Here is a 55406-nt window from a genome sequence, read left to right on the forward strand (position 1 = left end):
TCAGCTTCCGTGTGAAATGGAGAGAAGAATGATTAAACCTAGACGGAGGTTTGAACATGTTGACCTTATCAACTACGCTTTGACAAAAACTAAAGAGATAGACAATTTAGAGCCTAGAAATTTCACATGGACATTTGTTTCTAGGATGCTATGGAAGGTGTAGAAGGTCACCAATGACAAGTTATCACAGAGGAGGAGATTAGAACTACACATGGGCATTTGTTAGTCTACCAAGAAATCAGGTGGTGGTAGGATGCAAATGAGTGCTCAAGAAGAATTAAGGAATGCAAATGTGTGGAAGTAGAGTATAATTAGATTTTCTCACATGTGATAGAACATTGTTGAATAAGGATTTTGACGTATATTGTTAATCAATACAATTCGGTATTGGAACAATTAGATGTGAAGAAAACTTTATTGCATGGAATCTTGAAATACACCATCTACATGCAGCAATTGGAGGAGTTTGTTAAAGAGGAGGGGAATGTGTGTCTTTTAAAGATATCATTGTATACATGAAAGAGCGTCTGAGGCAGGCACATAGTTTTCTCAACTATTGATTAAAAGCTCTACAAGAACAAAACAGAGTCTGAGGCAGGTACATAGTTTTCTCAACTATTTTGATTAAAAGCTCTGCAGTAAGAACAAATTGAATGGCATAATTTTGATACGATTTGATTATAAACAATTGAGATTAGAGATGGAAGGAATCTGTCATTCGTGAGCAAGTAGGATGTAGGATGGATTCCAAAAAAATATAAATGGATAGCAAGTCTTGGACTGAAACATGAATTCCAACAATAATATTTTTATTATATTATATTATATTTATTTTTAATTTAAAATAATACTATATTATTAAAAGGGGTTGTTACTGTTCACTGTGTTAAAGCATCGTTTTCCTTCCAAAAAAAAGAATCCAAACTCTTCTTTCTGGTTAAAAGTGCCGAATTTTTTTCTGGTCAAAATACCCATTGCTCAACCATTTTTTTACTAAACACCAAACAACATCATTGAGGCATAGTAAGTGGATTCCCATCTATCAAGAAGAAGGCCAAAAACCGGTGCAATTGTGAGTGTATGCATGGTTCCATTCCAGTAAAATGGGTTGGTCAAAATCTGGCCTTGTGCAGGAAACAAGTTAGTTTTGTACACGGAACACAATTCCTGGAAGCAAAACTCGAAAAGTTAGTCATATTTAAGTGTGAAACATAAACACAAACTCGGAATGAATATGCATGTAATATTGTAATCCGTCTACAGTTACTCATTAAACGCAAGGTCATGGAAACTCACATATAACAGTTTGACAATAGTGTCTATATGCTCCATACTGTTAGTTTTCCATAAATATTTCGAAAAATAGTGAATAGAATCACTGTTTGTTTGTTGACATTATTTGTGTTTTTAGTGAGTGATGGGACTCAGAACTGGTGATATTATTTTAAGTTTTTCTATATGGACACTACACTTTGACACAAACATCAAATTGGAAATGTATTTAAGTTCTTGGTTTTAAGTTCTTGTAATATTCAACAATAACACAGAGCTTCTATATCTGATTCGACATGCAAACTGAACTAAAAATCTGCTTGTACATTCTGAGAACTCTTCTGACCATTGGTATTTTGATATTAGGCTACTATCATTGGTTAGACATATCAGTGATTGGATTGCTTATTGATGGTTTGGATAAGGACAAAGGTTGTTCATAGTAACGATTATGTTTTGAGATTTTTCATCTTTCTTTTTATAAGTATTGGTGTACAATTTTTTTTTGATTGATTATATCTACAGTGTTCATGAACTTGTTAGAAATTTCTCTTGCACTATTTATTGATCATAGTGTATTTACTTTTTATGTTTGGACTACTCTGATTTTTACTTTTACATTAAAGACTTTTTATGTTGAAAATCTGTGTCTCGTGTACTCTTGTTCATCTTGTTTTTTTCTGTCGGGTTCTTGTTTTGGTGCTTCTCATAAATAATTATTTCATGTCTTATTGTTTTGTTAGAGTTATCATTTTAATACATTCCCCCATCATAATGGTATCACAGCTCTTTGGCTAAAGGACCGTTTGTCTTGCTTGAATGATGAAGACACATACAAAAATTATTAATTGGAATAAAGAAAATTATTATTTGTGGAAGGAAAAAATAAATAAAAAATAAAAAATCATCTCTAAAAGAATGGTTGAATAGAGCTCATAACAAAGTGTGTAAGAAGCTGTGATGTGAATTTCAAGGAAAACAAATCATTGAAGACATTAATAATGGACATAAGTTTAGACAAAGGAGTACAGTGACGTGAATAATTCCAATGAAGATGTTTGGAAGAAAGAACATGATTATAGAAATGGGTAGATGTTCTTATTGATGAAGAAGAACATGAAGTGTCAAAGGATGAAAATCTCGGTGATGCTACTAAATCATCTCAAGTTCAAGAGGTCTAATAGGAAGAGGAAACATGTCCTTATGAATTTGTGATCTTAATAGGGATTGAAACAGAAATCCTAAATCCTAAATCATAAACCAGTATAAAGAGATTATGGAGATGGAAGAAAAACAAAAGTGGTTGAATATGTTGAAGGATATACTCTTGACATAAAACTTTGTTTTTGATGTTGGTAAGTCTACTTTAGCAGGGTAGTCAGATTCGGATATGGTTGAAGAAATTAATTTTAGTAAGTCCACTTTATAATATTAGATTTTATGACTTGACAATCTAGGGTGCATAAACGTGTAGTTTTGTCTACTACAAAAAACATAATCCATTCTCATCAATGAAGCATGCAACAAGTCACTATTGACAAAGAAATTCTAGCATAAACTTAGTTTTGTTCAAGAAAAAAAAAAATCTTCCACTAATAGAAGTTATTCATCTTCATCCTGATAAGACTTTTACTTTTTATTCAAAATTTGTACATAATGATGTCGATGGATATGAGATGTTTTGTTTTGGATACTAAATTGTTAGAGTTAGTAATGATTCATATTAATGATAATGGAGTTGATATGATTATTAAGTCAATGCTAAGAGAAAATATTGAAATTTGTTGAATGACTTGTGTTTTGGCAGCTTACCTCCATATAGTTATGGAAGGAGATTTGTTGGATATTTTACACTCCTATTCTATATGGAAAATAGACTTAAATGAGTAAAGTTCATGTATCTCACTTATTTAGGTGGATTGTTCGTCTTGTTTTCTTTTGTTGTGTTCTATTTTGATTGATGCTCTTCACATATTCTCACGAGTTGGATTTTTTTTTATTCTATCTTATTATGATTGAATTGTTATTTTGATACATTCTCCATCAATCACAAATGTTGAATAGAGTCTATATAATGATCGAAAGGAGTTGAGGTTACTCTGGTCGCATGGTGTGTTCTTTACTGTTCTTTCTTTTAACTATAATTCGTTTGCCTAAATATTTTCTTTAGATACATAATACTATATTTTGTATTCGAATGATTACACATCCATTTTATTCTAATGCGCTTTTTTCAATTTTTAATGACGAAAAGGAAACACCATAATGGAGTTGAAGATCCTTCTCTGGATGCAGACATTAATTAGCTTATGCAAATTATTCAAATTTCTCATGACTAGATCAATCCTAATAAGTGATAACTTTTTGTAAACCAATTTACTCGGCATCTTTCACTTTCACCTTAATTTGGACAGGCAGCTAAAAAGCAAATTATTCTTCCAAGTTGGTGGCTTACATACACTGTTGCATAATTTGCTACTACAGAATAAGCTTATTAGTTACATGATCATGATGCTTCATTCGCATAATTGTTTCTCATCATAGTGAATTGATATACAATACGACATTCTTCTGAAGATGTTGAACGTTTCAGTCCAAAAACAAACGTTTGTTTTAGGAATCGATCGCATACAACAAAGCTGAATGATGGGATTACTATACATTATACACCAATATTGGCTTGGGGATAGGTTAACTCCGTCACCAAACTAATTGTTTCATGTCAAGGTCTTAAATTGGGAATGGGTCAACTTTGTCGCCAATCAATTGTTTCATTTTAAGGTTTTACATTAAGGTCATGATCCATTACACTATTAATACTGTGAAAAAAATTGCTAACTAACATTACCAATGCAATTACAATTGTGATTCTGCAACTATGATGAAAATCCTAAAAAAATTGACAACCAAGATCACATTCACTAACCTTTTTAAAAGCCTTGTTTTAATAGATGTGCCCTTGTGAGCTGACAACATTTGATGCCCGCTTTATTAATCAAAGTTACAGTCTTTAATTTATGGATTTGACATAACTGCCACTAAAAGCTTTCAAGGCAGGCAGCCGTATGAAGTGAATAACCAATTTTATCTTTAAATGTGAGTTGCTATTAATTCAGTTCTAGAATGAAGCAAAAATATAATTTAGTCCTAAAACTTTTTGCAATTGCAGCTTCCTATCAAGTTTCGTAGGATTGTTTTATTATTAAAATGTAATTTTAAAGAATAATTAGACATAAATCAGAAATATTTTGTCCCCAAGCTATAATACTCAGATAATAATGAGGTGGAGAATGCTTACAAATGAAGAAGCTGGCATGCCTTTAACTTGGTAATGTGCCAAAGCAAACTCGTCAGTTAACTATCAAAATTATATTATATTAGTATTGATTGAACATTAAGATAGATTTGGAAAGTGTTTGATACATGAAAACTCCAAATAAGATAGTGGGGTTATGTGATGGGAAATAAAAAGGTTAAATAATAATAACAACAAAAATCAGAAATTGAATTGCTATAAGTCTATCCCCAATCCACGAAGGGGAGGTGGGGATATCCAGCCTCCGGCGGAGGCTGCAGCGACGGGGGCAAATTTCCCAATGACAATCCTACCACATTTCCTGCATGCACAACTGCACATATATAATATGTTTTCATCATTAAACTATAGATTAGTAAAATTAATTGTTGTTGTAGTTGTTATGGATAACACTAACTTATGATTCATATAGGACATGAATTGGTTAATTACCTGGTGAGGGGATTGGAGCGTGCTGTGTAGTGTTGTTGGGAGTGGGATGAAGGTACTTGCAAGAGTGGCCGTAACGGCAAAAACCCTAAAATAGAGAGAGCGAATGAGAAGTGAAAATTGAAAAAAAAAAAAAAAGAGTGGTAGCTTAAGGTAACGTACCGTGTTGAGGAAGTGAAAGCAAAGGGGTGGATTAGGGATTTGTTGGTGGTGTTGATTGAAGGAATCGTACCAGCGAGCTTTGGCTTGCTGGTGTTGAATACCCTGGACGTGTCGTTTCCGATCGGCTGGTGTGTCTTGGAATTGCTTGTCGCAGTAGTCGCAGTAATATTTCTTCGCTGGCATCCTCACACTCACTCAACAACCACCTTCGCTTTCAGTCTAAATAAACTAACCGACCCTATTACTTCGTTATGCTACCGGTTTTTGATATTTTTATAATTATACGTTAAGAAGAAATGTAATGGATGATTTATATTAATATTATTTATTACGAAACATATTATAAATTGCATATATTTTTAAAACTGTGACTTGAATTTTAATGAAAAATAATATATTAATATATAAATTACTTATATTTATCGAAAAATATGTTTGAATGGTTATATCAGCCAACTTATAATTTATTTATTTGATTAGCTTATAATTTATCCTATTAAATTATATAATTATACTTTTAATGAAAAATTCAGAACTAAATTATTTAACTTAAATTATACATCAAACATTTGTTTAAATAAAAAAAAAATTGATAAATGATTCATAAATATTCTATTGTACTTTGTATTGATTGAAAAATGTGTTTTTACTAAAATAATAAAGGAATCTGGAAAAAAAACCCTCTATTATAGTTACATAAAGAGTAAATATTATTCACTTGTCTTTATATTAAAAAAATGCGGGAAACATGTGATTTACATTGACAAAACAATTATAGAAATCATTCTATCTTGAAAATGAGAAGCTATATTTACATTGTAGAAAGAAATTTAAATGTAAGAAAATAGTGGTCAATAGTCATCCCATATGCTAAGAAAGAAACGACAGATAGCACCAAATTGGTGTTAGACCCCTTAATCAAAGTAGTTGATGGATATTGAAATTCAAAGTCGTTAAAGAATACCTATTAACTTGAAAATGCCTCGTGGAAAATATGGCCTCCGTTGACGAAGATATTCTTAACGTAAAGAAAGAGGGAGAGAATAAAATAACAAAGCAGATTATCACTGACTAGAACGCGCTTGTATATATTCTTTGTGCACAGAAGAAGGCAAGAGTCATACATTCAAGTTCTTTTTTTCGGTGTTCGCATTAGTCCATCAGACACCTCAGCCTCGAATAGAAACTAAAAAAGAGCCAATCTCCTAACTGTTTGATTAAACTATGAGAAATATCGCTTTCACTTACTACGTTTAATATTTGTCAATCGATCAATTCATTGAAGACAGGCCCGAGTGTTCGTCCTAGGTCGTTCGGCCAGAGATTACCTAAAGAATGGAATAAACAATTCACAGACAAGGCCATTACAACTTCCAACCACCACGCTAAACATTAACTAAATTAAACAACCCATCATTGTCTCAACAAATACAAATACTGATGCAACATTTAGATAATTGCAGACATTTGTCTTCTATTGTATGTTACAATCTGCTGTGATACAGGAAACAGGGTATTCTGCATACCCTTTGGGGGTTGGGTAATAAGGAGTAGCATGTATCTCTAGATCTGCTTTTACAGGGCAACCGAATACAATAAAGATACCAACAAATATCATATCATATCATCAAATAGAAGAAAGCTCAGCATTCTCATATGGATACAACACTCGAAGTTCTGTTACATTTTCACAAGCCAAGAAACGGGCATTGCTTCCTCGCATGCTCTGGAACCAATTTCACCAAAATCTCAGCTGGGACTCCTTTCAGTTCTGGTACCCATGCACCGATTAACATACAAAAAGTCAGCCAAAACAAAACTATTTGATGAAAACAAAAAAACGACCATAGTCACAAACACAATAGCCTATTCGAAAATCAGCATACCATGAGATTTAAAATTAAATAGTGGTGGAAGGAATCGGCCATTAGGCAGGCGAGTATTTGGATCACGAAGTTCATCAAAGAAAGGATGCGTCAGAGCATCTAACTGCACCACATAAAGCAAAATCTCAAATTACAGACATTATCGGAAGATGAAAACAGTCATTGAATAATTAGATTTGAAAACATAAAATTGCCAAAATGAATCTTTGCAAAACTATTATCTGAAAGAGGGAAATGCTATCTTTTTATTACGGTGAGATACTGAATGTTTGACAAGTCAGATACTCACAGCTGTGCACCGCAAGTTAGGGGAGTATTGTAGTAGTCTTGATACCAGATCAACAGCCTCTGGAGGCATGCGCTTGTGGAAGATCTAGTTGAAAAAAAAAACGAATATATGTAAGTATAGTGTTCAATAAGGATTTTCAAATATGTAAATATGATGAGCTTAAGAATAAAGCATGAAATGTTACTAAATTTGTCTGTGATACCTTGTGCCATGGATGTGCTTTAATCTGTGGGAATTTAAATTCTGTATAGTTAGGGTTCATGCATTTAATCTCTTCCCTTGTTGGAGTGCCCAGAACCTATCAAGACAAACAACAGATGGTATCAATTACATGCTTTAATATTCACACTTCGATGAATAATGGATCAAATCATCAAATAGGCCATTTCAATATTAAAAGACTACAGAAAAATGAGATTGACAGTTCAAAATATTTGCAAGAAAAATGTATAGCAGTAATAAAATAAGTTAAACATCAGAAGATTACCTTTATAATCTCAACAAGCTGATCAACTCCACTCTCACCAGGGAACAGAGGCTGTAAAACGAAAATAATGATTTTAATTAAATATGCTAAACCACAAAAGTAAAAGACATTTACATCAACAGCCACCAACCTGTCCAAGCAGCAGCTCAGCTAAAACACATCCAACAGACCAGATGTCAATGGCTGTAGTATATTCAGTTGCTCCAAATATAAGCTCAGGTGCTCTATAATATCTAGAACATATGTATGATATATTTGGTTCGCCTTTTACCTGTCAAATTTCATACCGAGTAAGTAAAAGTAAAGCGACAATCTAACTCAGGAAAAAAGAAGGTTGAATGAAAAGGAATGATTTGAGGAAGAAGCAGAAAAGCAGAGACATATAAATAACATACCAAAACCTTCGCACTTCCAAAGTCACATAATTTAACCTGGTGTGTGTGTGGATTGACCTGCACAGAAAAAACATCAAATTAGTATTTTCCACCCAACAGTCCTATGACCAGAGTTTCAATTGGTCATTCCCTATCTTTTAGCCACCCTAAACACAACCATAGCTATGAAAGCACGAGAACCAAAATAAAATCCAAATAAATAACCAATGATTTATGCAAAATAAAACAAAGGCCATACCAATAGATTTTGAGGCTTGATATCCCGATGGCAGACTCCAATACAACGATGAATATAAGATAATGCCCTAAAGATCTGCAATATATCAAAAGTATTGTTAAAACCTGAACATAGAACAAAGCTGAATTCGGGAAGGGCAACAGGCATACCTGGTAAGTATAGAGTTTCACATATATCAGAGGCATCCTTTGGTTCAACTTGTTGTAATGTTTGATCACACGATTAACTGTTTCAGGAACATACTCGAGTACCAAATTAAGGTATAGTTCATCCTTTTCAGTGGTTGAAAAGAAACAGTGCTTCAAAGAGACAACATTTGGGTGGTCAAGAAGGCGCATTGTTTGCAGCTCCCGGTTCTTGTACCTCTTGTCTTGAAGAACCTTTTTGATAGCCACAGTTTCACCAGTTTCCAAGCACTTAGCCTACAATCATACACGATGTCAGAACTAAGGGAACAGTTATCTTCACTTGAGTTAAAAAGGTTAAAGAGAAGACACATCTCATTTACCTGGAAGACAACACCAAATGATCCATGACCGACAACACGTTCTGCCATGTAGCTTATAGTCTGAAATATTAACAAGTTATATTGAATAATAAACATATATACAAAAAAGCGGCAAAGATTAAAGTAGACTGTTAAAGACAACATGACAAACTACATCAGGGCACTATCATCCTATCCAATGAGATTCATCAATCAGAAACCAATTGGCAAGGATAATAAATCCAAATATCAATACTCTAAATCACAGCAGGTATAAAAGTTGGGAACATTTGCACAAATAATATATGAAGCTGGAACATTGATTGTTTACAGCCATCCATGGTAAACACAGTAAGTGAGATGGCATATACACATTTGACAGACGGTAGAAAATTTAAGAGAACATATACCTGCTTCGGCTGACCATTTCTACCCCCAATGGTAGTCACAATGATATGTCCTGTCTCCGTTCCATTGCCATCAACAACCGTGGCTTCCATTTCCTACAAGATGAATCAAATTGAAAGTAACTTAGCCTCAAATTGAAAATCAACCACAAAGACATTCACGAAAAAAGGTCAAATAAGAAAAAGTGCAAATTTAAGAGAGAAGGGTTTACATACTCTATCATCCCTAATTTTCATATCGTTCATCTCCTCTGGCAATCTATCAACACCTGCTGCTCCATGCCCACTGGCTTCTCTCAAACCTGAAGTTGGCGCCACACCAACCGATGTCATCTTCACTGAATCCCTTTCTCTTTTAACTTCTGTTCAAAAGCCACTCATACACCTGCCAGAATGAACAATTACACCAAAATTAAAAAAAATGGACAACTTTTTTTGTTTAATTTGAGCATTAAAACTGGAGTCAACAGACATAATAAAAACTGGTCCAAATAGGAAAGTAGCACCGTTCAAACACGAATTAAAGAAACACAAAAACGCAAATCCCTTTTGTCCATAAATAAATATCCATTATGCGAAAAAGGAAAACATTAAAGCAACATAAAACTCCATCAATCTCACAGAAAGCCACAAATCCATCCGAAAACTCATCAACAGAAACAGAAACAGAAAACAAACAAACAAAAAATCCCTAAACAAACCTAAACCGAAGATCCCCGCAACCGAAGGCGAAACAACACGATCCGAACACACAAAACAAAATTAACAAACGCAGAGCGTGAAAACACCGGAAAAGCACAAAGAAAAGCAGCGACGTCGGAGAAAAAAAAAAGTTGGACGGAAGAGGTAGAAAATGAGGAGAAAATAGAGAGAAAGAGAATCTAGAGTTTGGAATGGAAAAGAATGAAGCGAAACGGGCGGTTAGAAGGAAGAGAGGGTTAGATCCATGAGAGGCATACCCATGGCGTGTTTGGATTTGTGTGAGTAACAGTTGTTCTCTGCTTTTTTGTGTGGTGTGCTATAATGCGCTGGTGACAGTCAAAGAAGAAAACCAACCCATTCTAACTATTTATTTAATTATTATTTCTTATTTATTAATTAAATAATTGTGTATTTTGGGGTAAATAAAATATAGAAAAATGTAACCTAGTTTCCCTTCACTTTTGACCGTTCAAAGTTCAAAGTTCAAACTCACTGTATTAAAATGGTAACAACTATTAATTGGCCACGGCGGCATGTTCCTTTTAGGCGCCTTCTTTTGTCACCTCGTTTTTTTATCCTTCCAAAAATCATACATATTTATAATAATATTCACAATCACACGTAAAAAATTACAAACAAATGAATACACACTTTAATAATTCATAATATTATTATTTTGTTCTCCAATTACCATCTCAAACAAATCACTCAGTTCCATCATTTGATCTATATGTGTATAAAAAATAACACTACTATATTCTTTATATTTTTTATATAACTTTTAAGTCTTCGTGAATTAAATTTATTAGTAATGAAACAGAAAACACCTCATTAATGTTATTTATTTTCTATTGACATGTACTTTTTATGTTTTGAATATGGTTTTCACATTGAATAAGATTCATGAATAAATAAATAAAATATAGATATTGGTATTTATTACCATTGTAAGAGTGTGAGAGTTTTATCTCGAAATTAATAAAGTGAGAAAATAATTTTTACTGTAAATTAATTCAGTCTCTAAAATTGAACGGTAAGTTAAATTGATATTACGAGTTGGATTATTCTATTAAATAATCAATCTCTCAAAATTAACAAAAACCCTAAAATTATCAATTATAAATAACTTGTTTCTTTTGTTATTAACTGATGCCGTTAGATAATGAATTTATAAGTGTGTCTGTTGTTATTTTAAGAGAAAAATGTACTTTTAAGAAAATAGTCATTTATTAACATTTTTACATGTTTGAATAAATTTATTTAAAGATTCAAAAGAAAAAAAAAAATGAAAATTGATGTTTTATAAGAAGTGCTTATAAAAATTTCAGTTTTATGTTTTTATTTTGTTTCTATTTTTTGCAATATTTTTTTAAGCATAGAGATCAGGCAACTCGTACATATCTCATTATCATATTATATAAATAAAAAATACTAAAATATCAGTAAAATTGAAAAAATATAACCACGATAATATCTAAATTATTTAGGATTATTAAATTGCTATCCTTGTAAATATATATTTTTGCCAGTTAATTTGAAAAAAAAATAAACTATATTGCATGACAAAACTTTTATTATTCTTATATGATAATCACGTGGATCTTTCAGAAATAATGAGAAAAGTATTTAAATGCAGTGGGAGATTGAAAATTCGGAATTAATGTGGATAATTTATTTAAAGGTAACTATTATTACTTTACATATAAAAATAAAATCATTTTTTTGCAGGTACAGAGACATAAGGTTTAATTAATAAAACTTTAATGCATCGTAAATTTTTTTTTATCTCGAATCAAAACACTTAATATCAAAATATCAAACCTAGAGGAAAAGTAAAAAAAAAAAATAGACAATGGATTCAAATATAAAGAACTTAAAAGTTAAAAAAAAATGTATGTACATTTGTTATTAAAATATTTGAAATACTTGTAAGTTTTTATTTGAAATTTTTGTCGGAGATTCCACGTTAACTTGAGTTAGACTTAAAGTCCACCTTCGTAATATGGTATCAGAATCATTTAAAATTTATCCTAGTGAGTGTTTGGTGGGCTTATCAGGCCATCCGCTATCGGGTCGTTATCGGACCATTCATAATATGTTATCCCACGCACGAGTTGTCACTCTCGGCGTGAGGGGGTATGTGGTTTCGTGATTCTTTTTGTTTTCGTCTTCAGGTGTTTTTGTCTTCAAATGTTGGAGATCCCACATCGACTAGAGATGAGAGTCTTTCATTGTATATAAGTGGGTGCAAACCTCACCCTATGAGCCGGTTTTATGGGGTTGAGTTAGGCTTAAAGTCCACTTCCTAACATCAAACACGGTGGTCTTCAATTAGTTATTATTTTCATCGAGATGAGTGGGGGGATTTGTAAAGATATTTTGACGATCAAGTTAGTCCGAGTAGAAGGTACAGGTGAGTTGAGGGAATGAAAAATACCTGACGCTGGTCTCCCCTAGTATTTCGACCTTTTGGATGGATCCCAACTATCATGGGTCTGCTCGTGGGTCCAAAAGAAGGCTTAATCACGCCTTAATCATATTTATCGTTGACCTGATTTTAATTATCGTTAATTTTTTGTTTTACGGGTTGTATTTAGATTAAGGAGATCATTTGATCTTCTTGGTCGTTCGGCCTACATTTGCCCCCAAGGCTCGAGTGGAATGATTTTGAGCGTAATGTAGAGTCTGTAAAAGAAAAATTATTTTATCTATGGTTAGATACTCATCCCGAGTCAAAGGTCATATGCCTCTAAGGCCCAAGTAGAGGAATTTTATGCAAGGTCTTATATGGCTGATAAACCTAGCTACTCCTTATGAACGACATCTCAACATGATTGTTATGTTGAGTGATTGACCATATGTGCCGGAAGTCGAGTTGGAAAAACTTAATGGTGTGTTTGAGGCGTGTGGATGGGACGGGCTATCAAGAAGCGCATAGTCGTGATCTGGACTGTTGATGCCAAATTGATCTAAAGATGGAGATTGAATATGACGATTCGTATTCACCATTTCAAAAACATATTAACCATCTGAGATGACAAAACCTAATTATCTTATTATCATCCTTTCAACTTGACACTTGACCAACAAAGCATAATCATTTTCTTCCCAACATAATAATAAAATAGGTTAAATATGTTTTTTCCTGAATTATAATACAAAATTAATTATTATTTTTGTTTAAATTTTAAATTTTTTATATTTATAATAAAATATAAAATATTTTAGCATCTTAATTTTTACTCAAAATCAGTTTGTAAAAAAAATTCTAAATGACCTATTTCAGTAATTTTTTTATTATAAATAATTAAAAAGTTTAAAATTTAAACTAGGAAAAAAATAATTTTGCATGAAAAAGAAAATATTTTATCCTAATAAAATTTATAAAAAATGGTTATAATCTTAATGGTTATAGCAATAGCATATAGATTTTTAAAAAAGTAAAAAAAAAAAGAGTGAAAAAGAGCATTGTTGTGTTGTGTGGTTGTTCTAGGTCTAGGGGCGGTGCTGCATGTCTGAATGATGACCACTTATTGGGCGGTTATCATAGTCAAATAATCTATTAATTATGTTTTTCCTTATACATAAAGTTCTTCTTGTTTAGAGTCAACAACTAATTTTCCTCATAACTCAACCCATTAATTCTTCATGCAGAACAATTCAGTGCCACCTCCATCTAACTCACTTCTTCTGTCTCACCTTTTTTAATCAGAAAAAAATTGCTACTTTTAAAAACTTTAATTACTACCATGTGTTACTATAATTTATTCTAATTATTTTTTGTTTGTTTATTTACACTACATTATTTAATGTTTTAAAATAAAAGGTGCATTGTGTTTCCAAGAATATTAATTTGAAAAGAGGTGTGTGAGAACACAAGAACCAAAAAAACACATAGTCAAAACCTGATTAGGCACCTCTTTTGAGTGGTTTGTCCAAGATTTACCAAAAGACAGAGCAGCTAATAAATGAGGTGACTTATTTGCCTAATTGCATATCAGACTGAATGAATCATGTGGAAACTTTAAATATGCTTCAAAACTTCTTTATATAGTCCATCACTGCCACATGGTTAGTTCTATGCATCCTAACATAGACTTAAAAGCAATTATGCAAGCTTAGAACAAGTGTTTTGGCAATATCTAAGGGAAGAAAAACAATATTTCCTTCATATCATCTCTCACAAACCCTCCAAATCCTGTTTCTTCCTTTGGAAAACATGCTTTGCATCATCAGTTATTAAGAATTAAGAATTATATATCATAGATATCTGATAATAGGTAATATGATAAGTTTAATACAAATACTCTTTTCATAAATTTTAAATGATTTTAATACTATATTAAAAAATATATTTTATCTTATAAAACTAATTTATAAGATTTGTAAAAAAAATTTACATCTACTTATATATTATAAAATGTCATAATTTTTAATTAAATTTTCAACATTAATATTTAAATTCATTTAAATCACTTATATACATTATAAAATATCATAATTTTTTAGTGGACTTGAGATTTCCAACCTCAAACATCACCTCACCTCAGTGTTTAAATTTATTTAAATATTTATATATATGAAATTTAATTTTACCCAGGTTATAAAATATAATAAAGTCTGCTGCGAGTTTATATCAATAAGAAACAAAAACTTAAGCTTTATAGAATTTTTTTTATAAAATTTAAGATTATAGGTTTTAAATAAAAGGAATGAAATTTAATGTGTTAGAAAAATGAGATAGTTGCATTGCTTACTATGAGTGGATTCATTCTGATGAGAAACAGTTATTTATATAAGTAACTATTACTTATTGATAATATGTAAATAGGAAATGTTGAATAAACGCCTAAATTCTAATTAATATATGGAAAGATAATGGAGAATGTATAAAACAAAATAATAATAATAATAATAGAATTGTTATAATTATATTAAAAAAATAAATGTCAATAACATTTTTTAGAATAAAATTTGTCCAATCAAACTGTGTAATAAGTTACAATTCTTATAATCCGTGGTTTAAAAAATTGCTTAGGTAAAGGTATCATTTCATTTCATCAAAATAGAATAAAATTGATAATTTAATATTACCTATTTTTAAACGACTTTTTTTTCATTGAAGTTTTTGGATAAAAAAATATAAAAATAAATGAGTTTCTTTATAAATTAAAATTAATTTATATATAAATTAAATACAAATTTTAAAGATATTATATGAAATTCTTTAACGTATAAACTAATTTTGTATTTGAAAAAAAATAACTTATTTATTGTTATTGAAGAAATTCACTCAAGTCAATTACCACCTGAACAAATTTCCTTAAGAGGAAATTTGATATTTGATTAATCATTATTGTTTTAATCAAATCCTTACTACAGCTATAAATTTATTGAACGTAATAGGAAAAGGAACATAAATATTGAAAATAAAGAAAACACTTTTTATTTAGTTTTCTTTGCAATTCTTTATATTAAATATAAACTAAAAATAAAATAATAGTTTTATACTTGTGTATAAAAAAAGAGTAAAGATCCTAAATGGTGTTTAAACCCAACAACCCATTCAAGCTAACTTTTTCATTTCTCAAAAGAAGATGATAGTTTCATTTATGTTATATTTAGTAAAGTTAATTAAGTCAAAAACAAATGATAACGTATTCAATTTTTATAATGGTTGATTATTTTCAATTGACCCGTGGTACACAGTTTCAACATGAAATGATAATAAATATTTCTAATAACATAATTGTATTAATTATACTCATTATCTTTGTCATTTAACCCAATTTTGGAGTTGAGAAATTCAATATGCAAATACTTTATTCATAATCAAGACAAAGTCCGTAATAACACATTCTTTCGTTGCATTAATTAATAGTGGTACTAGAGATGTGGTGTCATTGCCCCACCAATAATGTGTTTCACATACTATATTTTATTCAATTACTTTGTAATTTGTTTAAAAAAAATAAAAATATCTAATAATTAAATTCCTTTCATTAATTTATAACATTTTCTCACCATTTGAATGTTTGAAATATCTGATTGAGAATTATACCAGTCAAGAAACAAATTAATATTCAATGGTTGAATTGGGGTTTAGAATTTATTTGAGTGAGTTTTTTCATAAGCTAGAAGAAAACAAATAAAATTTATTTTATAAACTAAAATTAATTTATATTGAATTTAAAAATAAAAAATATAGATAAACTAGTTTCTAGTGTTGATATTAATAAATAGCAATAATTATTAAATAAATAACCTAAGATAAATATAATATCAAATTTTAATAATACAAAAAACTAAAAATAACATATATATTTTATGTTTTAACATTGAAAAATCATAATACTTAAGTTTAAAATTCAACAATATACCATAATATTCTTTAGCAATAACAAATGAAAATCGAAAATGAAAGAGATAAAAAATCTAGATACATTTTAAAAATTAAGATAACGTGATACTAAGTTTTTTTTTCCATGACAATAGTCTCTCTAGTTCTTAATATAAAATAAAGAAGGGTTTTAAAAGAATCACGAATATTAATAAAACTAATTCAGTTGGATTTGTTATTTCTTATCTGATACCAATTTTCGGTAAATTTTTTATTTTTCAAACAATCTTGGTTGTTTTTAAATATAAGAAAACATTATTTTAAATATCATTTGAACTAATTAATTGGTTGTTGACATAAGTACAAGTGGACTGACTTGTGTGTTTGAGTTGGTCAATTGAGTGATCCAGAGTTTGAATTTTGATGATGTCGTTTTCTCAATAAATTACATTTTATTATTATTTTTTTATCTCAACACTTAAAAATCTCCTCATGGAAACTACGAAGTCTTAATATTACAGTATTTAAAACTAGGAAAAAGAGAAGCACTTGCGTAAATCTTTTATAAGATGAAATGTGATGAAATAGGGAGGGAGAATGGAGGTTAGGCATGTAATAAGAGAATATCAATGGTACAAATAATTGTATATATTTTTTCTTCAATACTGAAATAATTCTTTTAATCATTATACCGATTTTACCGTCTAATTTTTATTTTTAATAAAATGTTTATTTCTAAACAAAATAAAATGTAAAAATATAGTAACCTAAATATTTACTTTTACAACTTTTACATTTCAACAACCAGCATGCTCTTCATATTTGACAAAGGTAAAGTGATGGCTTGGAAGAGCATAGTTCCGAAATCTAAATATCAGAATAAATAAAAATTATGACCAAAGAAAATTCAAGAATTAACAAACTGATTTTGACGCGCCATTTCTTTCTGTGTTTACTCTCTCACTAGCCAGAAAACAATTTGAATAAAAAATGAAAATATACGACAGAAAATTGCAACCTATAAAATAAAAAAAAAGTTTTATTTTCTATTCCTAGGACAGAAAAGCACTTTGAATCTAATCACTAAGATACATTTCACCTAATTGATACATTCCAGGACGAACATACAGTTTCCATAAAGCATCCACGCTTGTAATACATCCCCATGCATAACCTCAATTTATTTCTAATGAAGAAACGAAACACTCTCCTTCAGTTACGAGAAAGGCAACAATCCTGACAAAAGAAAACCCACCATATTAAGCCATAGAAAATGTTCACAAGGGAATCGCTACATAAGGTATATATATATATATGTAATGTATATGAGGACATATCATGTCAGAGCACGGGAGCAGATAACTTTGATTGTTCAATCTCAAATAAATTATCAATATTGAAATTTATTTAAGTAAAAACATTCCTTACCATTTATGTGTGTTTCAATACTTAATATTAAACTCTTACTCACTTCTCAGGTTCTCACTTGATTAACCTTCCTAAATGTATACATGCACAAACTGCAATTCTTTCGTACTAAATTCTACATAATGTTTCCCCCTATCTAGGCTAGTTTTAGGTGATCCAAATTTCATTGGATATATAATGTAAAACTGCTTCACAGTCTACATGTACTGTTGGTTGATTATGACTGGGCACTGTAATGCCACTCGTATATCATACGGAGAATTACCAGAGGATGGGAAATATTCATCAAGGTAAAATAAAGATGGTGACTATCAATTGCCCGCATGCAAACCACCAGATTTAATTGAAGCTTCCTAACAGAAGACTACAATCAATACCTCTGTATTATGATTGCTGCACTTGTCGGGAAATCTGTATTATCCAATCAGCATATCCATTATTAGCACCCATCTGATCCTCAAACAGGTTTGAAAGAAGAAGGAATCCTTCTCTGGGGTGTTCACCTTGCCTCACAAGGCGGCACAACTGGTAATATGCACGGTCAGTACTTCTGAGCTTCTCAAGTGCCTTTATCAGCCTCCGGGACATCTCATTATCATTCTCATTCTCATTTAGAGTAACCTGTTAGAGGAAACAAAACATTTACACAGTAGAAGATAGATGACAAATGTTATTGAACGACAGAAACAGCGGAGGAATACATCAGAAGTCTACAATATTATTAAATAGGATATCGATCAACACTGGCGTAAGTCTAAACCAATTAAGGGACAAATTTAACAGAAAATCCACTATGAATTATTCTTTTTTATCAAGAAGCTGCAGCACTGAGAAATGCATAAATTTATCTATTGAACACTCCGGTGATATATCTTAAGGTTCACATACAATATACTTTTCAGCTCAAATGTAAGAAAATGTCAATAATTTGTTCAAGTACTAGGTGCTATCAATTATCCTAATCTACCAAGCAAGCTCGATATAGTAACTGTTTATAATTCAACAATCGTATACGCACGCATCAGACTGCAGAGAGAAAATAATCTGAACATTAACAAGCTTTAATGAAGAACCGAAAAGTACTTGTAGAAACAGAAGACTTAAAATGACAATAATAATAAACTCATGTACTCTACTGTGCTTTCTTCTTGTCTTTCTTGAATATATTATATACTATACCTTTGATAACTCTGCTGCAAAGTTAGACCCAAGTAAGTTTTTAGCTATGTCAGGTGAAATCACTCTACCAAACCATAAAATGAACTGGAAGCCATCGTCATATATATAAAGGCCCCTAGAATCCAAGCTCTCCCCAGTCAAAGGTAACCTTCTGTCAATGCTTCTCAAGTCATCAGCCTGAACATAAACACAAAAACAGAAATAATTCAAGGAGCAGACATTTAAACCATTTTATTTATGAGTTTTCAGAGGCAGTAAATGCATACATTTAGAAGATATTCATCAAGTCGATGCAAACTAGGGTAGAGAAGTTTCAACATCCTTTTTATTGGTAGGGTCATCATTGTGTGTCCAGCAGCACACCGTTCATCTAGTGAAACATCCCCATACCCACCACGGAGAGGTGCTGATCTACAAAGAGCTAAGCCATACAAGGTTAGGAACTTTAATGACTCAGGATATACCATCCTATTCACCAAACGATGTTGCCCAGCATAGATATTTCGATAATCTCGGAGGCCTTTCACAATTCTTAGTTGTACAGCACTCCTGGCTTCTTCCAGTTTATGGGATAATGTTTTCTCAATTGCTGCAAATATGAAGGAACTGCTTAGGAAGATGAAAGAAACTATGAATCTACTATCCATGCATATGATGTAACTAGAATAGAAGTCATGTCACCCTACCTAGCCTACTAAACAGAGATAAAATTGCACCAGTATCAGCCAAGCGATACATGTCTACCAATTCTGACACTACTGGAGCCGCAGCTGTATGTACTCTGATACGCCTTTCTCCACAAGATGCAGTATACCTATTTTATTTGTTAAGGACACACCATTTCTTGCAGAAGTTTCAGATTCTAATCGTACTGCCATAATGACCTTAACTGAATAACAAGCATGACAGAAATCTACATTGATGCAAAACATAGAAGAAATAACAATAAAAATACACAGTAAAATGTGCTTAAACAAAAATGAAAAAGATAAAATAAGGTCACTTTATTTTGTCTTTCCAATAGAAATGACTTAATTCACGGCATAACTAGTTCCTAGGGAATAAGCAATACCTTAGAATACATTTCCAATGCTCATAATAAAACACAGGAAATCTACATTCCTAGGAAGTTTTTAATGAGTAACAAACATGAGAAATCTACATTCCCAAGTTCGTATTCCTAGGAATGAGTTTTTAATCTGTAACAAACATATTCTTAATGCAAAAAACGTGATGGATGAGAAAGGCCTCATGATTCACATAGATGATTATGCTGCAAGAACAAGATCTTGAATGACAGTACCATGAAAAGATATGGATGATTTATAATTATAACTCGTGTCAAGGATTATGGAAAATAGGATACAACAATGCAACTTGGAAATACATTGTCTGAGTTGTCAATGATGTTTCTTCAAGTGATAACTGCATGGCAAAGGCTTTATCACAATCCACAGCTGGAAGTGCTAATAAATCTGTGGACCTTAGCATAAAGTTTCCATGATAAGTTGTGAAACGGACACCTAGAAGCACAAAAACAGTCAACAACTATTGTATTATAGATATTTGTATATAATTGAATACTTGCTGCACGAGCCAGAAGAAAAACAAAAGGTAAGCAAGGTCAAAATTCAAATGAATACACAAACCTTTTGCACATCTAATTCGCAATACAGCTTCCCAGCCAGTTTCTCTGGTAAGGTCTCTCCTTAGCTCATTTCTTAGTTTCTCCCCGTGAATGACTGATTGGAAAGCTGGATAGTAATACAGTTGACCAGCGGTATACTTTGCCAGAGTTCCTGTCAAAAGTAAATTGTAAGCATATAGTGCACTTCGTCACCTATAAATATAAGTTTGTTAGCTGCAAGGGTATGTGCTTAGAATAATACCACTTATACCGAAGGAGGCAAATTAAACAGAATTACAGGGAAAGAAAATGCATGCATTTGTTCGCAGCCAATTAAGATGCATCACCAAATAATTGGCCAATGCCAACTAAGCAGTTAAGGAAAGGGAGATAACCCTTTGTAGACACATATTTGAGTGGCCCTTTTAGTTGACATTCACTCATCTTAATCACACAGTAATATCAAACAACACAAGAGAGTAAATATATGGTAATCATTCAATTAAGTTTATTATTCAAAAGTCGGAATGAAATTGAGAGAGGACTAAGAAAACCATAGTTAAACAACAACATTTCATCGAGAATCATCCTAAATACCCATTCCATGGAGAAGTTAAAGGAGATTATAAATATTTACCTAGGGATGCTATGTCGGTGTACTTATCACTGAATGCATACACATTAACTGAGATTTGGAATTTAGAAAACTCAGCAGCCATTTGTTTGTAAAAGGGATCTTCTGGCAATCTTAACACATGTTCTTTATCTGTGCCATAAACTTTAGAATCATCTCCACGTAGTTTCAATCGGCCAGCACCAAGAGATGGGAGTGTGTTTTGAAAAATTAACAATTTCCCTCCAAGTTGACTCTGTATAGAGGCAGGAAAAATTCACAACACAGAAATGCATAGGAAAGTGGAATTTGGTAAAGGGATGTAAAAAATGCATCTATGTGCATGTAACTTGGTTCATGATGATATATCAGATTTATTCAATGACATTTGTATCAGATTTATTCTAGCAGTAATAGAAGGCCCATCCTTGCAATTGAACAAAGTATCCATTATTCAAATTTAAATAAGATATTCCAATAATAACTGTCATGTTAGATGAATTTTCTAGAACTGGGTTAAGATTTTCCTGCCATGATCCCAGGAAATACATTTACACACACGCACAAATACACAATACACACAAATAATAGAAAATTATAACTTGTAAGTTTGCGTTCACAATGTCCAACATTAATCCTCTCATTAGCATTGTTTTAACTTTCAATTAATAGAAACAATGTTCAATGCTTTTTGTGTAAAAAAGCTCACTACTACTTATGAGTTGCAACCAAACAACAACCTATAATAATAACAAAACAATTCAAAGTAGTAGGCAAAAAGGGACTAATATACCATAATCGCAAAGGCAGCCTTCAGAGAAGGACCAAAAGCAGATTCCAGATTCACATTGTCCTGGAACATGGATGGTAGACTATCAAGAAACGCTTCCACCACACTTCTTGATTCTGATAAGTTGACAAGAAGATCATCTGGCAGGGGAACAAATATGTCATCCAGATCTGAGACCACCAACATTTGTGGTTGTGTCAAGGATGACTGGAAAAGTGTAACAGAATAATAAGCAAAAAGTTGAGCCAATTAAGGCAAAGATAGAGATATATTAACAATAGCAATACTGATAATATTGCAGACCTTCATGTTATAAAAATGTATTGCACTGTCAAAAGTTGCAAACCCTATTTGTGTTCGTGGAAAGCCCGGAAGCTCATCTAAACATGACCTGATTGTTTCAGCCACAACCTGGAATAAAAACAAAAACATGAACCACCAATAAAAAATGGTGTGAGTTTGGATAACAACTCCAGAATACACCTGAAGCTTAACTTTATCTTGTACAAAAGAAATTAATTCTGGGTAGAACAAGATTTTGGCATCCCCAAATGAAAAAATACATCAACAAACTAGAGTTCCCATAAAAACATTTGTTACGACCTAGGTAAATGACTTTCTGGTCATATTGGGTATAATTTGACAATTTTGTCCACAACAAATTATAAATACTCAAAAAACAATTACATAGATAGAATCATAGAATAGACAGTGTGTGTGTGTGTATTTACAATAAAAAAGAAAAGTAATTCAAACAACACTTAATCAATCAAAATTGCTGTTTGCAAATATTCCCAAAAGTAAAACTAAATCTACCAAAAATAGTTCTTTAAAATATATTCTACCCAGAATTACTCTACACAAATAACCCAACGCAATCATGCTCATAAAGGATTAAAATTTAATCCTTCTTTCTTTTTCCTCCCTTCCTATGTGTGCTTTCCCTCATGGTCCAATCCTACCTCTTCTTTTTTACTTTAGTTGTGCATGTGGTTTTGTAATGACGGTATTTGGAAGCATGAACTAATTTGCAAGAACACAACAGCAGTTTTTCTCAGTGGTTGCAGGCTGACAAAGCATACACAGGCCAATTTTACAAAACCCATTTTCAGTTCAAATAAACTTAAATCAGATAAGCACAATCTGGCTTGTAATATTGAAAGATCAGTGAAAATCTAAATTAACCAGATTTTAATGAGAAGATCACTGGATTGTCTCAACTGTAAATGTGAAAAAATGTGTAGGCAGTAAGCAAGAATTATAGAATTACTGTCTAAAAAAAACACAATACATTGGTATTTCAAGAAAAAACAAAAATCATAATAAAAGGAAATAAACCTCCTAAAATAAAAGAAATAAATCTCCTGACATAAAGACCCTTGATCTGGAGCAAATCTACCAAATAAAATCTTTATCTAAATCCCTTAATTTTTGGGATTTCTTACAAACAAATCTATATTTATTATCTAATCCATCTATATTTATTGTCCAGTAAATGTGCAATGTTGACACCCATATTTCAACACCCCCTCTCAAGCTGATGAATAAATATCCTCCATTCTCGGCTTGGTTATGAGATTATAGAAGTTTGAGGCATTGCGTACTTTTGTCAACACATCAGCCACATGTTCTTTGAATGGAATGAATGACATGCATACTAAACCTTCTTCAAATTTTTCCTTAATGAAGTGTCTATATATTTCTATATTTGTTTGTTCTGTCACAGACATACATGAGAAAGGAACGAAAAATGAAAAATTACGAAGAACACAGTGTAGAAGAAACTCAATGAAGACGGAGTTCAACAGAGAAGACAAATAACGAAGATGAACAGTGAAGAAGACCAATATCAAAGAATAGGAAGAATGGAGAAGACAAATGATGAAAAGAGGGTAGGAGAAGATGATCAGTGAAAAAGGAGATGAATAGTAATAAGGGAGAAGACGAACAGTGAGAAGGGAGAAGATGAACAATGAAAAGGGGGAAGATGAATAGTGAAAAGGGAGAAGATGTTTGGAAGAGTGTGAGTGAGAGTGGAAAGGGAAGGAAAGAGGAGAAAGAGTGTGAAAATTTATGTTGTTTGGATGCAAGAAAAGTGAGTTAAAGATGAGTGGAGCGTAGATGATACGATTGATGTAATTGAAATGTAAAAAAACGATGAATGTTTATATATCAAGGTTGAAACATATATTTATGCATGAAACCTCCATCCTGAAACCACACATGCCACTACCATTGCTTATTCTCCATTCATCATTCACCCCGAACAAAATCGCGAACCCAACCCAACCCCAAACAAAATTGTGAAACCTAGCCATGACACTGAACCAGAGTATCTAAATGAAAACGAAGGTAGAACACCACAGTGGTGCTAGGTGAGGCAACCCGACACGAAACGATGGCAAGGCGACGGTTACACGATGGTGAGAGATGGTGAGCGACAACAAGAATGAAAACAAAAATCACAAATGAAGCACGAACAAACACAAGTACAAAACAAAATAAATTTGAATTCATTCACTCGACTTGAGATTCGCGGGTTTGACTGATTCTACCGATTTTGTTTGAGTCTGGCTTGAGTTTGCTGAAAAATGGGTTTGTTCACGAGTTGACTCGTGACACATGAGTAGACTCTTAAACTTGGACGAGTTAGCGAGTTTGATGCTATGTAGCACAGACACTGACACTGATACGACACGGACACAGAGATACGTAAAATCTCTAAAATGTAGGACACGGGGACACAAATCTATATATTATATAATTATGAATTATATAAATTGACAATAAAGATTTATGTGCACAAGTATGTTTTAGATTATTTTTTGAAGCAGAAAGATGTTTTTTCATGACTGATTCACAAGAATTTGTTTCTTATTTTTATAATCATAATAATAATTTGTACAATAAAGTTTGAATTTTGAGAAAATCAATGTATTTTTCCTTTCTAAAATTGTGTTAGAACCATACTAGAATTGTCAGAAATCTAACAAATACTTTTTAAATTGGACACTTCACGGATACATGTCCTACAGGTGTCATACGAGTGTCGGTGTCCGATATGAGTATCGGACACTGACACGCCATTTAAGAGGAGTGTCCGAGCTTCATAGGTTTGATGACCATGTGTAGAACATTTTTAAGAGTAAGTTTGGAAGATAAATAGATATCTCCATATCTTGCAACTGTAGCTAAAGAGCCATTAATAATTTTCAAATTACTTGGAGATGGGGTATAAGAATGAAAGAATTGAGGTGAGTATGTCATGTGATCGGTAGCTCCCCGTTCCCACAATCCAAGAGTTAGTAAGTACTATATGAGACACCCATATAAGAAACATTACCTGAGAGAGCAAGAGAGTACAATTCAAAGAGTTTCTCAAGTGTTCCCAGTAGGTCTTTCAATCTTTTTATCTCCTCAATATAGAATCCTCCTTCCTCTATTGATTTTGGATCAGACGGGTCATCTTATAAAGAGAAAACAACAATAAAGGCTGTTACAATGAAACTGCAGCGATTAAAGCTGCAACCTCTTGAAGTAAATGGTAAAAGAGAGACCAAGGCTACATGAAAAACCTAGAGCTCTAATACCATGTGAAAAATGTGTAGGCAATAACCAATAATTATGGAATTACTTTTCTTGATCTCAAAAGGAAACAATACATAGGTATTTAGAGGAAAAACGAAATCCTAATAAAAGGAAATAAATATCTTAAAATAAAGAAAATAAATCTCCAGACATAAAGACCCTAAATCTGGAGCAAATCTATCAAATAAACTCCTAATCCCAATCCCTTACTTTAGGGATTTCTTACAAACAAATTTATATTTGTTATCCAATCAATCTATATTTTGTCGTATAGTAAATGTGCAATATTTACACCTATATTTCAGCAGTAAATAAAAACATTTAAGACAATACATTATAGCCCAATGTTTTTGTTCAGGGTGGTCAAAAAATATTTATCACATGTACCTGGTGAGCTGAGTTTCAATTACACAAATCAAACACAAATACAAACGAATATTGCAGCTCTACAATTATTTTCTTAAATCAGATCTGAAAACCCCTTGATCTTGTTAAGAAATCCATAGAATGCAGTACAAATTATACACTGCATCCAAGCTTCAGTTTGTGCATAAGTAGATTGCATATAATAAAAAAAATTGCCACTCAAAAGAATGAAATCGTCAAGGTTACATAACAACAAACCTACTAATGATTAAAGAGCTCGAAGTGAAGTACTTACCTCAATCATTCCGCTTCTAACCGCAGATATGGAAACATCAATAAGGAAGAAATATACTGGAGGCATAGGAGGCCGCACCATATATTCTGCTGGGGCAACAAATTCTACAGTACCGTTTGTAAGCTCAGGTCGTTGATTCAAATCAACTCTTCTGCCAGTGGCATCTAATGGTGCATAATATTCACTAGGAACTGTACATAAGGCCAATAAATTAGCATCTTAAGAAAGATATGTTAAACCAATTAAACGTGCAAGCTACAGTCAAGACGAACAGACAACTTTCATCACAGAATATCATCATTAAGCATGCAGGTTATCAGTCTGGATTGACACCATAAGATTCAATATACTAGCATCTTAAGAAAGATATATTAAACCAATCACATGGTCTCTGACACTACAATTCCACCTTGTAAAAGTAACAAGTCAACTATAACCATGATTTTATGAAGTGACCCTACGGAATTAAAATGGGAATAATACTGAAATAATGAATTTTCAGAACCACTGAGCATGTTCTTCTTTCAGAATGTGATGGACTGGAGTTTGGTCACTTTCAAATAATATATTAATATCTCCTAAACAGAGCCTTAATTACTTCAATTTTCTTCTTTAAAATATGTACATTACTTCAATTTAATAAGAACCATTAAGCATGCTCTTCTTTCAAAATGTGATGGACTGAAGTTTAGGTCATTTTTCTCAATATTAATTAGGTCAACTTTCTTCTTTTATTATTCTAAATTTGTGAAGCACGTGAATGTAAATAGTACCGTCATTAAGCAAGGAGCAGTTGTTGCACCGGAACTTTCTTCCGCCTTCAGTAAATTTGACATAGGGATTCACATATGTGCGGCATCTCCTACAGCGTACGACACCAGTTGCAGTAAAATTAACTATGGGTACCTCTTCCTGTAATCAAAGAAAAATCAATGCACAAAGAAAAATAGCATGCCCTCTATGAGTTACAGATAATTGAAAAGGATAGTGAGGCACTAACCACATCAGGAGACTCTGCAAGTGGACATACAACTGCTCCAAGTGGAAGATGCCACCTTGAACATAAGGACTGGGAGTTAGGCATTCCACTGGTTGTGAGTCGTAGATATCTAGGATTGCAGTTCATGGGATACACATCAGATAAAAACTTTTGCTCCTCATCGCCTTCCAATGGCCTTGGCAATTCTTTAACATCGATGGACGGCTCCATGAGTCCAGGACGAGTTTGAATTGATAGCGAATTAAAGTCTTCAGTCAAGCCACCAAGGACACCCGTAGGCGGTTCAGATCGCATGGGCTGGGTGCCTGGCGGAGCAGCCATTGGGGGCTGCGAAACATAACCTCCTTGGTGAGGGTGAAAAGGCATAGGTGGTGCATGGACAGGCCCATAATTTCCTTGATTTAGCATTTCTGCACCAGCCTGGTTCTGCGGATATCCAGGAAAAGATGGCTGAAACACAGGAGGAACACTCGATCCTGGAAGTGCAGGAGGGGGAGACCCTATTGAAACAAAAGGCGTGTGCGGCTGAGGCTGAAGAGAAGCCGGAAAAGACTGTGTTTGACCCGCAGAAGGTTGAAATGTTGGTTGTCCCATGAGTGGAGCACGCAGGGGAGGCGCTTGAGCATTTGAGGAGAACTGTGGCATCGGAAAACGCTGGAAAGGTCCAGCAGCAGGTGAGAAATTGGAAGGATAATGAGACACTGAGGGGTCATTAAAGTGGCCCGGTGGCGCAGATGATGAAAATGGTGTGGATGCCAAGGGAGGAGCAGGAGGAGTAGGTCTAAAAGAAGGAGGCTCTGACCCAACCATGGTCCCAGTTGACGAAAAAGGTGCCATACCCTGTGTACCAGCAAAGGGTGGTCTAGAAGGGAAGGCTGGTCGACCAGGGTTTTCTGTCCCCATAGTTTACGCAAGCACAATAACAACAATCGAACCACTTAATTCATAGCTTTGGCTCCATCGTCACCAAGCCTGTCAGAGAAAGCAATTTGATACAATCGACGCAGAAAAAGCCACTAAGTGTCTAACAAGTCATACAATTCAGTGCAAAACAACATCTCACAGAATTTAGGAAAATGATCAGAAATGGAATGAATTGTGAAACAGCTATGACGAGAATCGAGTACGAATTGGTTGAAGCGAGAGACGGATCGAGAAAGGTGAAATTGAAATGGAGATCACGGAAGAACAGAATGAGAGACTTACCGATGCTGATGCGATAGGGCAAGAGAAGTTAGATCGGAGACGCAAATGCTGAAACAGAATCGAAATGCCCAATCATCTGTACCACTTGCTCACTGCTTCTTACACCATCTCCTTCTCCCTACCCTGCAATCACACTATTCTCGTTGCTCCTCAATCTCTATACTCTCAATATCATATTTCCTTTTTCTTTTTTTGCTTTATTTAATTAAGTGAGAGAATAACAATGGATAATTTTGTACAATATTTATTATAATGACATATTTTTTTAAAAAAAATATGATATTTTGACACCTTACTCATTTCATATCCATAATAAAATATTAATATTTATAATAAAAAAAATTAAAAAATTAAAATTTAATGAAAATATTGATAAAACAGTGTTTCTATGTTGTAATATTGAAATATCTAAACAGTGTTTCTACCATTGAAGGTGAGCGTCTATAATATGATATACAGTCTATTATGGTCCTTGATGCTAATTATGTTTCAATGATAACCAAAACTCATTTTAATGATTTGTGGTAATATTGAAATATGTAAATAGAGTTTTTATAGTTGAAGGTAAGCATCTACAATATGATATACAATTTATTAGATTATCTAAATATTTGTAGCATATATTCATTAGATGATCCGATGAACGAATAGAATGTGTACAAGTTTTTGATTAAAAACTTAAACAAAATATTTTAAATATACATATCTACTATATGCGTTCAACCAAAGAAATTATGTATCAAAAAAGGTTAAAATTTGAAATCGCGAAATCACTTTGTTCAACATTGTTTTTCGAATATCTCTAAGGTTTATCTTTTCTTAAACAAATTTTATCAAATTACCATTTGCAATTACTTTTTATCATCTTTGTGCATATCTTTGTATCATTTCCAAACAAAAATATTTTTAACGACTGGAAAACTTTAATGTCCTTTAATGTCCTGTTTTAATGTCACGAAATAGAACGAGAAGATTATCGTTTAAGTTTTTATTTGTTTTCTTTTACTAACCCATATTGTGGTTACTTTCGAATTAGTTTCTATGACCCGAGTCAAACTAAAAACAAATTGAAAGATTGTAAATCCAAACTTTATGTTTTTTAGTATCTAGTACCAAAATGATGAAGATAGGAAGATATGGAAAAATTCAAAATTAACCATGATTGACCCTTGATATCATGAAAGGAAATACGAAAGGCAAGGAAATGAGAGAAGAATCATATCATTTGATTAACATAACTATAACAAAAAGATACAAGGCAATATAAAGACAGAAGAAAATGAGGGTTGTCTAATGCATAAAAAACGAGATTACTTAATATGTTTATTCTTATAGACTGTTTAAACATCAGATCGTCTAGTCTTTTTATTCTAACTAGACCATCTAATTTGTTGACAAACTATCTAAATTGTTTTGGTTATACCAGACCGTCCAATTTGCATCAAAAGACACATATGATATTAGTGTTCATCTTGCACCTATTACCTGCCTTGAAACCATATTAATTTTGATATCTTCAACTTCAAATAACTTAATCTTTCAATACCACATTATTCTAAGGAGAAGGATAGTAACAATCAAAGAGGAACATCCCCTTCACACATCTTGAGTTGGTATTTCATTGTAGGTTTATAAATTCATTTATGTTTTACGTGTTGTTTTAAAATCTTCATTGTAGTTTCAATTCACTTTGATATTCATGCATTATTTTCTTAGTATAGTTTTGTTTTCAGCGTTTAAAACATGTTCACCTCCCGGTGTAAAAATTCTTCTTACCGAACCCCACCAAAATATCACTGATACAACTTTTGTTTTATATGGAACCTTTTAGTAGAAACTAACGAATAGAAAAAGAAAATTACTGCACCCAAATATACAGACACTTTGATGGTTTATCATTGGTTGAATTTGTACAAGTATTTTCTTTGACAATCTGCACAAAATTATACGTATTTTTTGTGATCCAACTCCTGTAACCAATCAAAGAACAGCTAAATTTCTAAGCTACATAGCGATGAAGTTAAAAAAATTTATATTTATACATGGTTGCTAAACCTTAACATTATAACATGAAAAATAAACTATAAAAAAACCATTTAATAACTATATTATAGTAATGTAATAATGTAAATAATTAGTTAATAAGTTAAAATAAAATTAAAATTTAATTATATGATTAAATATAGTTATTAAAATATCATTATTCTTCAACTATACTTTAGCCATGCCATTACAAGCGTACATCTAAGCTCACAGAAGATGTTGTGGAAGTTTCAAATTGACCATGATGTTGTGGTTTTCCAAAGCAAAATATAAAGATTTCTCTCATAATGATTTTTTAGAGGTATTGATGGATTTCACTTCATGACCGGTTGTTCTTCTTGTAGATTTGAAAATGGTGGCGGAAGCAATGGATTCCTTATAGGTGTATGAAAGGTATGAAGAGTGATTGGTTGTGTCATATCACTTGGAGAAAGGAGAAGGTGGAGATCAAAGTGTCTAACTTAGACAAGTAAAAACTTGCAATATTTAGCAGCATTTTACTCATACAATTGATCTTATAAAACATGAGTCAAAACACCCTATTTATAGGAGACGGTGCTTTGGAGAGCAAGGAACAAGGGTAGGATGGGAAAATACACAAAAGAGTGGTTGTTAGGGTATTGACTAAAGTCAATGTCGCATCCTAAGAGCAAAGTTCTAGAAGCTAGGTTAACTTCCTACTCTAAAAGACTTCACTCAAGCTACAATGATAAGCACACCTCCCTTATTATGCTAAAGGAACATGTTCTACTAAAATTACAAATAAAGAAACTAGCTCTCATGGTTTTGGCTTTACTCCTTGTAGTCCTCTTTGAACATATAAAGAAAAGTTTATTTGTCATCAGTAGCAAAGTCTCAATCTTCTTGAATCCTCTTTGGCACGGACCTAGTTGTTGAGCCTGAACTAGGACATGAGCTTGAGCCTCATCCATAAGATATGCTTAGGTCATAATCCAAGCTTTGTTTGACATAGCATCTACACTTAAAGAGTGGTGATAAATGGAGGATTGGGTGGTGCATAAGTGACAATTATAATGTCAGTGTAAGTTTCAAGGAGTTCACACTAGTTGGAGTTCAAGTCTTTCCTCAACCAAGGATTAAGCATAGGTGTGAGCACTATATATCATGCAATCTGCATCGTTTTTAAGGCATGATTTTCCATCATATTATTATGGAATTGTATTGTAAACAACTAGGTGGTGGACTTGCTCCTTCTGCAACTACGTACAAACTTTTGTTCTCTAACAACATGTTAAGAGGAATTTAGACAATCTCAAGACGTTGATGATATGGTCTTGTAAATTTATTTATGAGTGATAAATATATGGTCCCGTAGCTCAGTTGGTTAGAGCGTTGGTCTTATGAGCCGAAGGTCGCGGGTTCGAGCCCCGCCGGGACCATTTTTTTTTGACCTCTATTAGACTTTTGGACTTGAGTTGTGTAGCTGGAAAATTCCGTACAAGAACTTGGAAACGTATTTTTAACTCCTCTGTCAATGTCCAGAGATTTTTAAGGATCACTGACCCTTGTTTCAACCTCAACTGTGGTTAGTTGGAAAAATTCAATAATTCCCAACTACAGTAATAAATGATCTTAAAACCCTATCTTGTGTGCTTCACCAGCCACATGATTTTTACACCTAAAGAGTGTTATAGCTAGCATGGCTTAGTGCACCTTAGAAGATATTGGGTAGAAAAATTGTTGTTGCCCCATAAATACTACTGCTCAAACACGCTTAACAGAACTATTTAATATTAGGGGAAAACATTAACATGTCTTAAAAAGAGAAATACTTTTGTCTGAAAACTATAAGTTTAGTTTTTTTTTTAAGTTGAAAGATAACTAAAACGTTTATGTGTGAGGGTGCATTAAAAGCAAAGGCCAGAAGGATTGGCACTATAAAAGGCGAGAGAAATGTGAGCATTCTCATCGTGCATAGATAGATACCTAAGTGTTCTGAAAATACAAAGCATGGAGAAAGTGACTAAGGTGTTGGTGATGTTGGCCATGGTGGTTCTGGTGTGTGCTTCCAATGTGGAAGGAGGAAGGTTACTCAAGGAGGAGGAGGAGGATGTGGAACAGCCCCAGAACTTCCCCGGATCCGGAGGCCTTGGAGGTATATTTCCAAGCCCAAGCCCAGGTTTCAGCTTCACCGGTGTGGGCTTTGGGCCAAACGGATTCTGCACTTTCCCTGGTGGCTGTACCCCTACTTTTCCCACTCTTCCCGGAGGTGGTGGCGGGTCACTACCTGTGCCACCACATGCATAGGAAAATGTGATTCGGTAGAAGAAGCCATAATGGTATTGCTAAGTGTTATAAAAGTACTGTAAAACTTGTTTAAGCTTTAGTTTACTATCCTATGAGTCTCTTAGGTATTGTTATGTATGAGTTTGGATTTGGTTGGTCTTACTACTATCTATGATAGAGTGTCTATGTAGCCTCTTGCATGCTGCAGTTTATTTATATAACAAAAATATTTATTTTACACCTATTTCACCTGCTTCTCCATAAATATTAATATTTTAATTATTTATAAAAATTTATAATTTTAAAATATTTTGAAACATTTGACTTGTATTTTCATTAAGAAAGTGTTTTGTTTTTTTTAATTTTTCTATTATAAATATTAATATTTATTGTAGAGTAGGATAAAGTAAGATATCATTTATATAATAAAGATTATGTTATAATAAAGATTATGTAGCTAAAACTTCGACCAATACGCAACAATGTGACATTGAAATTTGATTGGTTAATTTTATTTCTAGTTATACAAGTAGCAGACTACACAACATTATGAAATCAATGTTTTAAATTTTAAATCAGCTTTTCTGTTCTTTCTTCCTGAACACCAATACATGGGTGAGGCGATATATTTTTTCTTTTTATACTTTTTGGATTATGAAATCTACCAAATTTTACGATCTAAAATATATATATTTTTCTTTAAAAAAATCTATTTTGGATTAACAAATCTAAAATGTATTTAATCTGTTAATAGTTTTCGAATCCTAAACCATCCACAATTCATCCTTACCATAATATGTATTCTTGATATAAAAAAAAAAAAAATAAACAAATAAAAAATGAAGGACAAAAATATCACAAAACTTTTATCAATCATCAATGTTTACACTTTTATCAATCATCAATGTCTACTATCAGCAATCATCAACCACCACGTCCACCATAAACAATCAAGACAACTTGAAGTTATCACATTGTACACCAAAACAAAACTTTAACATGTATTCAGAAGGGTATGGTTGAAATTAAAAAAATATAAAAATATAGAAAGAAGGTATGAAAGTGTAAGAAAAATATAGTTTTTCTATCTAAGAAGTCAAGCGACAAGTTAAATATTTCTTCACCGCAAAAATCTTGTTCATAAAATATATGTAAAAAAATTCTGTTTTTATTTCGTTCTAGTTTATTTGATTAATCAAAATTATATTCCTTTTTAAGTATAGTCTATGTATAATTACTTCACCTGGGCAATGCAGATAACTTAGTTACATAATTAAGTCCACTTGTTAAGTCAAGGAAGGAAATAAACAAATTTTATTTTAAAGTTATTTACCATCATATAAGTCGGCTCAAATAGTCTATACAAATGCAAAAGAAATCTTAAATTAAACCCAAATCGATGATGTTAATGGAGAAGGATGAAAAACTACCGAAAAAGTTAATTAAAGAAAAAGTGAAAGCTAATTTTGGAGGTGTTTTGAACAACTGATATAAAGAGAAAGTAGTAATAATGGGGGGTAAAAATAGCATCTTCTGTCAAATGGGTCTACAAACTAAAAGTCTACTAGTCCTTACTCAAATACTCAATAAAAAATAATAATTACTAATTGTTAGTTGAGTTATATTTTTATCACTGAATTTTTCTTTTTTGATGACTTCGTAAGTTCAATTACTTCACTCCCCGCTTAAACTTCGCGTTTTAGGTGCTATGCGATATTGTCTTAATTTGTTTATGTTAGTTAGGCATATTTAACTAGATTGAATTTGTGTTATTATAATTTTTTACCAAATATTTGAAGGTGAACTGTTACAAAAGATTTTAGGGACTTGAGGAAGTGATACACAACATCAACATTAATTTTAGGCGGTGGTACATATAAGAGAGTTCACCCACAAGAAAACTCTAGAATAAATTAGAGAACACATATAATATACACAAAATCAAACACCAATATTTTGTATGTTTTCCTTTTTAATCAAATTTAGTAATAGTTTTACAATTTTAATTATTAAAATTAGTAGTAAAAATGCATTAAATAAAAGCTATAACTTTAAACTTTATTATTGTAAGAGGGTTATAAATTGATTAAATACGAGAGAGAAGTTATTATATAATGATTTTCCGTGTAAAAAATTATTTACTAAAATCGAAAAGCATTTGTACATTAGAGACATTCTAAAATATTGTAATTTAACATTTGTATTGTCATTATTCACGTTCTCATCTCATTTTTTGTCAGTGTATTTTTGTGAATAAAATTGCTGAACTAAATGAATTGCTTTATTTCATGCTTCACAATGAAAGTACGTAATCATCTAAATGATGAATGCTCAGATTATTATACTTGGTGTCATCTCATTTTATTTGCAAGAATTTGGTACTTTTGCTAAACTTGATCTTATTGTCCTTGGTGAATTAGTCTTTGTTCCTAAAAAGAAATTCTTTTTCCCTTACTAACTAGTAAGTGTATACATGATTAATAGTAAACAAACTAGTATAAACAATCCAATCCATTTGATATCTCTAATGACTTCTTAAAAAAGGTGAGTATTAAGAAGTGCATTTTAAGTCTAACTCAACCCCATAAAACTGGTTCATAAGGTTGGGGTTTGCACCCACAATATACAATGAAATGTCATAATCTCTAGTCGATGTGGGATCTCCAACACACCCTTCACGCCGAGAGTGACAACTCGTGCGTGAGATAACATATTATGGGTGGTCCAATAATGACCCGATAGCGGGTGACCTGATAAGCCCACCAAACACTCGCTAGGATATGCTTTAAATGGCTCTGATACCATATTAAGAAGTGAACTTTAAGTCTAACTCAACCCCATAAAATCGGCTCACAAGGGTGAGGTTTGCACCCACAATATACCATGAAATGTCCTAATCTCTAGTCGATGTGGGATCTCCAACCATGAGTGGTTCAATTTATAAGAATAGATCAAAATGAACAATACATCCATCTTCGTCTACATTTGCATTTAATATCATTTCAAAACCTTTAAATCTCACTAGAGCAGAAAAAACATACTACAACGACATATTAAGTCAGTTAATTAATAGTCGGTGTGAATAAAACATGGTGATATTTTTGTAAATATTTGGGATATATTACACTGGTTGTAAGGACCAACTGGTGTAGTATGTTCTTTTCAGAGTTAAAAAATAAAGTTTTTAAAACCCTTATTTTGACGCTAGACATATTACATCGATTGGTTAATCCATTCGGTGTAATATGCCCTTAAGTGTTTAAAAAATAAATTAAAATGAGTTGAGATTACTCTGTGAGTGTGATGGTCTAATTATAAGTTATCATAAACATGGATAATTAATATTGATTTTTAATAACTTTCATTATGCATAATTATATTTAATGATAATATCATGTAACGGAATCAGAGTATCATGTAACAAAATTAGAGTATCAAGAAATTATATAAATAAAAACGCACAATTTTGTAAATATTTGACATATTTACACGGGTTGTAAAACACTGGTTGGTCCTTACAACCGGTGTATTAGTCCTTACAATCGATGTAATATGTTCTTTTCATAGTTAAAAAAATAAAGTTTTAAAAAAACTTACTTTGGCGCTAGACATATTACACAGGTTGGTTAATCCAACCGGTGTAATATGTCTATTTACCCTATTTTTTTTCCTCGCGCTTTCATTGCTTACTCGCGCATAAAACTATAAAACTATTTCTCTCTTGCTTTTGCCTCTAGCACTATAGTCGCGCGTTGCTGCCACCATTCTGATTCGCTCTGCCACCACTTTGCACCTCTTCCTCCACTGTTGTTGGCACCGCTCTCCACTAGTGTTGTTGGCACCGCTCACCACCTCCTCCATTTGTTGCGTTCTTTCTTTAATTCTCTTTCCCTCATATCTGCATTTTGTGTTACCTTTTTCTCTCGTTTTCCTAACTCTTTTTTCATCTCAGGATGGAGCCTATGGAAATAGTTGGAAAAGCCAATGAAGACGCTTTGCTTCCTAAAGGTATCTCGCTAGACCTTTCTTTTCTCATATTTGTGATTTTAGATTTGGAGAAAATTTTATATGTTGTTTGAAAAATCATCTTTTACTAGATCGTGTTGTTTGCCGTGTACATGATGTGAAATGAAAATATGGATTTTATGCTTGATGGTAAATGCATTTCTTATTTTTATTTTCATGTATAGACTTGTGGTTATTGCGGTGTTTGTTTGTGTATCACTAATCATATGTATTAACAATAATAAATTTATAAAAAAAAACTCTAACATATTACACGGATGTAATATGTCTCTTTTGAAACAAGCATTTTTTAATTATTTTACTCAAATTTTGGTATATATTACACCGATTTTTAAGTGCTGTAATATGTGATTGACATTTTACATTGTCTTTCTTCTTAAAAGTTTTTTTTATTAGACTTTCTGTGGATAGCTTATTGTCTTTCTTCTTAAAAGTTTTTTTTATTAGACTTTTCGTGGATAGTTTATTGTCTTTCTTCTTAAAAGTTTTTTTTATTAGACTTTTCGTGGATAGCTTGCTATTTTTTTTTTTCTTCTCCATGTTCAATCAACCTTTGTTCATGTGACTTTAAAGAACCATGAAGCTGTTCAAGACTCAATTCTTCAAGATTATTTGAATCTTCTATAGTCACAACTATCTTATCAAACTTTGGTGGTAGAGTACACAATATTTTCTCAATCATCTTGTCTCCAGGACCATTCATCATATTTACCATCATGGGTAATATTATCATAGGCAATAAACTTCAACATGATTGAATATTTTTTATTATTCATTATCATAAGAAAAAACTTCAAACATGTTAAACAATTGTCGTACTCCAATTTTTAGTACATTAGAATGATATTTGATTATATTTTTGGTCTCTACATCTTTTGTCTTTCTCTCGATGAAGGTTAGATAATTTTTTATTACATTTACTCTAACTTTTGTTTTGCTGAAAAATTCTTTACGCTTTTAACATCAATTTATTTTTATGTAACTTATTTTTATCAAATATTATATTACTTAGTAGCTTTTAGTTGTGTTACATAAATTATTTATACAAATTTTATATTAATATAAAATTATTTGATGTTTCCTTTATATAAATAAATATAAAATATATTTTCAAAATATACTAAAATATAAATTTTATTATATTAGTTTTTATTTAATTTTTAAAAAAAATTGATATAAATAATCATGATTCTATAAAATTATAATTTATCATATAGATATTTATTTATTATATACACAATATATATTAGCATGTCACAAATATGATCCCTTTTATGACTTTATAATTCTCAACTAGTTACGTTCAAGATTTGTAATGTCAATTGTTCAATGTCCAAAATATGTTTGAACATGATGTCACAAATATGATCCCTTTTAGAACAAAAACACTCCAATAACAAATAATACAGTATATCTAATTTAAACTAAAACTACAATAAATGAGAGAACAATTAATTAAATATAATATTTAATTATACTTATTCTAATAATACTTACTTCAAATAATAATATGAAAAAATGAACTGATTAAATATAATATCTAATTATATTTTATTGTGTGTATGGAGAAAGAAAAAGTGGCTTGAGACCTAGATTAAGACTAACTTAGTGATGGTATTTGGCGAGATCGTGCGTGACACATGTTCTATAGGATTTGTGTCGAATGATGTTAGCCTTGATGGTGACAAGTGCAAGGGGGTCCGTGGCCACCTCATGAAGCGACCAGAAGGCATAGGAGTTGGTAATCAAGGTCACAAATTTGGCTATGCCACAGATGATACACCTGAGCTTACGCCTCTCAGTCATGTCCTTGCAGCCAAACTTGATGCCGGGCTCATGGAAAAACTCAAAACTCACTGTTGAGTATGGCAATGATCATGGTGCCATGGTCCCAGTGCGTGACCATATTGTTCTCATACATATCTACTCAATATGATGAAACTGGTACCAATGATGAGATTGTTGCAGACCTGTAAGAGCATCTTATTAGGCATGCTTTTCCTGCCAAGTACTTGTTGGGTGAGGAAACAAATTTGCGTCTAATCCATCTAGTGGTTTTGTAATTGGTGGTCCACGTGGCGATGCAGGTGTCACAGGCGGTGAGATCATTGTTGACTCATATGGTGGTTGGGGAGCTCATTGTGATGGGGCTTTCTCTGGGAGAACCCTACCAAATGGATAGTAGCAGAGCCTATATTGCTAGACAGGCTGCCAAGAGTAATGCGACCAATGAACTTGCCAGAAGGTGCATTGTGCAGATATCATACGCAATTGGTGTCGCTGAGCCATTATTTGTCTGTTGACGCTTTTGGCACATGAAAGATTCATGACAAGGACATTTTGAAGCTTGCCAATGAAAACTTCGATTTCAGGCCACGACCATTAATTTGGAGCTAACAGGGGTGAAAATGGCAGGTTCTTAACAATTGCTGCTTTTGGCCATTTTGGAAGAGATGACCCGGACTTCACATGGGAAGTGGTGGAGACACTTCAGTGGAAATAGTGACATGAATAAAGCTGATTGCCAATCAAATATATTATATCTCTAGCTGTTTTCATACCTATCCGTTGTGTTTTTTATTTACTTTCGAATCTTAAAATGACATCTCTTATCTCCAGCTCAAGTGTTTGTTAGGTCTTATGTTGAGTTGAGTATGTGTTCTTTACGATAGCTATCGGTTAACTGTATGGTAGGGAAAAATTACGGTGATTGTATATTTGCAGTTATTAACTTGTATACACATGTTACACTGGCTTCATTGTTTCATTCCTTCCCAGGGTTTTTAGATCACCAATAATAACAATAACAAGTTTACAATCCAATGTCTACCCTCATAATATACTCAATAAAGGGACTATGAGGATCGGGGAATTTTTAAGTAACTATTGTAGTGTGAAACGCAATGATCTAAGCGATAAAAATCACGAGAAGGTAAAGCCATGAACTGGTTTATTTTACTTTTCCCCAGTGACAAGGCCAACAAATTTCTCAAATAAATCTCGTAAAGAGCTATCAGATTCTGTACATACCCCAGATACTTTGGGTTCTTATAAATAACAGCCACCTTCATACACAAACAATATATATCCATCTAGAACAAATGCCTATTCTTCTACAACAAAAGAAAGGAAAGGAAAACACGAAAATTAATATTATCCCCTGCTCAGCCTCTGCCATGCCCATCTCGGGTAGGCAAATCCAAGAATCTAACCAGACAAAAATAAAATAAATCACTCACTTTATACACACCACTACTGATCCTAAAAAAGAATCTCATTCTCTTAGGCCATTCCTGGAGTTACCTTCCACTTTCTGATCTAGAACCCTGAATGTCACTCCCATCCGTGTCAGAACTATCCTTATGGGATTCAATTTCTGAGTTAACCCCATGATTTCTTCGATGCCTACGGTCCTGAAGCCAATGAAATAAATCAAATGTCAGTCTAAAACCTTCTAGTAAAAATAATTGTCTCTTTAAGTATGGGAATATAAGAATCATTGTATGATCTAGTATGAAACTGAAAGGTTGATGCTAAGTGATCACATCCTGAAGTAGGTCCAACCCAGCTTGACTCGAGATTAGTCAGAGGCCAAAAAGGCTTTTGAATATCAGGGCAGTATAAACAATTAAAGAAAAAAAAAAGCTTACAAATAAAGATCATGTTAATGGCGACAGCATAACAAACCTCTCTAGCTAAAGGGTACTCCTCTGACTCAAGCATACGCACAACTTGACCCATCTTGGGTCTTTTCTCTGAATCTGGATCTACACATCTCAAAGCAGTTAAGAGCGCCCGTTTCAAAGTCCTGGTAGATGGCTTCACCTCAATGTTTGCGTCCACCGCTTCTTCCGATCGCCTGTTTCCAACCATCATCTTCAGCCAATCAACCATATTAACCTGAGGGCATTGTAGTTCATTGTAAACGTCAGTCAAAATTCCTTCATCAGAATTTGTCATAACAAACTGATGTAGAAAATAAGCAACTGAGAAGAACACAAAGAACATCTGAATTTGTTGTTGTAAAAAATCAAGCACAAGATCCTCGACATGTATATTTGCTGCCTTCTGCATAAACTAATTACTGAGAATAAGGTAATAACTAAACAAACAGATAAACTACAATGGTAAATCCCGAGCTGACAATGTTGCAATGCAACTCCTAATTTTGTTATCAGCATTACAACCCTTAATTAAATCCCTAACCTAACTAACTTCAAATCTCTATTTCCCGTATGGAAGCCCTAAATAAACAAGCCATCTAAATTCGGCATCATAGTCGTAAGCGATACTACAGCAGCAACCGAAATTGTATTCACGTTATAAATGAGAACAGGAAGAATAATGAATAAGAATATAGAACTCATTCATCAATATTACAACAGCCAGGTCCAAGGCAAGTTTCAAGTGATAAAAAAAAAAGGAATGAAGACATTGTTTCAAAAACTTGTTTCCATTGGTTCAAAATAGAATAGTGATCTAACATAAACTAGATTTAGGGACTGTGTTAAAAAGGTTTTTGAAATTACTGACAATATAAACCGATCCACAATTTTGAAATTCTGGGGACCTATTTAATTCCCAAAAATTGTGATGTTTATCAATAGCATCCACAAATAATTATTGCATGTGCCCAGCTGGAGTTCACATGTAGCACAGCTAAAATGGACGTGATCAGGCACTCCAACTTTATATTGACATTGCTCGCATTCTAGAAAATGTTTAATTTTTTCATTGATTATAGCTTACAAAGTCAATATTATTAACTCCTCTAGATGTTTTAAGTTGGTAACTGATTTTTTCACCACAATGACCCATGATTTCCTTTTCTTATAGTATTGGATAGAAGAATTAGAGATATTTCATAAATTATCTATGCATCAGATCATCAAAACAGAAAAATACAAGCTATCTTATATGGACACTGTAGAACTGAGTGGGTAAAAATAGGTTCGTTTTTAAATGTGTCTAACTAGACCCATTTAGGAATCAGAATAATTGTATCCTGAAGTTGACTACAATATGGTAGGAGAAATGCCTAGCAACATACTGACGCTCTATTATTGGGTGAGGTGCACATGAAAATTTGCTCAATTATAAAGCAAGAGCTAAAAAATGAGTGAAGGAGTATGTTGCTAACATTTTCAGTAAGATAAAGTAATGTTACATGTCTAAAAACATATTTTGAGATAATAAGCCTGAAAATATCGAAACATGAGCTGCAGTTAACAACTAATATCCAGACAAAAACACAGATTTTTTTTATGACCAAGTCAAACTCAAAAACTAATGCTTTATGATTATTTGGTGAGTTTAATGAAGTTTTAACAAGAACACATACTTCAAGATGGATTTTCTTCCAACATTAAAGATTACTCACTTCCTGTGCTGGGCGACCATAGTCAACTGGATCTCTTCCGGTTATTGCTTCCAATAGCACAACACCAAAGCTATAAACATCACTTTTTTCATTTAGAAGACCAGTATTTGCATATTCAGGAGCCACATATCTGTCAGTTTTATGGAGCAAAAAAGAAGAATAAATATAAGGATCCAACTAATATTGAGTGTGGAAAAAGGAAATAGTGAAGAGCAAATAATAAGTACAGACCCAAAGGTTCCCATAACTCGTGTAGCAACATGACTCTTCCCAGAACCCAGTAACTTGGCCAGGCCAAAATCAGAAACCTTGGCATTAAAGTCCTCATCAATTAATATGTTGCTTGACTTGATATCTCGGTGCACCACCTTTGGCTCAATTGCTTCATGCAAATATGCAAGCCTGAAACAAATAGGTTGCTCTAAATTAGCACTAAGTGATAACCCTAAGAACTTTATGAGGGCTGCAAAAGCCTGAAGAAGCATAGAGACAGCAACTTACCCCTTAGCTGTGCCAAGGAGAATCTTGATACGTGCTTCCCAGGTAAGATATCCATGATGTCGCATAGCTCCGTGAAGCCATTGCTCTAAGTTTCCGTTACTGACATATTCATAGACTAACATCCTGAAATATACCCCCATACGGGAGAAAATATAATTAAGACGACATACTTAAATTGCTGTGTGTTGAACTTAAGATCGACCTCACCACCAGATAGTGGGTCATGAATATGCAATTCATAAAGGCATTTTCATAATTTTATGATTCTGGAAGTTATAATTCAATTCCTCTAAGAAATTTATTGAGATTATGCATGTTGAGACTGCAATGTAATTGACAAGTTGGGTACCTGTGAGTCCCCTCCATGCAGTACCCCAAAAGTCGAACCAAATTTTTATGTCGGACATGGCCAATAGCTTCAACTTCCACTCTAAACTCTTTCTCAGCTTGACCACTGCAGAACGGGGAGAAGAGAAATTAGTCAAAGTTTGGTATAAGTACGAGGATTAAAAACAAAACAGTTAGTATAAATTCAATGCCTTGGACAATGTGCTGGAACTCACATGTTATTGAGTATCTTTTTAACCGCCACTGGAGTCCCATTGATCAACTGTCCCCGATAAACAACTCCATACCCACCCTCACCAATTACATTTTCTTTTGAAAAACGGTTTGTAGCAAGTTCGAGATCCCTCAGAGTAAACCAGTGACCCCAACCCAAGTGGGAGAATTCTGGAAGGCCAGAGAGAGGTGAAGGAGCTGTTATAGGGTATGAAGAAGATGGCATGTACATTCCAACCGAGCCAGAGCTAATCTCCTCCCCTGATTGTGACCCTCCACCATCTTTCTCTAAGTAATGAAACGAATCCGAGTGACTGCCACTATCCCCATGCTTCTTCTTCCCAACCCCTAAATGGAGCATAACTTTGTCTGATTCTTTGTCACTGGATTTATCATGAATTGTCAGAAGTATTCCTTCACGAGGAACAAATCCATTCGCCGGCACTTGCTCAACTCGCACTTCGGTGATTTCCTTTGAGACAGTAGGTATATGACTAACAACCCTATCCCTGGCTTTTCTAGATTTCTTCCTTGATGTAAGGCAAAATGAGAGCACACATAGGATGACAATAATAAACAATCCAACCGCAATTCCAATTATTTCCCAAACCTTAAGATCAAAAACAGGAGTTTTCACGGACAATTCTTCTTTGAGATCAGTACCCATCTCTTATAACCCGAGTCCTGCAATATACATGTAGAAAAAGAAGAAATAAGCTGCATTATAACCCAAAAATGACATCAATATTCAAATTGTTGATGCATTATGTAACTGACACTGAGGAATATGAACAGGTATCTGTGACTACTAGACTACGACGCAAAAAGCAAATAGAATATTCACCACACCATAAAATAGCCCTGATTGGTTGAAAATACAAAAGCATAAGCATTTCAGAACAACAAGCAAGCATTCACAAACAACAATAAAAAACAAAGAAAGGAACCCTAAAAGCAAAGGCACGGACTTCAAAGCATTACCTATAAATGTGGATTGCTGAGCGAGATTCACAAGGACAAGCACCAGAAACCCCAGATCACCACATCTGAAGAAAAGAACAGCAAACAGAAAAAGGCCAGATCTTTGACCAAATAGAAGCCGAAAAAGATGGAACCCTGACAACCCAGAAGTGAAAAAGAGATGAAAATTGAAAAGCCTTAGTGGGGTCGGGAAATGTGAGGGAAAATCTAAGCAGTGTTAAGAATGGGAGTGGTGGGTAGGGTGATAAGAAGAAAGGGTGGAGTTATGAGTGAGAGGGAATAGATGCTTTAGAAGGGATACGCATACAGATACATCCAATTCGAAATTTCCAGTGCAGTAAAAGAAAGAGTAGAGAAGAGAAGAGAAACATGCAATGCAATTCTGATTGTGATTGTGATGTATCTCTGAATTGAGTCCTCTTGCGATGGATTAGATATTCTCATGGCATCGTCACGAACATAAACATTACTGATTGAATCCACTCTCATCCTTTTACATCTTCCATTTTTATTCTGTTTTCATACTTCCATTTGACTCCATGGTTACCTCTCTATTTACTCCCTTCACTTCCAACCATGCTCAGTAACATATCCTCTGTCATAAATTACTGCCAACAATTATCCACACATTTTTATGTCCTTTTTTTACTAAATTTATTGTATGACTAAATACTGCATCAAATCATACTATATATGAACAGTATTAAATTATTATTATTATTTTATTATAGTGTTTTAAATGACAATTATGGAAATTTTAATTTAAAATAAACTGGCATAATAATGATCATTCATGGTATTTTAACTCAAAATAATTATAATCATTATTTGCTTTTAATGAAAATTAACGAGGATTGAGTCGAAAAAAGAAGAAAGACATAACCACCGTGAAACTAAATTTTAAAGTCTCGTTCGTATCAACTATTCGTGTAAGTTTCTTACTGTCGTTATATACCCTTCAGTTATTACCATTGCTACTAAATTATCAAAATAAATTGTCTAATCATTAAATTAATAAACTTTTATATGAATAACAACATGGGCATTAAAACAAATACGTATAAAGTATAAAAAAAACAATTATGTATATATTAGACTTATCTTATTTAAACTAAATAAAATATTTATAATTGATAAAATTATATCCCTAATACATAAAAAAAAAATTTAAATTGTATTATTTATAAACTAGAATGATCTAGATCACCTAGATCATCATATCTTTGACCTTCATAAAGTGATATGTGTTATACATTGAATTGACGGATTAGACATTAATCCATTACTTGGATAGCTAGCCTAACTTGAGGGAGTAACTAATCATAAATATAAATAAAGATTTCAAGATATAAATTATTCATATTTATTGGTTTATTATTTCAAATATATCTCAACTAACTTTAATGTTTATAAGTACATTCATCCCTGAATAATTATAAGCAAATAAAATATCATCAAATAAGATATTGTTCTTATAAGATCATCTTTTATGTTGATGTAATTATTTATTTGATTTGTTTTATTTGTTTTACATTATATACTTATTATTATAAGGTTTGATTGTTTAATGTTGATGAATATATGTGTTAGTGTTGTAAGAAAGTTGATTAATAGTATATTTTTGTAAGAGGCACTTACTAAGAGATTAACAAAATCATGTTTGCAGTTTATTAAGAGATTAACAAAATCATGTTTGCAGTTTAGTGCAAGTTCCTATCGGACCTCCCTTAATTTTCATGTTCAATATCTTCGGCATGAATGCACAATGTTCTCAACATGAAAAGTGTGTTGGAGATCTCGGCTAAAAACAAGACTAATTTATAATATTTAAGTAGGTCAAAACCTCTTTGAGTCAATTTTGTAAAATTAAGTTAAGCTTAAATTCACTTATTAATATGATATTAGAGTCATTTAGATTTATCCTAATAGAATTTTGGTCTATAATGCTACATGTTATCCCCTTCAATTCCTATGTTCAATGTTTTCGGTGTGAATGTATGATATTCTCTGCATTGGTTGTAAGTTGGAAATTCCACCTCAATCGAAGATAAGATCAATTTATAGTATATAAATGATGAAAAACTCTCTTCACTAATTTAGCATTAGAATCTAATATTGTAACATAATTATTTATTTTACATTATATGCTTATTATTACATGGTTGTGAGTGTTTAATGTTGATTGATGAATATATGGGTGAAGGTTGTGGGAAAGTGAAATAATTATGTATTTTTGTGAGAGATGGTTACTAAGGTATTAACATACCATTGTTTGTAGTTTAACACAAGTATTAAGTTATGAAATATCGGGAATGAAATATTTAAACACACTAATAACTTAAGTTATATAAATAATTGCATTAGGTAATGAAAAGTTATATAACTTGATAAGAAACATTAAAAGTATTTGATGCCAATTAATCGTGTGCATTCTTTATAAAAGACCAAAACATCATTTTCAATAAAAAAAAAATCTTAAAGCAATGATTATATATATATATATATATATATATATTTATATAGTATTTATTTGTGAAATCAAATTCGCACTTTTGAATCATATCACTTTAAAATATATGTGTGTTAAGACGTTTGTTTGAATCATATGAGTTTAATGTTTTGTTTGGATTTGAAGATAGATTTGAGGGAGTAGATTTTAGAAATGAAGAGAAAGTTTACAAAAGTTAGTGAATGATGTGATATGTGTGATTGATAAAATATTATTTTTAAATAAATAAATAAAAAAAGATATTAAAAGTACATGTGTTATAAGTCTTAGTTGTTCAAACATGATATAATCTTCTAAAAATCATTAAGTCTTATTAAATTGGTATGAATTTTTGTGTCAGGTGATGAATATTTATCGAGTTTTTGTATGCTTTGGTGTTCTTTATACATAATTGTTGTTGTAATTCTTGCTAGTTTATTCTATTTCTTTATTGTTATTATGTGATATAATAATTGTATATATATATATATATTAATATGAGAATAGATAATAGTGCAGCTACGAGACCATAGTGTGCTCAAGAGGAGAGGTTTTTTGCATGACCACATTTTAGATGTTTTTGTTCATAGCACTTATATACTGTATTTTGTTTATATTATTTATGGAGGGGTCACTACACATTCTATCTATATAAATGTATAAACTCAATTTGTAGTTGTGAGAAAATTGCCATTATTTTTATTCTTTTTAGAAATTTTAAAAATACAGAATATATTTTTTATTAAAGATAACAAAGCATCTTGGGCTGAAATTTTCAGCCCACCTTAACCTATCTCACCTACTACTATCTTAAATTTTTATATTGTGTGTGAAGTATAAAAATGATCTATTCAAATTAAAATAAAAAGAAATATAATTTACATTGTGGTAAATTGTTGTCTTGTTTGAAGAATGAAATAATATTATTTGTATACTAAGTTTTAATTATTAATTGTAATTAATTAATTGAACCTATAAATGTAAAAATTTATTCGATTAGAGAGATAATTAAGTTAAAATAATAATGATAATTTTTGTTTTTTCTTTTTTTAATAATATTTTTTTTTCTTCATGTGATGGCAGATGATTGTTGTTACTTGAGGTGTCAGCTTAGCTGAAATGTCAAGTTGCATAGTGATACCTAACACGAAAACTTTATAAAAAAAAAAAAGTTAAAACTTATGAAATATTTGTATGATAATGTGTTTTTTAAATACTATATACAATTTCATATAAAAAGTGAACTTTGTCGAGTCGAACAATTATAATTATAATAAGACAGTTTAAGGATCCATATTTCAGTATATTTTAAAAAATATTACATTGATTTCATTCTATATAAATGAATATATATATATATATAAATTGTTAATCAAGTTAAAAAATATACTATTTAATAAAAATTACACTAATAAAAGTATTAAAATATTGTTAACTCTATTAATTATTCATATTTTTCTATTTATGAATATCATTATGACATTTGAAATGGCTCTTATACTATTTATGATTAGGTACCGTAATAAATACAAAAAAAACTTATTAAAAATGTATAATCACTCACATTATATCTGTTTTGAGTTGAGTTTAATTATTAAATAAGTTAGATCAAAATGTGTTAAATTATATTTAATTATTATTAATCACGCGTTACTATAGATCTAAAATACACATACTGAAGGTATAATTCCATTGATTTCTACGAAAAAAATCTAATTACATATTTAAACCAAAAATGTCTTGTCACAATAAAAATAAATTATTATAGAATAGTTTATATATTTTTAAGTTAAACTCAATTTTTTAAATGAAAAAAAGGACAACTTAACTTAGTTAGATGAATATATCCTTGTTTTTAAAGAGTTTTTTTATACTACATGTTCGTGAGCATGTGTAAGTATTTAATATATTTTATTAATTATTTAAATTGCTTAAAATATCACACATAAACAATAAAAAGAAACTCGTTATACTTTGGAGTGTATCTTATAATTTGTTTTAACTAGTTTACAAGCACGTTTTTAAAACAAACATTCTTTTAAGTAATTTTTATTATACAAAGTTATTATTCTGTTTTGAAGCGCTGACTTAGACAGCAACAAAAAAAATCACCACCAAAATTTTTTGTTGACTTAGACGTCAAATATTAATGAAGTGTTCATAAGTTTTTCTCTTTTTATTTTAAAAATAATAGAAGCAAGTACTTATTATTCGATTTAATGGAAAGAGAGAAAAAATATTATCCTTCCATTTTTTTTTCATTTTCTTTAGTAGTACGTAATTTAAATGATTTATAATAAACCAAAAATTAAATCTTAAGTGTTTTGCTGATTGTTCTAAGAAATTTTATTTTTACCTACTGTCAAATTTTAATGTTTATTTTTTATTCTATTAACTATTAGGGCAAAAGTATAATTTTAATCAGAGAACAATGCAACCAAAACATTGTTAGAAATGAAATTTTATACTTTTTCTTTATTTTTCAAAATCAAACTGCTAGAAATATGTTAAAATATTATGCCCATGTTAAAATATGTTAAAATTAAACTAATTGTGTAACGTGAAATATTATCTACTTATCCATTAAGTATAATTGTATAAAAAAAATCACAAAACTAAGTTTTCAAGATTTTAAATCAATATAAATTGTATACAAGTAAATTATAATTAATATATACCAATCATTCATATTAGCTTTATTTTATCCATTTCAAAATATCAATAACCTTATTCTAATTAATACATAATAAACAAACTTCTTCCAAAAGACTCATTGAATACTATATATTTAACACTGTATTCAATTCAAAAAAAGTTATCTAACACTGAGTATTAAAATTATAAATAAGGATAAATTTATTTCACAAATGTCAATACCTTACACAAGAAGTTTCTTTTAATTTCTCATAACTCAGTGACTTGATCAAAATGATTACGTGATTTAACCAAATGGTAAAACATAATCATATGTTCATATATTTAATACATACAAATTACAAATGGGTTAATATATCATCACAAGAATATTTACCTAACATGATTTCATACAAAATAGTTTCATATACATCATGTTACTCACACTTATAAAACATTATTTATTAGATAACTCAACATTTTTTTGAAAAAAAAATTTCAAATTTATATAGTATAATATGAACTGTGACTATTAAACATGGTTGAATGATAGGTCGTATTGTTTAAGCGTAATAACACTGTAATAATAATAATAATGTTAAAAAAATCATTAAATAGAAATCAATTTTGAAGACAAAAAATAATTATTTTTTCTATTGATTAAATTAGATGTTATTTTAGAGACTAATAAAATATTGATATTTAAATTAGTTTTTAAATTGATCTCTAATTAGCTATCAATATTTTAATTACCAATTTTAAAAAAATAATTGGTAACTAATTAAATATCAATTTATAAATTATTTATCAATAATAGAAATTAATTTATATATCAATAATTTTTTTAGTTTTTAAAATAATATTTAATCTAGTCAATATAACAATTAATTTTTTTTCTTTAAAATTGATTTTTATTTAATATTTTTGCAATATCTCTCACTTAAGTTATAAACCACAACTTGAGCAAGAAACATTTTATCTTGAGTTTCCAACTTGTTACTCAAGTGATAGCTCTCTACACTTAAGTTAAGTGACTTTTGCTTAAATGTTGCTTGAGAGGTGGCTTGACCTTAAATAAGATATGCAAATTATGCAAAAGATTAAAACATTTTTCCAAAATCCAAAATTTTCTATTTTAACTACTCCCACTAGTTTGAAATATGATTTTGTCCTTGTATAACATATAATTTGTCTAATGTACCCATTATACCACACATTTTGGTTATCTTAACCAAATATAAAGTTCAACACCAATATAAACTCAAAATAAATTATTTCACATCAAACACATTTCCAACAACAATTACATTCCAAAAAGTTAGAATCAAACTCAAAATAGATTATGTTATCTTAATTCTTAGGTTCTTAATGCAATTGATTCAAAAACTTAAAAAACTTTGAGAAATTATAACCTACTTCCCTCATGCTTGATTTATAAACCAAATGGTATAACCACAAACATGTTTACCTAATATTTATTTATTCGTTTTTTATTTTACATATGATAACAAAACACTAGTGTATAATTATGATTTTAGGTTGCACATATAACATCAGTTGTTAAAACTTGATGAAAAAATAATTATGATGATATTTTTGTAATACGAGAGTCACATATAATAACAATTGTAATTACAATCGATGTTATAATTACAATGGATGTTATATGTATTGTACAACATCAATTTCAATTACAACCAAATTTATGTGTTATACTACATCAATTCATAAAATAACTTATGTACTATGTCAAAACTTAAACCTTAGCACATTCTCTTTTCTCTCATTCTTCTCCATGCCGCAAAAATGAAAAACTCTTCACAATCGCATTTTCTATGTAAAAATGAAACATCTTCACGTACAACCTTTCCTTCCTCGATATCTTTATTCGTATTTCTACAACCCCATTCTCCTATTGTGCTAATCTTGATTTTCTTCATTGTCATTATCCTTCATGTAATAAACTTTATTCTTTCCATTGTTGCTTCTTGCATTCTTTCTCTCTTAAGTTACTTTTTGTTGTCATTTTTCCACTAGTCTTTTGTTGTCTTTTTGTTATATAAAAACTACTCCTCAACTTTCTTGTATCACTAGTCTATTTTTCACCTCGTCCTCTGTCAGTGTAGAAAAAAAAGGAGGTTAGTAATTTTTTTAATTTGATTTTAATACTTAAAAATAATTTAATAATATTTTATGAATTTGGCTTGAGAATAGTATGTGGAGAAGTGTGCCTCTTCCTCTATCATGAAAACCTCACCATCTTTCTCCCGTAACATCACAAGTTTCATCCAAGTTAAATAAAAAAAACAAATAACATTTTACTACAAAAATTTGTATAATGATGTTATATTATTTGGTGTAATATGTATATTTCTGTTTGATATTATTATATTATTTTTCTTGTATAAAAAATGTCAAAAACAAATCAAAATATATATATATATATATATATTATAGAAATTTTTCACATAATACATCGGTTACATAACCGATTATGAATCATAACCAATGTATGAAAAACTTAGTAATTTTTTTTTACAACATTAACATACTACATTTATACTCGACATAACATATTTTACTTTTTACATTGGTTATTAATTGATGTAAAAAGTTTAGACCACTTTCTATGTTATTGACATTTACATTGATTTTACAATTGATGTAGAATGTCCAAAATAACTGATATAAAAAAAAGTCCTATTTATAGTATGAAATCTTCACGTACAGCCGAAATAAGTAAAAGAAATTTGAGATATAAATGAAAAAAAACTTATTTTAATTAAAAAATTTATTGGTAATTTTTTCTCTCTTTAATAACTATCATCTCATTAATACTCTTTAACCAAGAAAAAAAAAGATAATAACGATGAAAGTTAAATATAAATAAAAAAATTAAAGAAAAAAAAATTTAGAATAATAACCAGATTTATAAATAAATAATTAAAGTTATAATGTCAATATAAATTATTATTATTTTTTTTAAATCATCTCTAGTGAACCTCACTCATATCATATGTGTGTCTAATAAACTATTCAGATGTTTTATGGTAAGTGAAATGTTTTTCAAACACTAAAAATAATGTTTAAAAATACAAAACATAAAAAAAGATAAAATTAAAGAAGAAGACAGAGATAGTGAATGAATAAAAAAGACAAAGAGTTATGCACAATATCATAAAGTGCTACATTTTTTTGGACATTAGAAAATGGAAATTGTTGTGAGACAGAGAAATAAGAGGAAGCGTGAGAATCCGGCGAAATGATTCTGAATTTTGTTAAGACGTTGTTTGAGTTCCATAAAAACACGAAATTAATATTTATTAAGGGCAATTAATTAACGTGAATATCCGTATTAGTTACGGAAAGGATAATTGAATAGTTGGTTGTGTAAATTAGTTGGCCACTCACTCACACAGCCCATAAAAACTTGTCTCTTTCACAACTCATTCTTTTCAACTTTCAATAATTAGTTACATTTTGGGCCATAATTACGTGAAAAAGAGTATAAAATAATACTGCACGAAAACAACACTTCTCTAACAACGCAATACCTGACAAATCAAGCTGCAATCATTTTCAACAAAAGGAAAAAAAAAAAGAAAATGAAGTTGCTGTGTTCTATACACGAGAGGGGAAGAAAAAATAAGTGGTTGCTGGCAATTTGGAATTATTGCTCCATCTCATCTCCTGCATTTCATATATAATGTTCATTTGGACCCACATTTTTTGGCTTCAGTACCCATCAATTGTTTTCAAATGCATACACATGGTGTTTATACAATCACTTTCCTGCTTTTGTTTATACAATGTCATCATATTTCACCCCATAAATTCTAATCTCAGCTTTTAAGTCAAAAATGATTGTTTTAAAATGTATTGCAGAAGAAACGCTTAATCATAAGGAACACCAATGTGTATTATATGCTTTCCAATGTTAGTTGCATATCGCTTTCCCTGGTATCGTCGTCGATTACAGATGCAAACTTCTCAATAATTATTTTAATTTATTTCAAATGTAAAATTACTTGTATTAAGTTCACACTGAATTATCGAACCAGAATACATTTAAACAACTTTTTTTTTAAAAAAAAAAATCCTAAAGTTTAACCCAAAACCTACTATCAAATTAAATTTACATTTACTATAATACTGTTTCTTCTTCTACGGAGATGATACCTAAAAAACTATTGAAATCTTCGTCTTCCTCCTTCCTTCGGGCAGGTTGTTAGGGTTTCACTGTGATCCTTCCGGTCTTCACGCTACTTCTTTGACTCTTAGTCTTGGGTGGATGCCAAATGGGAGAAGGTATCTGCAGAAGACACTCTGACGCTCAAGTTAGTAAAGAGGGTGTTCGACACTCGGGTATGTGTAATGACGTACCTTATTTCTTGGAATGTGTGTTATTTAATTTATTTTAATGGGCTTACCTTATTGGGTTTGATTAGTGGAATGGATCACGCTTATGGTTACATTACCTAATTCTTAATGGTAATTTGGTTTCACTGACTTTGATTTGAGCGTTAATGGTTATATATGTTGACCAACTCGACTGTCCGTGGGTCTCGGTCATATCGGTCAGCTCGGTCTTGTATCATACCAGTACAAGTACTATTAAATGTTTTTATTTATAACCGATTTCAATTTTTTTCCAAATAATATAGAGATTTATTCACCTTGAGAATTGAAAAAAAATTCAGTTTTTTAAAAATCAATTTCTTGTGAACACATTTCAGTACTACTAAAGCATCTTGAAATTATTTTCCAAAACACTAAAAAAAAACTCTCAAAACGATGTAACTTGAATGGTCAGAATATTTTTACTTAGAAAACTATATTCATGAATTATATTAATATGATGTCACGTTTTGCATTGAGTTAGTAAATTTAGACCAAACTAAGCCAATTCATTTCAAAATCATAAAGCAAAAAACATGTGGATCATTCCATAAGAAACCAAAAGAAAAACAAAATTTATTTGCATTTGTTAAATCAAATGTTGTTTGGCAGGGTTAAAGGAACATTATAGAAATTACCTAAATATGGTAAGTGGTCATAATTATGACAGTGAATAATTAATTATGCATTTTCGTCTACAGTGATGAGTCACGAGCCCGAATAAAGCCGCAATCCGAATTTCATTACATAAACTGCAATCATTAACCGATGCACTCACATGCACTCGTTGCTCCTAAGTCTAGCTAAATTTTTGCTACACTCTCACTTTTAAATTATGGCGGTTAATATATAGATTATTTTTATTTAAAATCTTTTTCAAGATAATTGATTCTTAATATAATGGAATTCACAATTCAGAACATTAATTATAAAATAAATAGTTGAAAAAGTGTTTAATGTTTTAATTATCTGACAACTATTGAGGTTGAGTGTAGTTGGATGAGTTTCTTTTTCATAATGCAGTGAATAAGGGTTCAAATTTTCATTCGAAAAAAAATATTTTGTTTATAATTATTTGCTAAAAACATTGTTTTTAAAGAGGCACCGGTGAAAAATATGTTTAAAATATATCAAATAGAAAACAATAATTTAATCCTTTAAAAATAAAGATGAATTTGTAGTATGTCGTTTTTAAAATTGTTTCGTGTCACCAAGGAGTTGAAACATGTGAAAATTGAAAAATAATATCGAATTTCAATGGTGTTTAACATTTATATGTTATTTGTCTTATTTTACCATGTTGGCACATTGATGTTATGTTAATGTTATCAACAGGTAATTGTTTGAGTTATTTATTGTATAACTTAAATTTGTCATATAGGATTTTTCTTACACATAAATATTTCTGATAATTATCACACTCATTTAAAGAATTTAAAAGAAAATATTTAATTTACAATATATTACTATTTCCAAATAAAATATCCACACACTATACAGATACTGGTTAGTTTATTGAAAAAGAGTTTAATTATTTCAATATTCAAGTTTATGCACGATAAATGATAGCAATTCATTTTTAACATGTTTTCTTAATGTATTTTCATCATGAATCGAAATTAATTAAACACAATAGTATAATTTG

General features: G+C 31.3%; 4 protein-coding genes, 1 non-coding gene and 1 pseudogene across 7 annotated transcripts; 2 read left to right on the forward strand and 4 right to left on the reverse strand.

Moving 5' to 3' along the window:
* Positions 1-4626: 4626 nt before the first annotated feature.
* On the reverse strand, positions 4627-5431 carry LOC137830107 (zinc finger CCCH domain-containing protein 3). 2 transcript variants are annotated; one of them, XM_068637252.1, is made up of 3 exons: positions 5180-5431; positions 5021-5105; positions 4627-4889 (listed from the first exon to the last, which is right to left on the reverse strand). In XM_068637252.1, exons 1-3 carry the CDS (start codon positions 5360-5362, stop codon positions 4792-4794), a joined length of 366 nt encoding a protein of 121 aa, XP_068493353.1. In that variant the 5' UTR covers positions 5363-5431; the 3' UTR covers positions 4627-4791. The 2 variants fall into 2 exon arrangements, with proteins under 2 accessions (XP_068493353.1, XP_068493352.1); XM_068637251.1 differs by having other exon boundaries at positions 4627-4901; positions 5180-5430.
* Positions 5432-6543: 1112 nt separating this feature from the next.
* On the reverse strand, positions 6544-10584 carry LOC137830108 (glycogen synthase kinase-3 homolog MsK-1). Of its 2 annotated transcripts, none has more exons than XM_068637253.1 (13): positions 10328-10584; positions 9585-9753; positions 9372-9464; positions 8983-9042; positions 8624-8896; positions 8475-8549; positions 8237-8293; positions 7972-8112; positions 7842-7892; positions 7557-7652; positions 7355-7438; positions 7066-7168; positions 6544-6950 (listed from the first exon to the last, which is right to left on the reverse strand). In XM_068637253.1, the coding sequence occupies exons 2-13, from the start codon at positions 9699-9701 to the stop codon at positions 6868-6870; spliced, it is 1233 nt and encodes a 410-aa protein (XP_068493354.1). In that variant the 5' UTR covers positions 9702-9753; positions 10328-10584; the 3' UTR covers positions 6544-6867. The 2 variants fall into 2 exon arrangements, with proteins under 2 accessions (XP_068493354.1, XP_068493355.1); XM_068637254.1 differs by having other exon boundaries at positions 10070-10408.
* A 6732-nt stretch (positions 10585-17316) lies between these two features.
* LOC137830110 (protein transport protein SEC24 A-like) lies at positions 17317-28724 on the reverse strand. The gene is made up of 14 exons (XM_068637255.1): positions 28503-28724; positions 27297-28268; positions 27070-27208; positions 26297-26487; positions 22351-22458; positions 22051-22254; positions 21282-21513; positions 20667-20816; positions 20384-20540; positions 19704-19831; positions 19284-19606; positions 19018-19194; positions 18216-18459; positions 17317-17646 (listed from the first exon to the last, which is right to left on the reverse strand). The coding sequence occupies exons 2-13, from the start codon at positions 28197-28199 to the stop codon at positions 18223-18225; spliced, it is 2949 nt and encodes a 982-aa protein (XP_068493356.1). The 5' UTR covers positions 28200-28268; positions 28503-28724; the 3' UTR covers positions 17317-17646; positions 18216-18222.
* A 3147-nt stretch (positions 28725-31871) lies between these two features.
* TRNAI-UAU (transfer RNA isoleucine (anticodon UAU)) lies at positions 31872-31945 on the forward strand. The gene has a single exon. It is a non-coding gene; the product is annotated as a tRNA-Ile (tRNA).
* A 6484-nt stretch (positions 31946-38429) lies between these two features.
* Positions 38430-39468, forward strand: LOC137829403 (S-adenosylmethionine synthase 5-like; annotated as a pseudogene).
* A 259-nt stretch (positions 39469-39727) lies between these two features.
* LOC137830100 (probable receptor-like protein kinase At5g18500) lies at positions 39728-44869 on the reverse strand. Its single transcript, XM_068637236.1, has 8 exons — positions 44242-44869; positions 43263-43944; positions 43049-43153; positions 42700-42822; positions 42430-42600; positions 42199-42328; positions 40506-40718; positions 39728-40231 (listed from the first exon to the last, which is right to left on the reverse strand). The coding sequence occupies exons 2-8, from the start codon at positions 43925-43927 to the stop codon at positions 40118-40120; spliced, it is 1521 nt and encodes a 506-aa protein (XP_068493337.1). The 5' UTR covers positions 43928-43944; positions 44242-44869; the 3' UTR covers positions 39728-40117.
* Between the last annotated feature and the right edge of the window lie 10537 nt (positions 44870-55406).

Source organism: Phaseolus vulgaris, chromosome 7 (genome assembly GCF_000499845.2).
Source record: "Phaseolus vulgaris cultivar G19833 chromosome 7, P. vulgaris v2.0, whole genome shotgun sequence".
Lineage (NCBI taxonomy): Eukaryota > Viridiplantae > Streptophyta > Magnoliopsida > Fabales > Fabaceae > Phaseolus > Phaseolus vulgaris.

Bases quoted from the DNA above. Each gene is read 5' to 3' on its own strand.
- LOC137830107 (XM_068637251.1), bottom strand. From the start codon at position 5,362: ATGCCAGCGAAGAAATATTACTGCGACTACTGCGACAAGCAATTCCAA. The intron at 5,106-5,179 runs GTACGTTACCTT...TCTCTATTTTAG, and splicing joins GCTTTCACTTCCTCAACACG to GGTTTTTGCCGTTACGGCCA. The intron at 4,902-5,020 runs GTAATTAACCAA...ATATATGTGCAG, and splicing joins CGCTCCAATCCCCTCACCAG to TTGTGCATGCAGGAAATGTG.
- LOC137830108 (XM_068637253.1), bottom strand. From the start codon at position 9,701: ATGACATCGGTTGGTGTGGCGCCAACTTCAGGTTTGAGAGAAGCCAGT. The intron at 8,550-8,623 runs GTATGCCTGTTG...GATATATTGCAG, and splicing joins TGAAACTCTATACTTACCAG to ATCTTTAGGGCATTATCTTA. The intron at 6,951-7,065 runs GTATGCTGATTT...CATGGGTACCAG, and splicing joins ATTTAATTTTAAATCTCATG to AACTGAAAGGAGTCCCAGCT.
- LOC137830110 (XM_068637255.1), bottom strand. From the start codon at position 28,199: ATGGGGACAGAAAACCCTGGTCGACCAGCCTTCCCTTCTAGACCACCC. The intron at 27,209-27,296 runs GTTAGTGCCTCA...CTTTGATTACAG, and splicing joins TTGCAGAGTCTCCTGATGTG to GAAGAGGTACCCATAGTTAA. The intron at 18,460-19,017 runs GTATAGTATATA...TTCCTCTAACAG, and splicing joins TTGCAGCAGAGTTATCAAAG to GTTACTCTAAATGAGAATGA.
- LOC137830100 (XM_068637236.1), bottom strand. From the start codon at position 43,927: ATGGGTACTGATCTCAAAGAAGAATTGTCCGTGAAAACTCCTGTTTTT. The intron at 42,329-42,429 runs GTCTGTACTTAT...TAAAACTGACAG, and splicing joins CGAGTTATGGGAACCTTTGG to ATATGTGGCTCCTGAATATG. The intron at 40,719-42,198 runs GTGAGTAATCTT...CAATGCCCTCAG, and splicing joins ATGGTCGCCCAGCACAGGAA to GTTAATATGGTTGATTGGCT.